The following is a 72089-nucleotide window of genomic DNA, read 5'->3' as shown; positions in this document are numbered from 1 at the left end:
AATGTTTAATTTTTTGACTGTAAATGAATATTGAAAGTGAATTAGAACTCTTGGAACTAAAATAAGTGTGTTTAGAGTCATTTTAATGCCTGAAGTTGGTCAAAATAGAAGCTTCTGAGTAGGAGAAAAAGTCTGTAAAAATTGCAATTTTGGTCACATTGAGGATATAAAAAGTAGTTATTCAACATGAGGCACAATCCAAATGACATTTTGAATACATTTTTCTACAGTCCAAAAAATCAATTTTCTGATGAAAAACGATGAGCCGTGACCTGTCGAACTTTTTCCAAATGGTCAGAAATGATCATTTTTTTTATGTTACATTTTTTGACTGTAGATTAATATTGAATGTGAATTAGAACTCTTGGAACTAAAATAGATGTGTTTAGAGTCATTTTAATGCCTGAAATTGGTCGAAATAGAAGCTTCTGAGTAGGAGAAAAAGTCTGTCAAAATGGCAATTTTGGTCACATTGAGGATATAAAAAGTAGTTATTCAACATGAGGCACAATCCAAATGACATTTTGAATCAATTTTTCTACAGTCCAAAACATCAATTTTCTGATGAAAAATGATGACCCGTGACCTGTCGAACTTTCTCCAAATGGTCAGAAATGATAATTTTTTAATGTTATATTTTTTGACTGTAAATGAATATTGAATGTGAATTCGAACTCTTGAAACTAAAATACGTGTGTTTAAAGTCATTTTAATGCCTGAAATGGGTCGAAATAGAAGCTTCTGAGTAGGAGAAAAAGTCTGTAAAAATGGCAATTTTGGTCACTTTGAGGCTATAAAAAGTTGTTATTCAACATGAGACACAATCCAAATGACATTTTGAATTAATTTTTGTACAGTCCAAAAAATCAATTTTCTGATGAAAAACGATGACCCGTACCTGTCGAACTTTTTCCAAATGGTCTGAAATGATCATTTTTTTATGTTACATTTTTTGACTGTAGATGAATATTGAATGTGAATTAGAACTCTTGGAACTAAAATAGGTGTGTTTAGAGTCATTTTAATGCCTGAAATTGGTCGAAATAGAAGCTTCTGAGTAGGAGAAAAAGTCTGTAAAAATGGCAATTTTGGTCACATTGAGGATATAAAAAGTAGTTATTCAACATGAGACACAATCCAAATGACATTTTGAATCAATTTTTCTACAGTCCAAAAAATCAATTTTCTGATGGAAAACGATGACCCGTGACCTGTCGAAATTTCTCCAAATGGTCAGAAATGATCATTTTTTAATGTTTAATTTTTTGACTGTAAATGAATATTGAATGTGAATTCGAACTCTTGGAACTAAAATAAGTGTGTTTAGAGTCATTTTAATGCCTGAAATTGGTCGAAATAGAAGCTTCTGAGTAGGAGAAAAAGTCTGTAAAAATGGCAATTTTGGTCACATTGAGGATATAAAAAGTAGGTATTCAACATGAGGCACAATCCAAATGACATTTTGAATAAATTTTTCTACAGTCCAAAAAATCAATTTTCTGATAAAAAATGATGACCCGTGACCTGTCGAACTTTCTCCAAATGGTCAGAAATGATCATTTTTTGATGTTACATTTTTTGACTGTAAATGAATATTGAATGTGAATTAGAACTCTTGGAACTAAAATAAGTGTGTTTAGAGTCATTTTAAAGCCTGAAATTGGTCGAAATAGAAGCTTCTGAGTAGGAGAAAAAGTCTGTAACAATGGCAATTTTGGACACTTTGAGGCTATAAAAAGAAGTTATTCAACATGACACAATCCAAATGACATTTTCAATCAATTTTTCTACAGTCCAAAAAATCAATTTTCTGATGAAAAACGATGACCCGTGACCTGTCGAACTTTTTCCAAATGGTCAGAAATGATCATTTTTTTTATGTTACATTTTTTGACTGTAGATTAATATTGAATGTGAATTCGAACTCTTGGAACTAAAATAAGTGTGTTTAGAGTCATTTTAATGCCTGAAATTGGTCGAAATAGAAGCTTCTGAGTAGGAGAAAAAGTCTGTAAAAATGGCGATTTTGGTCACTTTGAGGCTATAAAAAGTGGTTATTCAACATGAGACACAATCCAAATGACATTTTGAATCAATTTTTCTACAGTCCAAAAAATCAATTTTCTGATGGAAAACGATGACCCGTGACCTGTCGAAATTTCTCCAAATGGTCAGAAATGATAATTTTTTAATGTTTATAATTTTGATTGTAAATGAATATTGAATGTGAATTAGAACTCTTGGAACTAAAATAAGTGTGTTTAGTATCATTTTAATGCCTGAAATTGGTCGAAATAAAAGCTTCTGCGTAGGAGAAAAAGTCTGTAAAAATGGCAATTTTGGTCACATTGAGGATATAAAAAGTAGTTATTCAACAAGAGGCACAATCCAAATGACATTTTTAATCAATTTTTCTACAGTCCAAAAAATCAATTTTCTGATGAAAAACGATGACCCGTGACCTGTCGAACTTTCTCCAAATGGTCAGAAATGATAATTTTTTTAATGTTTAATTTTTTGACTGTAAATGAATATTGAATGTGAATTAGAACTCTTGGAACTAAAATAAGTGTGTTTAGAGTCATTTTAATGCCTAAAATTGGTTGAAATAGAAGCTTCTAAGTAGGAGAAAAAGTCTGTAAAAATTGCAATTTTGGTCACTTTGAGGCTATAAAAATAGTTATTCAACATGAGACACAATCCAAATGACATTTTGAATCAATTTTTCTACAGTCCAAAAAATCAATTTTCTGATGAAAAACGATGACCCGTGACCTGTCGAACTTTCTCCAAATGGTCAGAAATGATAATTTTTTAATGTTTAAAATTTTGATTGTAAATGAATATTGAATGTGAATTAGAACTCTTTGGAACTAAAATAAGTGTGTTTAGTATCATTTTAATGCCTGAAATTGGTCGAAATAGAAGCTTCTGAGTAGGAGAAAAAGTCTGTAAAAATGGCAATTTTGGTCACATTGAGGCTATAAAAAGTGGTTATTCAACATGAGACACAATCCAAATGACATTTTGAATCAATTTTTCTACAGTCCAAAAAAATCAATTTTCTGATGAAAAACGATGACCCGTGACCTGTCGAACATTCTCCAAATAGTCAGAAATGATAATTTTTTAATGTTTAATTTTTTGACTGTAAATGAATATTGAATGTGAATTCGAACTCTTGAAACTAAAATAAGTGTGTTTAAAGTCATTTTAATGCCTGAAATTGGTCGAAATAGAAGCTTCTGAGTAGGAGAAAAAGTCTGTAAAAATGGCAATTTTGGTCACTTTGAGGCTATAAAAAGTTGTTATTCAACATGAAACACAATCCAAATGACATTTTGAATTAATTTTTGTACATTCCAAAAAATCAATTTTCTGATGAAAAACGATGACCCGTACCTGTCGAACTTTTTCCAAATGGTCTGAAATGATCATTTTTTTATGTTACATTTTTTGACTGTAGATGAATATTGAATGTGAATTAGAACTCTTGGAACTAAAATAGGTGTGTTTAAAGTCATTTTAATGCCTGAAATTGGTCGAAATAGAAGCTTCTGAGTAGGAGAAAAAGTCTGTAAAAATGGCAATTTTGGTCACATTGAGGATATAAAAAGTAGTTATTCAACATGAGACACAATCCAAATGACATTTTGAATCAATTTTTCTACAGTCTAAAAAATCAATTTTCTGATGAAAAACGATGACCCATGACCTGTCGAACTTTCTCCAAATGGTCAGAAATGATAATTTTTTAATGTTTAAATTTTTGACTGTAAATGAATATTGAATGTGAATTAGAACTCTTGAAACTAAAATAAGTGTGTTTAGAGTCATTTTAATGCCTAAAATTGGTTGAAATAGAAGCTTCTAAGTAGGAGAAAAAGTCTGTAAAAATGGCAATTTTGGTCACTTTGAGGCTATAAAAAGTGGTTATTCAACATGAGACACAATCCAAATGACATTTTGAATCAATTTTTCTACAGTCCAAAAAATCAATTTTCTGATGGAAAACGATGACCCGTGACCTGTCGAAATTTCTCCAAAAGGTCAGAAATGATCATTTTTTAATGTTTAATTTTTTGACTGTAAATGAATATTGAATGTGAATTAGAACTCTTGAAACTAAAATATGTGTGTTTAAAGTCATTTTAATGCCTGAAATTGGACGAAATAGAAGCTTCTGAGTAGGAGAAAAAGTCTGTAAAAATGGCAATTTTGGTCACATTGAGGATATAAAAAGTAGTTATTCAACAAGAGGCCCAATCCAAATGACATTTTTAATCAATTTTTCTACAGTCCAAAAAATCAATTTTCTGATGAAAAACGATGACCCGTGACCTGTCGAACTTTCTCCAAATGGTCAGAAATGATAATTTTTTTAATGTTTAATTTTTTGACTGTAAATGAATATTGAATGTGAATTAGAACTCTTGGAACTAAAATAAGTGTGTTTAGAGTCATTTTAATGCCTAAAATTGGTTGAAATAGAAGCTTCTAAGTAGGAGAAAAAGTCTGTAAAAATGGCAATTTTGGTCACTTTGAGGCTATAAAAATAGTTATTCAACATGAGACACAATCCAAATGACATTTTGAATCAATTTTTCTACAGTCCAAAAAATCAATTTTCTGATGAAAAACGATGACCCGTGACCTGTCGAACTTTCTCCAAATGGTCAGAAATGATAATTTTTTTAATGTTTAATTTTTTGACTGTAAATTAATATTGAATGTGAATTAGGACTCTTGAAACTAAAATACGTGTGTTTAAAGTCATTTTAATGCCTGAAATTTGTCGAAATAGAAGCTTCTGAGTAGGAGAAAAAGTCTGTAAAAATGGCAATTTTCGTCACTTTGAGGCTATAAAAAGTAGTTATTCAACATGAGACACAATCCAAATGACATTTTGAATCAATTTTTCTACAGTCCAAAAAATCAAGTTTCTGATGAAAAACGATGACCCGTGACCTGTCGAACATTCTCCAAATAGTCAGAAATGATAATTTTTTAATGTTTAATTTTTTGACTGTAAATGAATATTGAATGTGAATTCGAACTCTTGAAACTAAAATAAGTGTGTTTAAAGTCATTTTAATGCCTGAAATTGGTCGAAATAGAAGATTCTGAGTAGGAGAAAAAGTCTGTAAAAATGGCAATTTTGGTCACTTTGAGGCTATAAAAAGTTGTTATTCAACATGAGACACAATCCAAATGACATTTTGAATTAATTATTGTACATTCCAAAAAATCAATTTTCTGATGAAAAACGATGACCCGTACCTGTCGAACTTTTTCCAAATGGTCTGAAATGATCATTTTTTTATGTTACATTTTTTGACTGTAGATGAATATTGAATGTGAATTAGAACTCTTGGAACTAAAATAGGTTTGTTTAGAGTCATTTTAATGCCTGAAATTGGTCGAAATAGAAGCTTCTGAGTAGGAGAAAAAGTCTGTAAAAATGGCAATTTTGGTCACATTGAGGATATAAAAAGTAGTTATTCAACATGAGGCACAATCCAAATGACATTTTGAATCAATTTTTCTACAGTCTAAAAAATCAATTTTCTGATGAAAAACGATGACCCATGACCTGTCGAACTTTCTCCAAATGGTCAGAAATGATAATTTTTTAATGTTTAATTTTTTGACTGTAAATGAATATTGAATGTGAATTAGAACTCTTGGAACTAAAATAGGTGTGTTTAGAGTCATTTTAATGCCTAAAATTGGTTGAAATAGAAGCTTCTAAGTAGGAGAAAAAGTCTGTAAAAATGGCAATTTTGGTCACTTTGAGGCTATAAAAAGTGGTTATTCAACATGAGACACAATCCAAATGACATTTTGAATCAATTTTTCTACAGTCCAAAAAATCAATTTTCTGATGGAAAACGATGACCCGTGACCTGTCGAAATTTCTCCAAATGGTCAGAAATGATCATTTTTTAATGTTTAATTTTTTGACTGTAAATGAATATTGAATGTGAATTAGAACTCTTGAAACTAAAATACGTGTGTTTAAAGTCATTTTAATGCCTGAATTTGGACGAAATAGTAGCTTCTGAGTAGGAGAAAAAGTCTGTAAAAATGGCAATTTTGGTCACATTGAGGATATAAAAAGTAGTTATTCAACATGAGGCACAATCCAAATGACATTTTGAATCAATTTTTCTACAGTCCAAAACATCAATTTTCTGATGAAAAACGATGACCCGTGACCTGTCGAACTTTCTCCAAATGGTCAGAAATGATAATTTTTTAATGTTTAATTTTTTGACTGTAAATGAATATTGAATGTGAATTAGAACTCTTTGGAACTAAAATAAGGGTGTTTAGTATCATTTTAATGCCTGAAATTGGTCGAAATAGAAGCTTCTGAGTAGGAGAAAAAGTCTGTAAAAATGGCAATTTTGGTCACATTGAGGCTATAAAAAGTGGTTATTCAACATGAGACACAATCCAAATGACATTTTGAATAAATTTTTCTACAGTCCAAAAAAATCAATTTTCTGATGAAAAACGATGACCCGTGACCTGTCGAACATTCTCCAAATAGTCAGAAATGATAATTTTTTAATGTTTAATTTTTTGACTGTAAATGAATATTGAATGTGAATTCGAACTCTTGAAACTAAAATAAGTGTGTTTAAAGTCATTTTAATGCCTGAAATTGGTCGAAATAGAAGCTTCTGAGTAGGAGAAAAAGTCTGTAAAAATGGCAATTTTGGTCACTTTGAGGCTATAAAAAGTTGTTATTCAACATGAGACACAATCCAAATGACATTTTGAATTAATTTTTGTACATTCCAAAAAATCAATTTTCTGATGAAAAACGATGACCCGTACCTGTCAAACTTTTTCCAAATGGTCTGAAATGATCATTTTTTTATGTTACATTTTTTGACTGTAGATGAATATTGAATGTGAATTAGAACTCTTGGAACTAAAATAGGTGTGTTTAGAGTCATTTTAATGCCTGAAATTGGTCGAAATAGAAGCTTCTGAGTAGGAGAAAAAGTCTGTAAAAATGGCAATTTTGGTCACATTGAGGATATAAAAAGTAGTTATTCAACATGAGGCACAATCCAAATGACATTTTGAATCAATTTTTCTACAGTCTAAAAAATCAATTTTCTGATGAAAAACGATGACCCATGACCTGTCGAACTTTCTCCAAATGGTCAGAAATGATAATTTTTTAATGTTTAATTTTTTGACTGTAAATGAATATTGAATGTGAATTAGAACTCTTGGAACTAAAATAAGTGTGTTTAGAGTCATTTTAATGCCTAAAATTGGTTGAAATAGAAGCTTCTAAGTAGGAGAAAAAGTCTGTAAAAATGGCAATTTTGGTCACTTTGAGGCTATAAAAAGTGGTTATTCAACATGAGACACAATCCAAATGACATTTTGAATCAATTTTTCTACAGTCCAAAAAATCAATTTTCTGATGGAAAACGATGACCCGTGACCTGTCGAAATTTCTCCAAATGGTCAGAAATGATCATTTTTTAATGTTTAATTTTTTGACTGTAAATGAATATTGAATGTGAATTAGAACTCTTGAAACTAAAATACGTGTGTTTAAAGTCATTTTAATGCCTGAATTTGGACTAAATAGAAGCTTCTGAGTAGGAGAAAAAGTCTGTAAAAATGGCAATTTTGGTCACATTGAGGATATAAAAAGTAGTTATTCAACATGAGGCACAATCCAAATGACATTTTGAATCAATTTTTCTACAGTCCAAAACATCAATTTTCTGATGAAAAACGATGACCCGTGACCTGTCGAACTTTCTCCAAATGGTCAGAAATGATAATTTTTTAATGTTTAATTTTTTGACTGTAAATGAATATTGAATGTGAATTAGAACTCTTGGAACTCAAATAAGTGTGTTTAGTATCATTTTAATGCCTGAAATTACTCGAAATAGAAGCTTCTGAGTAGGAGAAAAAGTCTGTAAAAATGGCAATTTTGGTCACTTTGAGGCTATAAAAAGTAGTTATTCAACATGAGACACAATCCAAATGACATTTTGAATCAATTTTTCTACAGTCCAAAAAATCAATTTTCTGATGAAAAACGATGACCCGTGACCTGTCGAACTTTCTCCAAATGGTCAGAAATGATAATTTTTAATGTTACATTTTTTGACTGTAAATGAATATTAAATGTGAATTAGAACTCTGAAACTAAAATAAGTGTGTTTAATGTCATTTTGATGCCTGAAATTGGTCGAAATAGAAGCTTCTGAGAAGGAGAAAAAGTCTGTAAAAATGGCAATTTTGGTCACATTGAGGATATAAAAAGTAGTTATTCAACATGAGGCACAATCCAAATGACATTTTGAATACATTTTTCTACAGTCCAAAAAATCAATTTTCTGATAAAAAATGATGACCCGTGACCTGTCGAACTTTCTCCAAATGGTCAGAAATGATCATTTTTTGATGTTAAATTTTTTGACTGTAAATGAATATTGAATGTGAATTAGAACTCTTGGAACTAAAATAAGTGTGTTTAGAGTCATTTTAAAGCCTGAAATTGGTCGAAATAGAAGCTTCTGAGTAGGAGAAAAAGTCTGTAAAAATGGCAATTTTGGACACTTTGAGGCTATAAAAAGTAGCTATTCAACATGACACAATCCAAATGACATTTTCAATCAATTTTTCTACAGTCCAAAAAATCAATTTTCTGATGAAAAACGATGACCCGTGACCTGTCGAACTTTCTCCAAATGGTCAGAAATGATACGTTTTTTAATGTTTAATTTTTTGACTGTAAATGAATATTGAAAGTGAATTAGAACTCTTGGAACTAAAATAAGTGTGTTTAGAGTCATTTTAATGCCTGAAGTTGGTCAAAATAGAAGCTTCTGAGTAGGAGAAAAAGTCTGTAAAAATTGCAATTTTGGTCACATTGAGGATATAAAAAGTAGTTATTCAACATGAGGCACAATCCAAATGACATTTTGAAAACATTTTTCTACAGTCCAAAAAATCAATTTTCTGATGAAAAACGATGAGCCGTGACCTGTCGAACTTTTTCCAAATGGTCAGAAATGATCATTTTTTTTATGTTACATTTTTTGACTGTAGATTAATATTGAATGTGAATTAGAACTCTTGGAACTAAAATAGATGTGTTTAGAGTCATTTTAATGCCTGAAATTGGTCGAAATAGAAGCTTCTGAGTAGGAGAAAAAGTCTGTCAAAATGGCAATTTTGGTCACATTGAGGATATAAAAAGTAGTTATTCAACATGAGGCACAATCCAAATGACATTTTGAATCAATTTTTCTACAGTCCAAAACATCAATTTTCTGATGAAAAATGATGACCCGTGACCTGTCGAACTTTCTCCAAATGGTCAGAAATGATAATTTTTTAATGTTATATTTTTTGACTGTAAATGAATATTGAATGTGAATTCGAACTCTTGAAACTAAAATACGTGTGTTTAAAGTCATTTTAATGCCTGAAATGGGTCGAAATAGAAGCTTCTGAGTAGGAGAAAAAGTCTGTAAAAATGGCAATTTTGGTCACTTTGAGGCTATAAAAAGTTGTTATTCAACATGAGACACAATCCAAATGACATTTTGAATTAATTTTTGTACAGTCCAAAAAATCAATTTTCTGATGAAAAACGATGACCCGTACCTGTCGAACTTTTTCCAAATGGTCTGAAATGATCATTTTTTTATGTTACATTTTTTGACTGTAGATGAATATTGAATGTGAATTAGAACTCTTGGAACTAAAATAGGTGTGTTTAGAGTCATTTTAATGCCTGAAATTGGTCGAAATAGAAGCTTCTGAGTAGGAGAAAAAGTCTGTAAAAATGGCAATTTTGGTCACATTGAGGATATAAAAAGTAGTTATTCAACATGAGACACAATCCAAATGACATTTTGAATCAATTTTTCTACAGTCCAAAAAATCAATTTTCTGATGGAAAACGATGACCCGTGACCTGTCGAAATTTCTCCAAATGGTCAGAAATGATCATTTTTTAATGTTTAATTTTTTGACTGTAAATGAATATTGAATGTGAATTCGAACTCTTGGAACTAAAATAAGTGTGTTTAGAGTCATTTTAATGCCTGAAATTGGTCGAAATAGAAGCTTCTGAGTAGGAGAAAAAGTCTGTAAAAATGGCAATTTTGGTCACATTGAGGATATAAAAAGTAGGTATTCAACATGAGGCACAATCCAAATGACATTTTGAATAAATTTTTCTACAGTCCAAAAAATCAATTTTCTGATAAAAAATGATGACCCGTGACCTGTCGAACTTTCTCCAAATGGTCAGAAATGATCATTTTTTGATGTTACATTTTTTGACTGTAAATGAATATTGAATGTGAATTAGAACTCTTGGAACTAAAATAAGTGTGTTTAGAGTCATTTTAAAGCCTGAAATTGGTCGAAATAGAAGCTTCTGAGTAGGAGAAAAAGTCTGTAACAATGGCAATTTTGGACACTTTGAGGCTATAAAAAGAAGTTATTCAACATGACACAATCCAAATGACATTTTCAATCAATTTTTCTACAGTCCAAAAAATCAATTTTCTGATGAAAAACGATGACCCGTGACCTGTCGAACTTTTTCCAAATGGTCAGAAATGATCATTTTTTTTATGTTACATTTTTTGACTGTAGATTAATATTGAATGTGAATTCGAACTCTTGGAACTAAAATAAGTGTGTTTAGAGTCATTTTAATGCCTGAAATTGGTCGAAATAGAAGCTTCTGAGTAGGAGAAAAAGTCTGTAAAAATGGCGATTTTGGTCACTTTGAGGCTATAAAAAGTGGTTATTCAACATGAGACACAATCCAAATGACATTTTGAATCAATTTTTCTACAGTCCAAAAAATCAATTTTCTGATGGAAAACGATGACCCGTGACCTGTCGAAATTTCTCCAAATGGTCAGAAATGATAATTTTTTAATGTTTATAATTTTGATTGTAAATGAATATTGAATGTGAATTAGAACTCTTGGAACTAAAATAAGTGTGTTTAGTATCATTTTAATGCCTGAAATTGGTCGAAATAAAAGCTTCTGCGTAGGAGAAAAAGTCTGTAAAAATGGCAATTTTGGTCACATTGAGGATATAAAAAGTAGTTATTCAACAAGAGGCACAATCCAAATGACATTTTTAATCAATTTTTCTACAGTCCAAAAAAATCAATTTTCTGATGAAAAACGATGACCCGTGACCTGTCGAACATTCTCCAAATAGTCAGAAATGATAATTTTTTAATGTTTAATTTTTTGACTGTAAATGAATATTGAATGTGAATTCGAACTCTTGAAACTAAAATAAGTGTGTTTAAAGTCATTTTAATGCCTGAAATTGGTCGAAATAGAAGCTTCTGAGTAGGAGAAAAAGTCTGTAAAAATGGCAATTTTGGTCACTTTGAGGCTATAAAAAGTTGTTATTCAACATGAAACACAATCCAAATGACATTTTGAATTAATTTTTGTACATTCCAAAAAATCAATTTTCTGATGAAAAACGATGACCCGTACCTGTCGAACTTTTTCCAAATGGTCTGAAATGATCATTTTTTTATGTTACATTTTTTGACTGTAGATGAATATTGAATGTGAATTAGAACTCTTGGAACTAAAATAGGTGTGTTTAAAGTCATTTTAATGCCTGAAATTGGTCGAAATAGAAGCTTCTGAGTAGGAGAAAAAGTCTGTAAAAATGGCAATTTTGGTCACATTGAGGATATAAAAAGTAGTTATTCAACATGAGACACAATCCAAATGACATTTTGAATCAATTTTTCTACAGTCTAAAAAATCAATTTTCTGATGAAAAACGATGACCCATGACCTGTCGAACTTTCTCCAAATGGTCAGAAATGATAATTTTTTAATGTTTAAATTTTTGACTGTAAATGAATATTGAATGTGAATTAGAACTCTTGAAACTAAAATAAGTGTGTTTAGAGTCATTTTAATGCCTAAAATTGGTTGAAATAGAAGCTTCTAAGTAGGAGAAAAAGTCTGTAAAAATGGCAATTTTGGTCACTTTGAGGCTATAAAAAGTGGTTATTCAACATGAGACACAATCCAAATGACATTTTGAATCAATTTTTCTACAGTCCAAAAAATCAATTTTCTGATGGAAAACGATGACCCGTGACCTGTCGAAATTTCTCCAAAAGGTCAGAAATGATCATTTTTTAATGTTTAATTTTTTGACTGTAAATGAATATTGAATGTGAATTAGAACTCTTGAAACTAAAATATGTGTGTTTAAAGTCATTTTAATGCCTGAAATTGGACGAAATAGAAGCTTCTGAGTAGGAGAAAAAGTCTGTAAAAATGGCAATTTTGGTCACATTGAGGATATAAAAAGTAGTTATTCAACAAGAGGCCCAATCCAAATGACATTTTTAATCAATTTTTCTACAGTCCAAAAAATCAATTTTCTGATGAAAAACGATGACCCGTGACCTGTCGAACTTTCTCCAAATGGTCAGAAATGATAATTTTTTTAATGTTTAATTTTTTGACTGTAAATGAATATTGAATGTGAATTAGAACTCTTGGAACTAAAATAAGTGTGTTTAGAGTCATTTTAATGCCTAAAATTGGTTGAAATAGAAGCTTCTAAGTAGGAGAAAAAGTCTGTAAAAATGGCAATTTTGGTCACTTTGAGGCTATAAAAATAGTTATTCAACATGAGACACAATCCAAATGACATTTTGAATCAATTTTTCTACAGTCCAAAAAATCAATTTTCTGATGAAAAACGATGACCCGTGACCTGTCGAACTTTCTCCAAATGGTCAGAAATGATAATTTTTTTAATGTTTAATTTTTTGACTGTAAATTAATATTGAATGTGAATTAGGACTCTTGAAACTAAAATACGTGTGTTTAAAGTCATTTTAATGCCTGAAATTTGTCGAAATAGAAGCTTCTGAGTAGGAGAAAAAGTCTGTAAAAATGGCAATTTTCGTCACTTTGAGGCTATAAAAAGTAGTTATTCAACATGAGACACAATCCAAATGACATTTTGAATTAATTATTGTACATTCCAAAAAATCAATTTTCTGATGAAAAACGATGACCCGTACCTGTCGAACTTTTTCCAAATGGTCTGAAATGATCATTTTTTTATGTTACATTTTTTGACTGTAGATGAATATTGAATGTGAATTAGAACTCTTGGAACTAAAATAGGTTTGTTTAGAGTCATTTTAATGCCTGAAATTGGTCGAAATAGAAGCTTCTGAGTAGGAGAAAAAGTCTGTAAAAATGGCAATTTTGGTCACATTGAGGATATAAAAAGTAGTTATTCAACATGAGGCACAATCCAAATGACATTTTGAATCAATTTTTCTACAGTCTAAAAAATCAATTTTCTGATGAAAAACGATGACCCCATGACCTGTCGAACTTTCTCCAAATGGTCAGAAATGATAATTTTTTAATGTTTAATTTTTTGACTGTAAATGAATATTGAATGTGAATTAGAACTCTTGGAACTAAAATAGGTGTGTTTAGAGTCATTTTAATGCCTAAAATTGGTTGAAATAGAAGCTTCTAAGTAGGAGAAAAAGTCTGTAAAAATGGCAATTTTGGTCACTTTGAGGCTATAAAAAGTGGTTATTCAACATGAGACACAATCCAAATGACATTTTGAATCAATTTTTCTACAGTCCAAAAAATCAATTTTCTGATGGAAAACGATGACCCGTGACCTGTCGAAATTTCTCCAAATGGTCAGAAATGATCATTTTTTAATGTTTAATTTTTTGACTGTAAATGAATATTGAATGTGAATTAGAACTCTTGAAACTAAAATACGTGTGTTTAAAGTCATTTTAATGCCTGAATTTGGACGAAATAGTAGCTTCTGAGTAGGAGAAAAAGTCTGTAAAAATGGCAATTTTGGTCACATTGAGGATATAAAAAGTAGTTATTCAACATGAGGCACAATCCAAATGACATTTTGAATCAATTTTTCTACAGTCCAAAACATCAATTTTCTGATGAAAAACGATGACCCGTGACCTGTCGAACTTTCTCCAAATGGTCAGAAATGATAATTTTTTAATGTTTAATTTTTTGACTGTAAATGAATATTGAATGTGAATTAGAACTCTTGGAACTCAAATAAGTGTGTTTAGTATCATTTTAATGCCTGAAATTACTCGAAATAGAAGCTTCTGAGTAGGAGAAAAAGTCTGTACAAATGGCAATTTTGGTGACTTTGAGGCTATAAAAAGTAGTTATTCAACATGAGACACAATCCAAATTACATTTTGAATCAATTTTTCTACAGTCCAAAAAATCAATTTTCTGATGAAAAACGATGACCCGTGACCTGTCGAACTATCTCCAAATGGTCAGAAATGATAATTTTTTAATGTTACATTTTTTGACTGTAAATGAATATTAGATGTGAATTAGAACTCTGAAACTAAAATAAGTGTGTTTAATGTCATTTTGATGCCTGAAATTGGTCGAAATAGAAGCTTCTGAGAAGGAGAAAAAGTCTGTAAAAATGGCAATTTTGGACACTTTGAGGCTATAAAAAGCAGCTATTCAACATGACACAATCCAAATGACATTTTCAATCAATTTTTCTACAGTCCAAAAAATCAATTTTCTGATGAAAAAAGATGACCCGTGACCTGTCGAACTTTCTCCAAATGGTCAGAAATGATAAGTTTTTTAATGTTTAATTTTTTGACTGTAAATGAATATTGAATGTGAATTAGAACTCTTGGAACTAAAATAAGTGTGTTTAGAGTCATTTTAATGCCTGAAGTTGGTCAAAATAGAAGCTTCTGAGTAGGAGAAAAAGTCTGTAAAAATTGCAATTTTGGTCACATTGAGGATATAAAAAGTAGTTATTCAACATGAGGCACAATCCAAATGACATTTTGAATAAATTTTTCTACAGTCCAAAAAATCAATTTTCTGATGAAAAACGATGAGCCGTGACCTGTCGAACGTTTTCCAAATGGTCAGAAATGATCATTTTTTTTATGTTACATTTTTTGACTGTAGATTAATATTGAATGTGAATTAGAACTCTTGGAACTAAAATAGATGTGTTTAGAGTCATTTTAATGCCTGAAATTGGTCGAAATAGAAGCTTCTGAGTAGGAGAAAAAGTCTGTAAAAATGGCAATTTTGGTCACATTGAGGATATAAAAAGTAGTTATTCAACATGAGGCACAATCCAAATGACATTTTGAATCAATTTTTCTACAGTCCAAAACATCAATTTTCTGATGAAAAACGATGACCCGTGACCTGTCGAACTTTCTCCAAATGGTCAGAAATGATAATTTTTTAATGTTATATTTTTTGACTGTAAATGAATATTGAATGTGAATTCGAACTCTTGAAACTAAAATACGTGTGTTTAAAGTCATTTTAATGCCTGAAATGGGTCGAAATAGAAGCTTCTGAGTAGGAGAAAAAGTCTGTAAAAATGGCAATTTTGGTCACTTTGAGGCTATAAAAAGTTGTTATTCAACATGAGACACAATCCAAATGACATTTTGAATTAATTTTTGTACAGTCCAAAAAATCAATTTTCTGATGAAAAACGATGACCCGTACCTGTCGAACTTTTTCCAAATGGTCTGAAATGATCATTTTTTTATGTTACATTTTTTGACTGTAGATGAATATTGAATATGAATTAGAACTCTTGGAACTAAAATAGGTGTGTTTAGAGTCATTTTAATGCCTGAAATTGGTCGAAATAGTAGCTTCTGAGTAGGAGAAAAAGTCTGTAAAAATGGCAATTTTGGTCACATTGAGGATATAAAAAGTAGTTATTTAACATGAGGCACAATCCAAATGACATTTTGAATCAATTTTTCTACAGTCTAAAAAATCAATTTTCGGATGAAAAACGATGACCCATGACCTGTCGAACTTTCTCCAAATGGTCAGAAATGATAATTTTTTAATGTTTAATTTTTTGACTGTAAATGAAAATTGAATGTGAATTAGAACTCTTGGAACTAAAATAAGTGTGTTTAGAGTCATTTTAATGCCTAAAATTGGTTGACATAGAAGCTTCTAAGTAGGAGAAAAAGTCTGTAAAAATGGCGATTTTGGTCACTTTGAGGCTATAAAAAGTGGTTATTCAACATGAGACACAATCCAAATGACATTTTGAATCAATTTTTCTACAGTCCAAAAAATCAATTTTCTGATGGAAAACGATGACCCGTGACCTGTCGAAATTTCTCCAAATGGTCAGAAATGATCATTTTTTAATGTTTAATTTTTTGACTGTAAATGAATATTGAATGTGAATTAGAACTCTTGGAACTAAAATAAGTGTGTTTAGAGTCATTTTAATGCCTGAAATTGGTCGAAATAGAAGCTTCTGAGTAGTAGAAAAAGTCTGTAAAAATATCAATTTTGGTCACATTGAGGATATAAAAAGTAGTTATTCAACATGAGGCACAATCCAAATGACATTTTGAATACATTTTTCTACAGTCCAAAAAATCAATTTTCTGATAAAAAATGATGACCCTTGACCTGTCGAACTTTCTCCAAATGGTCAGAAATGATCATTTTTTGATGTTAAATCTTTTGACTGTAAATGAATATTGAATGTGAATTAGAACTCTTGGAACTAAAATAAGTGTGTTTAGAGTCATTTTAAAGCCTGAAATTGGTCGAAATAGAAGCTTCTGAGTAGGAGAAAAAGTCTGTAACAATGGCAATTTTGGACACTTTGAGGCTATAAAAAGAAGTTATTCAACATGACACAATCCAAATGACATTTTCAATCAATTTTTCTACAGTCCAAAAAATCAATTTTCTGATGAAAAACGATGACCCGTGACCTGTCGAACTTTCTCCAAATGGTCAGAAATGATTAGTTTTTTAATGTTTAATTTTTTGACTGTAAATGAATATTGAATGTGAATTAGAACTCTTGGAACTAAAATAAGTGTGTTTAGAGTCATTTTAATGCCTGAAGTTGGTCAAAATAGAAGCTTCTGAGTAGGAGAAAAAGTCTGTAAAAATTGCAATTTTGGTCACATTGAGGATATAAAAAGTAGTTATTCAACATGGCGCACAATCCAAATGACATTTTGAATACATTTTTCTACAGTCCAAAAAATCAATTTTCTGATGAAAAACGATGACCCGTGACCTGTCGAACTTTTTCCAAATGGTCAGAAATGATAATTTTTTAATGTTATATTGTTTGACTGTAAATGAATATTGAATGTGAATTAGAACTCTTGGAACTAAAATACGTGTGTTTAGAGTCATTTTAATGCCTAAAATTGGTTGAAATAGAAGCTTCTAAGTAGGAGAAAAAGTCTGTAAACATGGCGATTTTGGTCACTTTGAGGCTGTAAAAAGTGGTTATTCAACATGAGACACAATCCAAATGACATTTTTAATCAATTTTTCTACAGTCCAAAAAATCAATTTTCTGATGGAAAACGATGACCCGTGACCTGTCGAAATTTCTCCAAATGGTCAGAAATTATAATTTTTTAATGTTTAAAATTTTGATTGTAAATGAATATTGAATGTGAATTAGAACTCTTGGAACTAAAATAAGTGTGTTTAGTATCATTTTAATGCCTGAAATTGGTCGAAATAAAAGCTTCTGAGTAGGAGAAAAAGTCTGTAAAAATGGCAATTTTGGTCACATTGAGGATATAAAAAGTAGTTATTCAACAAGAGGCACAATCCAAATGACATTTTTAATCAATTTTTCTACAGTCCAAAAAATCAATTTTCTGATGAAAAACGATGACCCGTGACCTGTCAAACTTTCTCCAAATGGTCAGAAATGATAATTTTTTTATTGTTTAATTTTTTGACTGTAAATGAATATTGAATGTGAATTAGAACTCTTGGAACTAAAATAAGTGTGTTTAGAGTCATTTTAATGCCTAAAATTGGTTGAAATAGAAGCTTCTAAGTAGGAGAAAAGGTCTGTAAAAATGGCAATTTTGGTCACTTTGAGGCTATAAAAATAGTTATTCAACATGAGACACAATCCAAATGACATTTTGAATCAATTTTTCGACAGTCCAAAAAATCAATTTTCTGATGAAAAACGATGACCCGTGACCTGTCGAACTTTCTCCAAATGGTCAGAAATGATAATTTTTTTAATGTTTAATTTTTTGACTGTAAATTAATATTGAATGTGAATTAGGACTCTTGAAACTAAAATACGTGTGTTTAAAGTCATTTTAATGCCTGAAATTGGTCGAAATAGAAGCTTCTGAGTAGGAGAAAAAGTCTGTAAAAATGGCAATTTTCGTCACTTTGAGGCTATAAAAAGTAGTTATTCAACATGAGACACAATCCAAATGACATTTTGAATCAATTTTTCTACAGTCCAAAAAATCAATTTTCTGATGAAAAACGATGACCTGTCGAACTTTCTCCAAATGGTCAGAAATGATAATTTTTTATTGTTTAAAATTTTGATTGTAAATGAATATTGAATGTGAATTAGAACTCTTTGGAACTAAAATAAGGGTGTTTAGTATCATTTTAATGCCTGAAATTGGTCGAAATAGAAGCTTCTGAGTAGGAGAAAAAGTCTGTAAAAATGGCAATTTTGGTCACATTGAGGCTATAAAAAGTGGTTATTCAACATGAGACACAATCCAAATGACATTTTGAATAAATTTTTCTACAGTCCAAAAAAATCAATTTTCTGATGAAAAACGATGACCCGTGACCTGTCGAACATTCTCCAAATAGTCAGAAATGATAATTTTTTAATGTTTAATTTTTTGACTGTAAATGAATATTGAATGTGAATTCGAACTCTTGAAACTAAAATAAGTGTGTTTAAAGTCATTTTAATGCCTGAAATTGGTCGAAATAGAAGCTTCTGAGTAGGAGAAAAAGTCTGTAAAAATGGCAATTTTGGTCACTTTGAGGCTATAAAAAGTTGTTATTCAACATGAGACACAATCCAAATGACATTTTGAATTAATTTTTGTACATTCCAAAAAATCAATTTTCTGATGAAAAACGATGACCCGTACCTGTCAAACTTTTTCCAAATGGTCTGAAATGATCATTTTTTTATGTTACATTTTTTGACTGTAGATGAATATTGAATGTGAATTAGAACTCTTGGAACTAAAATAGGTGTGTTTAGAGTCATTTTAATGCCTGAAATTGGTCGAAATAGAAGCTTCTGAGTAGGAGAAAAAGTCTGTAAAAATGGCAATTTTGGTCACATTGAGGATATAAAAAGTAGTTATTCAACATGAGGCACAATCCAAATGACATTTTGAATCAATTTTTCTACAGTCCAAAACATCAATTTTCTGATGAAAAACGATGACCCGTGACCTGTCGAACTTTCTCCAAATGGTCAGAAATGATAATTTTTTAATGTTTAATTTTTTGACTGTAAATGAATATTGAATGTGAATTAGAACTCTTGGAACTCAAATAAGTGTGTTTAGTATCATTTTAATGCCTGAAATTACTCGAAATAGAAGCTTCTGAGTAGGAGAAAAAGTCTGTAAAAATGGCAATTTTGGTCACTTTGAGGCTATAAAAAGTAGTTATTCAACATGAGACACAATCCAAATGACATTTTGAATCAATTTTTCTACAGTCCAAAAAATCAATTTTCTGATGAAAAACGATGACCCGTGACCTGTCGAACTTTCTCCAAATGGTCAGAAATGATAATTTTTAATGTTACATTTTTTGACTGTAAATGAATATTAAATGTGAATTAGAACTCTGAAACTAAAATAAGTGTGTTTAATGTCATTTTGATGCCTGAAATTGGTCGAAATAGAAGCTTCTGAGAAGGAGAAAAAGTCTGTAAAAATGGCAATTTTGGTCACATTGAGGATATAAAAAGTAGTTATTCAACATGAGGCACAATCCAAATGACATTTTGAATAAATTTTTCTACAGTCCAAAAAATCAATTTTCTGATAAAAAATGATGACCCGTGACCTGTCGAACTTTCTCCAAATGGTCAGAAATGATCATTTTTTGATGTTAAATTTTTTGACTGTAAATGAATATTGAATGTGAATTAGAACTCTTGGAACTAAAATAAGTGTGTTTAGAGTCATTTTAAAGCCTGAAATTGGTCGAAATAGAAGCTTCTGAGTAGGAGAAAAAGTCTGTAAAAATGGCAATTTTGGACACTTTGAGGCTATAAAAAGTAGCTATTCAACATGACACAATCCAAATGACATTTTCAATCAATTTTTCTACAGTCCAAAAAATCAATTTTCTGATGAAAAACGATGACCCGTGACCTGTCGAACTTTCTCCAAATGGTCAGAAATGATACGTTTTTTAATGTTTAATTTTTTGACTGTAAATGAATATTGAAAGTGAATTAGAACTCTTGGAACTAAAATAAGTGTGTTTAGAGTCATTTTAATGCCTGAAGTTGGTCAAAATAGAAGCTTCTGAGTAGGAGAAAAAGTCTGTAAAAATTGCAATTTTGGTCACATTGAGGATATAAAAAGTAGTTATTCAACATGAGGCACAATCCAAATGACATTTTGAATACATTTTTCTACAGTCCAAAAAATCAATTTTCTGATGAAAAACGATGAGCCGTGACCTGTCGAACTTTTTCCAAATGGTCAGAAATGATCATTTTTTTTATGTTACATTTTTTGACTGTAGATTAATATTGAATGTGAATTAGAACTCTTGGAACTAAAATAGATGTGTTTAGAGTCATTTTAATGCCTGAAATTGGTCGAAATAGAAGCTTCTGAGTAGGAGAAAAAGTCTGTCAAAATGGCAATTTTGGTCACATTGAGGATATAAAAAGTAGTTATTCAACATGAGGCACAATCCAAATGACATTTTGAATCAATTTTTCTACAGTCCAAAACATCAATTTTCTGATGAAAAATGATGACCCGTGACCTGTCGAACTTTCTCCAAATGGTCAGAAATGATAATTTTTTAATGTTATATTTTTTGACTGTAAATGAATATTGAATGTGAATATGAACTCTTGAAACTAAAATACGTGTGTTTAAAGTCATTTTAATGCCTGAAATGGGTCGAAATAGAAGCTTCTGAGTAGGAGAAAAAGTCTGTAAAAATGGCAATTTTGGTCACTTTGAGGCTATAAAAAGTTGTTATTCAACATGAGACACAATCCAAATGACATTTTGAATTAATTTTTGTACAGTCCAAAAAATCAATTTTCTGATGAAAAACGATGACCCGTACCTGTCGAACTTTTTCCAAATGGTCTGAAATGATCATTTTTTTATGTTACATTTTTTGACTGTAGATGAATATTGAATGTGAATTAGAACTCTTGGAACTAAAATAGGTGTGTTTAGAGTCATTTTAATGCCTGAAATTGGTCGAAATAGAAGCTTCTGAGTAGGAGAAAAAGTCTGTAAAAATGGCAATTTTGGTCACATTGAGGATATAAAAAGTAGTTATTCAACATGAGGCACAATCCAAATGACATTTTGAATCAATTTTTCTACAGTCTAAAAAATCAATTTTCGGATGAAAAACGATGACCCCGTGACCTGTCGAAATTTCTCCAAATGGTCAGAAATGATCATTTTTTAATGTTTAATTTTTTGACTGTAAATGAATATTGAATGTGAAATAGAACTCTTGGAACTAAAATAAGTGTGTTTAGAGTCATTTTAATGCCTGAAATTGGTCGAAATAGAAGCTTCTGAGTAGGAGAAAAAGTCTGTAAAAATGGCAATTTTGGTCACCTTGAGGATATAAAACGTAGGTATTCAACATGAGGCACAATCCAAATGACATTTTGAATAAATTTTTCTACAGTCCAAAAAAATCAATTTTCTGATAAAAAATGATGACCCGTGACCTGTCGAACTTTCTCCAAATGGTCAGAAATGATCATTTTTTGATGTTAAATTTTTTGACTGTAAATGAATATTGAATGTGGATTAGAACTCTTGGAACTAAAATAAGTGTGTTTAGAGTCATTTTAATGCCTGAAGTTGGTCAAAATAGAAGCTTCTGAGTAGGAGAAAAAGTCTGTAAAAATTGCAATTTTGGTCACATTGAGGATATAAAAAGTAGTTATTCAACATGGGGCACAATCCAAATGACATTTTGAATACATTTTTCTACAGTCCAAAAAATCAATTTTCTGATGAAAAACGATGACCCGTGACCTGTCGAACTTTTTCCAAATGGTCAGAAATGATCATTTTTTTTATGTTACATTTTTTGACTGTAGATTAATATTGAATGTGAATTAGAACTCTTGGAACTAAAATAGGTGTGTTTAGAGTCATTTTAATGCCTGAAATTGGTCGAAATAGAAGCTTCTGAGTAGGAGAAAAAGTCTGTAAAAATGGCAATTTTGGTCACATTGAGGATATAAAAAGTAGTTATTCAACAAGAGGCACAATCCAAATGACATTTTGAATCAATTTTTCTACAGTCCAAAACATCAATTTTCTGATGAAAAACGATGACCCGTGACCTGTCGAACTTTCTCCAAATGGTCAGAAATGATAATTTTTTTATGTTATATTGTTTGACTGTAAATGAATATTGAATGTGAATTCGAACTCTTGAAACTAAAATACATTTGTTTAAAGTCATTTTAATGCCTGAAATGGGTCGAAATAGAGGCTTCTGAGTAGGAGAAAAAGTCTGTAAAAATGGCAATTTTGGTCACATTGAGGATATAAAAAGTAGTTATTCAACAAGAGGCACAATCCAAATGACATTTTTAATCAATTTTTCTACAGTCCAAAAAATCAATTTTCTGATGAAAAACGATGACCAGTGACCTGTCGAACTTTCTCCAAATGGTCAGAAATGATAATTTTTTTAATGTTTAATTTATTGACTGTAAATGAATATTGAATGTGAATTAGGACTCTTGAAACTAAAATACGTGTGTTTAAAGTAATTTTAATGCCTGAAATTGGTCGAAATAGAAGCTTCTGAGTAGGAGAAAAAGTCTGTCAAAATGTCAATTTTGATCACTTTGAGGCTATAAAAAGTAGTTATTCAACATGAGACACAATCCAAATGACATTTTGAATCAATTTTTCTACAGTCCAAAAAATCAATTTTCTGATGAAAAACGATGACCCGTGACCTGTCGAACTTTCTCCCAATGGTCAGAAATGATAATTTTTTAATGTTTAAAATTTTGATTGTAAATGAATATTGAATGTGAATTAGAACTCTTTGGAACTAAAATAAGTGTGTTTAGTATCATTTTAATGCCTGAAAATGGGCGAAATAGAAGCTTCTGAGTAGGAGAAAAAGTCTGTAAAAATGGCAATTTTGGTCACATTGAGGCTATAAAAAGTGGTTATTCAACATGAGACACAATCCAAATGACATTTTGAATCAATTTTTCTACAGTCCAAAAATATCAATTTTCTGATGAAAAACGATGACCCGTGACCTGTCGAACATTCTCCAAATAGTCAGAAATGATAATTTTTTAATGTTTAATATTTTGACTGTAAATGAATATTGAATGTGAATTCGAACTCTTGAAACTAAAATAAGTGTGTTTAAAGTCATTTTAATGCCTGAAATTGGTCGAAATAGAAGCTTCTGAGTTCGAGAAAAAGTCTGTAAAAATGGCAATTTTGGTCACTTTGAGGCTATAAAAAGTTGTTATTCAACATGAGACACAATCCAAATGACATTTTGAATTAATTTTTGTACATTCCAAAAAATTAATTTTCTGATGAAAAACGATGACCCGTACCTGTCGAACTTTTTCCAAATGGTCTGAAATGATCATTTTTTTATGTTACATTTTTGGACTGTAGATGAAAATTGAATGTGAATTAGAATTCTTGGAACTAAAATAGGTGTGTTTAGAGTCATTTTAATGCCTGAATTTGGTCGAAATAGAAGCTTCTGAGTAGGAGAAAAAGTCTGTAAAAATGGCAATTTTGGTCACATTGAGGATATAAAAAGTAGTTATTCAACATGAGGCACAAATGACATTTTGAATCAATTTTTCTACAGTCTAAGAAATCAATTTTCTGATGAAAAACGATGACCCATGCATGACCTGTCGAACTTTCTCCAAATGGTCAGAAATGATAATTTTTTAATGTTTAATTTTTTGACTGTAAATGAATATTGAATGTGAATTAGAACTCTTGGAACTAAAATAAGTGTGTTTAGAGTCATTTTAATGTCTAAAATTGGTTGAAATAGAAGCTTCTAAGTAGGAGAAAAAGTCTGTAAAAATGGCAATTTTGGTCACTTTGAGGCTATAAAAAGTGGTTATTCAACATGAGACACAATCCAAATGACATTTTGAATCAATTTTTCTACAGTCCAAAAAATCAATTTTCTGATGGAAAACGATGACCCGTGACCTGTCGAAATTTCTCCAAATGGTCAGAAATGATAATTTTTTAATGTTTAATTTTTTGACTGTAAATGAATATTGAATGTGAATTAGAACTCTTGAAACTAAAATAAGTGTGTTTAGAGTCATTTTAAAGCCTGAAATTGGTCGAAATAGAAGCTTCTGAGTAGGAGAAAAAGTCTGTAAAAATGGCAATTTTGGACACTTTGAGGCTATAAAAAGTAGTTATTCAACATGACACAATCCAAATGACATTTTCAATCAATTTTTCTACAGTCCAAAAAATCAATTTTCTGATGAAAAACGATGACCCGTGACCTGTCGAACTTTTTCCAAATGGTCAGAAATGATCATTTTTTTTATGTTACATTTTTTGACTGTAGATTAATATTGAATGTGAATTAGAACTCTTGGAACTAAAATAGGTGTGTTTAGAGTCATTTTAATGCCTGAAATTGGTCGAAATAGAAGCTTCTGAGCAGAAGAAAAAGTCTGTAAAAATGGCAATTTTGGTCACTTTGAGGCTATAAAAAGTGGTTATTCAACATGAGACACAATCCAAATGACATTTTGAATCAATTTTTCTGCAGTCCAAAAAATCAATTTTCTGATGGAAAACGATGACCCGTGACCTGTCGAAATTTCTCCAAATGGTCAGAAATGATAATTTTTTAATGTTTAATTTTTTGACTGTAAATGAATATTGAATGTGAATCAGAACTCTTGAAACTAAAATAAGTGTGTTTAGAGTCATTTTAAAGCCTGAAATTGGTCGAAATAGAAGCTTCTGAGTAGGAGAAAAAGTCTGTAAAAATGGCAATTTTGGACACTTTGAGGCTATAAAAAGTAGTTATTCAACATGACACAATCCAAATGACATTTTCAATCAATTTTTCTACAGTCCAAAAAATCAATTTTCTGATGAAAAACGATGACCCGTGACCTGTCGAACTTTTACCAAATGGTCAAAAATGATAATTTTTTTTATGTTACATTTTTTGACTGTAGATTAATATTGAATGTGAATTAGAACTCTTGGAACTAAAATAGGTGTGTTTAGAGTCATTTTAATGCCTGAAATTGGTTGAAATAGAAGCTTCTGAGCAGGAGAAAAAGTCTGTAAAAATGGCAATTTTGGTCACATTGAGGATATAAAAAGTAGTTATTCAACAAGAGGCACAATCCAAATGACATTTTGAATCAATTTTTCTACAGTCCAAAACATCAATTTTCTGATGAAAAACGATGACCCGTGACCTGTCGAACTTTCTCCAAATGGTCAGAAATGATAATTTTTTAATGTTATATTGTTTGACTGTAAATGAATATTGAATGTGAATTCGAACTCTTGAAACTAAAATACATTTGTTTAAAGTCATTTTAATGCCTGAAATGGGTCGAAATAGAGGCTTCTGAGTAGGAGAAAAAGTCTGTAAAAATGGCAATTTTGGTCACATTGAGGATATAAAAAGTAGTTATTCAACAAGAGGCACAATCCAAATGACATTTTTAATCAATTTTTCTACAGTCCAAAAAATCAATTTTCTGATGAAAAACGATGACCCGTGACCTGTCGAACTTTCTCCAAATGGTCAGAAATGATAATTTTTTTAATGTTTAATTTTTTGACTGTAAATGAATATTGAATGTGAATTAGAACTCTTGGAACTAAAATAAGTGTGTTTAGAGTCATTTTAATGCCTAAAATTGGTTGAATAGAAGCTTCTAAGTAGGAGAAAAAGTCTGTAAAAATGGCAATTTTGGTCACTTTGAGGCTATGAAAATAGTTATTCAACATGAGACACAATCCAAATGACATTTTGAATCAATTTTTCTACAGTCCAAAAAATCAATTTTCTGATGAAAAACGATGACCTGTGACCTGTCGAACTTTCTCCAAATGGTCAGAAATGATATTTTTTTAATGTTTAATTTTTTGACTGTAAATTAATATTGAATGTGAATTAGGACTCTTGAAACTAAAATACGTGTGTTTAAAGTCATTTTAATGCCTGAAATTGGTCGAAATAGAAGCTTCTGAGTAGGAGAAAAAGTCTGTAAAAATGGCAATTTTGGTCACATTGAGGATATAAAAAGTAGTTATTCAACAAGAGGCACAATCCAAATGACATTTTTAATCAATTTTTCTACAGTCCAAAAAATCAATTTTCTGATGAAAAACGATGACCCGTGACCTGTCGAACTTTCTCCAAATGGTCAGAAATGATAATTTTTTAATGTTTAATTTTTTGACTGTAAATGAAAATTGAATGTGAATTAGAACTCTTGGAACTAAAATAAGTGTGTTTAGAGTCATTTTAATGCCTAAAATTGGTTGAAATAGAAGCTTCTAAGTAGCAGAAAAAGTCTGTAAAAATGGCAATTTTGGTCACTTTGAGGCTATAAAAAGTAGTTATTCAACATGAGACACAATCCAAATGACATTTTGAATCAATTTTTCTACAGTCCAAAAAATCAATTTTCTGATGGAAAACGATGACCCGTGACCTGTCGAAATTTCTCCAAATGGTCAGAAATGATCATTTTTAATGTTTAATTTTTCGACTGTAAATGAATATTGAATGTGAATTAGAACTCTTGAAACTAAAATACGTGTGTTTAAAGTCATTTTAATGCCTGAAATTGGACAAAATAGAAGCTTCTGAGTAGGAGAAAAAGTCTGTAAAAATGGCAATTTTGGTCACATTGAGGATATAAAAAGTAGTTATTCAACATGAGGCACAATCCAAATGACATTTTGTATCAATTTTTCTACAGTCTAAAAAATCAATTTTCGGATGAAAAACGATGACCCGTGACCTGTCGAAATTTCTCCAAATGGTCAGAAATGATCATTTTTTAATGTTTAATTTTTTGACTGTAAATGAATATTGAATGTGAAATAGAACTCTTGGAACTAAAATAAGTGTGTTTAGAGTCATTTTAATGCCTGAAATTGGTCGAAATAGAAGCTTCTGAGTAGGAGAAAAAGTCTGTAAAAATGGCAATTTTGGTCACATTGAGGATATAAAAAGTAGGTATTCAACATGAGGCACAATCCAAATGACATTTTGAATAAATTTTTCTACAGTCCAAAAAAATCTATTTTCTGATAAAAAATGATGACCCGTGACCTGTCGAACTTTCTCCAAATGGTCAGAAATGATCATTTTTTGATGTTAAATTTTTTGACTGTAAATGAATATTGAATGTGGATTAGAACTCTTGGAACTAAAATAAGTGTGTTTAGAGTCATTTTAAAGCCTGAAATTGGTCGAAATAGAAGCTTCTGAGTAGGAGAAAAAGTCTGTAAAAATGGCAATTTTGGACACTTTGAGGCTATAAAAAGTAGTTATTCAACATGACACAATCCAAATGACATTTTCAATCAATTTTTCTACAGTCCAAAAAATCAATTTTCTGATGAAAAACGATGACCCGTGACCTGTCGAACTTTCTCTAAATGGTCGGAAATGATAAGTTTTTTAATGTTTAATTTTTTTACTGTAAATGAATATTGGATGTGAATTAGAACTCTTGGAACTAAAATAAGTGTGTTTAGAGTCATTTTAATGCCTGAAGTTGGTCAAAATAGAAGCTTCTGAGTAGGAGAAAAAGTCTGTAAAAATTGCAATTTTGGTCACATTGAGGATATAAAAAGTAGTTATTCAACATGGGGCACAATCCAAATGACATTTTGAATACATTTTTCTACAGTCCAAAAAATCAATTTTCTGATGAAAAACGATGACCCGTGACCTGTCGAACTTTTTCCAAATGGTCAGAAATGATCATTTTTTTTATGTTACATTTTTTGACTGTAGATTAATATTGAATGTGAATTAGAACTCTTGGAACTAAAATAGGTGTGTTTAGAGTCATTTTAATGCCTGAAATTGGTCGAAATAGAAGCTTCTGAGTAGGAGAAAAAGTCTGTAAAAATGGCAATTTTGGTCACATTGAGGATATAAAAAGTAGTTATTCAACAAGAGGCACAATCCAAATGACATTTTGAATCAATTTTTCTACAGTCCAAAACATCAATTTTCTGATGAAAAACGATGACCCGTGACCTGTCGAACTTTCTCCAAATGGTCAGAAATGATAATTTTTTTATGTTATATTGTTTGACTGTAAATGAATATTGAATGTGAATTCGAACTCTTGAAACTAAAATACATTTGTTTAAAGTCATTTTAATGCCTGAAATGGGTCGAAATAGAGGCTTCTGAGTAGGAGAAAAAGTCTGTAAAAATGGCAATTTTGGTCACATTGAGGATATAAAAAGTAGTTATTCAACAAGAGGCACAATCCAAATGACATTTTTAATCAATTTTTCTACAGTCCAAAAAATCAATTTTCTGATGAAAAACGATGACCCGTGACCTGTCGAACTTTCTCCAAATGGTCAGAAATGATAATTTTTTTATGTTATATTGTTTGACTGTAAATGAATATTGAATGTGAATTAGGACTCTTGAAACTAAAATACGTGTGTTTAAAGTAATTTTAATGCCTGAAATTGGTCGAAATAGAAGCTTCTGAGTAGGAGAAAAAGTCTGTCAAAATGTCAATTTTGATCACTTTGAGGCTATAAAAAGTAGTTATTCAACATGAGACACAATCCAAATGACATTTTGAATCAATTTTTCTACAGTCCAAAAAATCAATTTTCTGATGAAAAACGATGACCCGTGACCTGTCGAACTTTCTCCCAATGGTCAGAAATGATAATTTTTTAATGTTTAAAATTTTGATTGTAAATGAATATTGAATGTGAATTAGAACTCTTTGGAACTAAAATAAGTGTGTTTAGTATCATTTTAATGCCTGAAATTGGTCGAAATAGAAGCTTCTGAGTAGGAGAAAAAGTCTGTAAAAATGGCAATTTTGGTCACATTGAGGCTATAAAAAGTGGTTATTCAACATGAGACACAATCCAAATGACATTTTGAATCAATTTTTCTACAGTCCAAAAATATCAATTTTCTGATGAAAAACGATGACCCGTGACCTGTCGAACATTCTCCAAATAGTCAGAAATGATAATTTTTTAATGTTTAATATTTTGACTGTAAATGAATATTGAATGTGAATTCGAACTCTTGAAACTAAAATAAGTGTGTTTAAAGTCATTTTAATGCCTGAAATTGGTCGAAATAGAAGCTTCTGAGTTCGAGAAAAAGTCTGTAAAAATGGCAATTTTGGTCACTTTGAGGCTATAAAAAGTTGTTATTCAACATGAGACACAATCCAAATGACATTTTGAATTAATTTTTGTACATTCCAAAAAATTAATTTTCTGATGAAAAACGATGACCCGTACCTGTCGAACTTTTTCCAAATGGTCTGAAATGATCATTTTTTTATGTTACATTTTTTGACTGTAGATGAAAATTGAATGTGAATTAGAACTCTTGGAACTAAAATAGGTGTGTTTAGAGTCATTTTAATGCCTGAATTTGGTCGAAATAGAAGCTTCTGAGTAGGAGAAAAAGTCTGTAAAAATGGCAATTTTGGTCACATTGAGGATATAAAAAGTAGTTATTCAACATGAGGCACAAATGACATTTTGAATCAATTTTTCTACAGTCTAAGAAATCAATTTTCTGATGAAAAACGATGACCCATGCATGACCTGTCGAACTTTCTCCAAATGGTCAGAAATGATAATTTTTTAATGTTTAATTTTTTGACTGTAAATGAATATTGAATGTGAATTAGAACTCTTGGAACTAAAATAAGTGTGTTTAGAGTCATTTTAATGCCTAAAATTGGTTGAAATAGAAGCTTCTAAGTAGGAGAAAAAGTCTGTAAAAATGGCAATTTTGGTCACTTTGAGGCTATAAAAAGTGGTTATTCAACATGAGACACAATCCAAATGACATTTTGAATCAATTTTTCTACAGTCCAAAAAATCAATTTTCTGATGGAAAACGATGACCCGTGACCTGTCGAAATTTCTCCAAATGGTCAGAAATGATAATTTTTTAATGTTTAATTTTTTGACTGTAAATGAATATTGAATGTGAATTAGAACTCTTGAAACTAAAATAAGTGTGTTTAGAGTCATTTTAAAGCCTGAAATTGGTCGAAATAGAAGCTTCTGAGTAGGAGAAAAAGTCTGTAAAAATGGCAATTTTGGACACTTTGAGGCTATAAAAAGTAGTTATTCAACATGACACAATCCAAATGACATTTTCAATCAATTTTTCTACAGTCCAAAAAATCAATTTTCTGATGAAAAACGATGACCCGTGACCTGTCGAACTTTTTCCAAATGGTCAGAAATGATCATTTTTTTTATGTTACATTTTTTGACTGTAGATTAATATTGAATGTGAATTAGAACTCTTGGAACTAAAATAGGTGTGTTTAGAGTCATTTTAATGCCTGAAATTGGTCGAAATAGAAGCTTCTGAGCAGGAGAAAAAGTCTGTAAAAATGGCAATTTTGGTCACTTTGAGGCTATAAAAAGTGGTTATTCAACATGAGACACAATCCAAATGACATTTTGAATCAATTTTTCTGCAGTCCAAAAAATCAATTTTCTGATGGAAAACGATGACCCGTGACCTGTCGAAATTTCTCCAAATGGTCAGAAATGATAATTTTTTAATGTTTAATTTTTTGACTGTAAATGAATATTGAATGTGAATCAGAACTCTTGAAACTAAAATAAGTGTGTTTAGAGTCATTTTAAAGCCTGAAATTGGTCGAAATAGAAGCTTCTGAGTAGGAGAAAAAGTCTGTAAAAATGGCAATTTTGGACACTTTGAGGCTATAAAAAGTAGTTATTCAACATGACACAATCCAAATGACATTTTCAATCAATTTTTCTACAGTCCAAAAAATCAATTTTCTGATGAAAAACGATGACCCGTGACCTGTCGAACTTTTACCAAATGGTCAGAAATGATAATTTTTTTTATGTTACATTTTTTGACTGTAGATTAATATTGAATGTGAATTAGAACTCTTGGAACTAAAATAGGTGTGTTTAGAGTCATTTTAATGCCTGAAATTGGTCGAAATAGAAGCTTCTGAGCAGGAGAAAAAGTCTGTAAAAATGGCAATTTTGGTCACATTGAGGATATAAAAAGTAGTTATTCAACAAGAGGCACAATCCAAATGACATTTTGAATCAATTTTTCTACAGTCCAAAACATCAATTTTCTGATGAAAAACGATGACCCGTGACCTGTCGAACTTTCTCCAAATGGTCAGAAATGATAATTTTTTAATGTTATATTGTTTGACTGTAAATGAATATTGAATGTGAATTCGAACTCTTGAAACTAAAATACATTTGTTTAAAGTCATTTTAATGCCTGAAATGGGTCGAAATAGAGGCTTCTGAGTAGGAGAAAAAGTCTGTAAAAATGGCAATTTTGGTCACATTGAGGATATAAAAAGTAGTTATTCAACAAGAGGCACAATCCAAATGACATTTTTAATCAATTTTTCTACAGTCCAAAAAATCAATTTTCTGATGAAAAACGATGACCCGTGACCTGTCGAACTTTCTCCAAATGGTCAGAAATGATATTTTTTTTAATGTTTAATTTTTTGACTGTAAATTAATATTGAATGTGAATTAGGACTCTTGAAACTAAAATACGTGTGTTTAAAGTCATTTTAATGCCTGAAATTGGTCGAAATAGAAGCTTCTGAGTAGGAGAAAAAGTCTGTAAAAATGGCAATTTTGGTCACATTGAGGATATAAAAAGTAGTTATTCAACAAGAGGCACAATCCAAATGACATTTTTAATCAATTTTTCTACAGTCCAAAAAATCAATTTTCTGATGAAAAACGATGACCCGTGACCTGTCGAACTTTCTCCAAATGGTCAGAAATGATAATTTTTTAATGTTTAATTTTTTGACTGTAAATGAAAATTGAATGTGAATTAGAACTCTTGGAACTAAAATAAGTGTGTTTAGAGTCATTTTAATGCCTAAAATTGGTTGAAATAGAAGCTTCTAAGTAGCAGAAAAAGTCTGTAAAAATGGCAATTTTGGTCACTTTGAGGCTATAAAAAGTAGTTATTCAACATGAGACACAATCCAAATGACATTTTGAATCAATTTTTCTACAGTCCAAAAAATCAATTTTCTGATGGAAAACGATGACCCGTGACCTGTCGAAATTTCTCCAAATGGTCAGAAATGATCATTTTTAATGTTTAATTTTTCGACTGTAAATGAATATTGAATGTGAATTAGAACTCTTGAAACTAAAATACGTGTGTTTAAAGTCATTTTAATGCCTGAAATTGGACAAAATAGAAGCTTCTGAGTAGGAGAAAAAGTCTGTAAAAATGGCTATTTTGGACACTTTGAGGCTATAAAAAGTAGTTATTCAACATGACACAATCCAAATGACATTTTCAATCAATTTTTCTACAGTCCAAAAAATCAATTTTCTGATGAAAAACGATGACCCGTGACCTGTCGAACTTTTTCCAAATGGTCAGAAATGATCATTTTTTTTATGTTACATTTTTTGACTGTAGATTAATATTGAATGTGAATTAGAACTCTTGGAACTAAAATAGGTGTGTTTAGAGTCATTTTAATGCCTGAAATTGGTCGAAATAGAAGCTTCTGAGTAGGAGAAAAAGTCTGTAAAAATGGCAATTTTGGTCACATTGAGGATATAAAAAGTAGTTATTCAACAAGAGGCACAATCCAAATGACATTTTGAATCAATTTTTCTACAGTCCAAAACATCAATTTTCTGATGAAAAACGATGACCCGTGACCTGTCGAACTTTCTCCAAATGGTCAGAAATGATAATTTTTTAATGTTATATTGTTTGACTGTAAATGAATATTGAATGTGAATTCGAACTCTTGAAACTAAAATACATGTGTTTAAAGTCATTTTAATGCCTGAAATGGGTCGAAATAGAGGCTTCTGAGTAGGAGAAAAAGTCTGTAAAAATGGCAATTTTGGTCACATTGAGGATATAAAAAGTAGTTATTCAACAAGAGGCACAATCCAAATGACATTTTTAATCAATTTTTCTACAGTCCAAAAAATCAATTTTCTGATGAAAAACGATGACCCGTGACCTGTCGAACTTTCTCCAAATGGTCAGAAATGATAATTTTTTTAATGTTTAATTTTTTGACTGTAAATGAATATTGAATGTGAATTAGAACTCTTGGAACTAAAATAAGTGTGTTTAGAGTCATTTTAATGCCTAAAATTGGTTGAAATAGAAGCTTCTAAGTAGGAGAAAAAGTCTGTAAAAATGGCAATTTTGGTCACTTTGAGGCTATAAAAATAGTTATTCAACATGAAACACAATCCAAATGACATTTTGAATCAATTTTTCTACTGTCCAAAAAATCAATTTTCTGATGAAAAACGATGACCCGTGACCTGTCGAACTTTCTCCAAATGGTCAGAAATGATAATTTTTTTAATGTTTAATTTTTTGACTGTAAATTAATATTGAATGTGAATTAGGACTCTTGAAACTAAAATACGTGTGTTTAAAGTCATTTTAATGCCTGAAATTGGTCGAAATAGAAGCTTCTGAGTAGGAGAAAAAGTCTGTAAAAATGGCAATTTTGGTCACTTTGAGGCTATAAAAAGTAGTTATTCAACATGAGACACAATCCAAATGACATTTTGAATCAATTTTTCTACAGTCCAAAAAATCAATTTTCTGATGAAAAACGATGACCCGTGACCTGTCGAACATTCTCCAAATAGTCAGAAATGATAATTTTTTAATGTTTAATTTTTTGACTGTAAATGAATATTGAATGTGAATTCGAACTCTTGAAACTAAAATAAGTGTGTTTAAAGTCATTTTAATGCCTGAAATTTGTCGAAATAGAAGCTTCTGAGTAGGAGAAAAAGTCTGTAAAAATGGCAATTTTGGTCACTTTGAGGCTATAAAAAGTTGTTATTCAACATGAGACACAATCCAAATGACATTTTGAATTAATTTTTGTACATTCCAAAAAATAAATTTTCTGATGAAAAACGATGACCCGTACCTGTCGAAATTTCTCCAAATGGTCAGAAATGATAATTTTTTAATGTTTAATTTTTTGACTGTAAATGAATATTGAATGTGAATTAGAACTCTTGAAACTAAAATAGGTGTGTTTAGAGTCATTTTAATGCCTGAAATTGGTCGAAATAGAAGCTTCTGAGTAGGAGAAAAAGTCTGTAAAAATGGCAATTTTGGTCACATTGAGGATATAAAAAGTAGTTATTCAACATGAGGCACAATCCAAATGACATTTTGAATCAATTTTTCTACAGTCTAAAAAATCAATTTTCTGATGAAAAACGATGACCCATGACCTGTCGAACTTTCTCCAAATGGTCAGAAATGATAATTTTTTAATGTTTAATTTTTTGACTGTAAATGAATATTGAATGTGAATTAGAACTCTTGGAACTAAAATAAGTGTGTTTAGAGTCATTTTAATTCCTAAATTGGTTGAAATAGAAGCTTCTAAGTAGGAGAAAAAGTCTGTAAAAATGGCAATTTTGGTCACTTTGAGGCTATAAAAAGTGGTTATTCAACATGAGACACAATCCAAATGACATTTTGAATCAATTTTTCTACAGTCCAAAAAATCAATTTTCTGATGGAAAACGATGACCCGTGACCAGTCGAAATTTCTCCAAATGGTCAGAAATGATCATTTTTTAATGTTTAATTTTTTGACTGTAAATGAATATTGAATGTGAATTAGAACTCTTGGAACTCAAATAAGTGTGTTTAGTATCATTTTAATGCCTGAAATTTCTCAAAATAGAAGCTTCTGAGTAGGAGAAAAAGTCTGTAAAAATGGCAATTTTGGTCACTTTGAGGCTATAAAAAGTAGTTATTCAACATGAGACACAATCCAAATGACATTTTGAATCAATTTTTCTACAGTCTAAAAAATCAATTTTCTGATGAAAAACGATGACCCATGACCTGTCGAACTTTCTCCAAATGGTCAGAAATGATAATTTTTTAATGTTTAATTTTTTGACTGTAAATGAATATTGAATGTGAATTAGAACTCTTGGAACTAAAATAAGTGTGTTTAGAGTCATTTTAAAGCCTGAAATTGGTCGAAATAGAAGCTTCTGAGTAGGAGAAAAAGTCTGTAAAAATGGCAATTTTGGACACTTTGAGGCTATAAAAAGTAGTTATTCAACATGACACAATCCAAATGACATTTTCAATCAATTTTTCTACAGTCCAAAAAATCAATTTTCTGATGAAAAACGATGACCCGTGACCTGTCGAACTTTTACCAAATGGTCAGAAATTATCATTTTTTTTATGTTACATTTTTTGACTGTAGATTAATATTGAATGTGAATTAGAACTCTTGGAACTAAAATAGGTGTGTTTAGAGTCATTTTAATGCCTGAAATTGGTCGAAATAGAAGCTTCTGAGCAGGAGAAAAAGTCTGTAAAAATGGCAATTTTGGTTACATTGAGGATATAAAAAGTAGTTATTCAACAAGAGGCACAATCCAAATGACATTTTGAATCAATTTTTCTACAGTCCAAAACATCAATTTTCTGATGAAAAACGATGACCCGTGACCTGTCGAACTTTCTCCAAATGGTCAGAAATGATAATTTTTTAATGTTATATTGTTTGACTGTAAATGAATATTGAATGTGAATTAGAACTCTTGGAACTCAAATAAGTGTGTTTAGTATCATTTTAATGCCTGAAATTACTCAAAATAGAAGCTTCTGAGTAGGAGAAAAAGTCTGTAAAAATGGCAATTTTGGTCACTTTGAGGCTATAAAAAGTAGTTATTCAACATGAGACACAATCCAAATGACATTTTGAATCAATTTTTCTACAGTCTAAAAAATCAATTTTCTGATGAAAAACGATGACCCGTGACCTGTCGAACTTTTACCAAATGGTCAGAAATTATCATTTTTTTTATGTTACATTTTTTGACTGTAGATTAATATTGAATGTGAATTAGAACTCTTGGAACTAAAATAAGTGTGTTTAGAGTCATTTTAATGCCTAAAATTGGTTGAATAGAAGCTTCTAAGTAGGAGAAAAAGTCTGTAAAAATGGCAATTTTGGTAACTTTGAGGCTATAAAAAGTAGTTATTCAACATGAGACACAATCCAAATGACATTTTGAATCAATTTTTCTACAGTCTAAAAAATCAATTTTCTGATGAAAAACGATGACCCGTGACCTGTCGAACTTTCTCCAAATGGTCAGAAATGATATTTTTTTTAATGTTTAATTTTTTGACTGTAAATTAATATTGAATGTGAATTAGGACTCTTGAAACTAAAATACGTGTGTTTAAAGTCATTTTAATGCCTGAAATTGGTCGAAATAGAAGCTTCTGAGTAGGAGAAAAAGTCTGTAAAAATGGCAATTTTGGTCACTTTGAGGCTATAAAAAGTTGTTATTGACCATGAGACACAATCCAAATGACATTTTGAATTAATTTTTCTACAGTCCAAAAAATAAATTTTCTGATGAAAAACGATGACCCGTACCTGTCGAACTTTCTCCAAATGGTCAGAAATGATAATTTTTTAATGTTTAATTTTTTGACTGTAAATGAAAATTGAATGTGAATTAGAACTCTTGGAACTAAAATAAGTGTGTTTAGAGTCATTTTAATGCCTAAAATTGGTTGAAATAGAAGCTTCTAAGTAGCAGAAAAAGTCTGTAAAAATGGCAATTTTGGTCACTTTGAGGCTATAAAAAGTGGTTATTCAACATGAGACACAATCTAAATGACATTTTGAATCAATTTTTCTACAGTCCAAAAAATCTATTTTCTGATGGAAAACGATGACCCGTGACCTGTCGAAATTTCTCCAAATGGTCACAAATGATCATTTTTAATGTTTAATTTTTCGACTGTAAATGAATATTGAATGTGAATTAGAACTCTTGAAACTAAAATACGTGTGTTTAAAGTCATTTTAATGCCTGAAATTGGACAAAATAGAAGCTTCTGAGTAGGAGAAAAAGTCTGTAAAAATGGCAATTTTGGTCACTTTGAGGCTATAAAAAGTGGTTATTCAACATGAGACACAATCCAAATGACATTTTGAATCAATTTTTCTACAGTACAAAAAAATCAATTTTCTGATGAAAAATGATGACCCGTGACCTGTCGAACTTTCTCCAAATAGTCAGAAATTATAATTTTTTAATGTTTAATTTTTTGACTGTAAATGAATATTGAATGTGAATTAGAACTCTTGGAACTAAAATAAGTGTGTTTAGAGTCATTTTAATGCCTGAAATTGGTCGAAATAGAAGCTTCTGAGTAGGAGAAAAAGTCTGTAAAAATGGCAATTTTGGTCACATTGAGGATATAAAAAGTAGTTATTCAACATGAGGCACAATCCAAATGACATTTTGAATACATTTTTCTACAGTCCAAAAAATCAATTTTCTGATAAAAAATGATGATCCGTGACCTGTCGAACTTTCTCCAAATGGTCAGAAATGATCATTTTTTGATGTTAAATTTTTTGACTGTAAATGAATATTGAATGTGAATTAGAACTCTTGGAACTAAAATAAGTGTGTTTAGAGTCATTTTAAAGCCTGAAATTGGTCGAAATAGAAGCTTCTGAGTAGGAGAAAAAGTCTGTAAAAATGGCAATTTTGGACACTTTGAGGCTATAAAAAGTAGTTATTCAACATGACACAATCCAAATGACATTTTCAATCAATTTTTCTACAGTCCAAAAAATCAATTTTCTGATGAAAAACGATGACCCGTGACCTGTCGAACTTTCTCCAAATGGTCAGAAATGATAATTTTTTAATGTTATATTGTTTGACTGTAAATGAATATTGAATGTGAATTCAAACTCTTGAAACTAAAATACATGTGTTTAAAGTCATTTTAATGCCTGAAATGGGTCGAAATAGAGGCTTCTGAGTAGGAGAAAAAGTCTGTAAAAATGGCAATTTTGGTCACATTGAAGATATAAAAAGTAGTTATTCAACAAGAGGCACAATCCAAATGACATTTTTAATCAATTTTTCGACAGTCCAAAAAATCAATTTTCTGATGAAAAACGATGACCCGTGACCTGTCGAACTTTCTCCAAATGGTCAGAAATGATAATTTTTTTAATGTTTAATTTTTTGACTGTAAATGAATATTGAACGTGAATTAGAACTCTTGGAACTAAAATAAGTGTGTTTAGAGTCATTTTAATGCCTAAAATTGGTTGAAATAGAAGCTTCTAAGTAGGAGAAAAAGTCTGTAAAAATGGCAATTTTGGTCACTTTGAGGCTATAAAAATAGTTATTCAACATGAGACACAATCCAAATGACATTTTGAATCAATTTTTCTACAGTCCAAAAAATCAATTTTCTGATGAAAAACGATGACCCGTGACCTGTCAAACTTTCTCCAAATGGTCAGAAATGATAATTTTTTTAATGTTTAATTTTTTGACTGTAAATGAATATTGAATGTGAATTAGGACTCTTGAAACTAAAATACGTGTGTTTAGTATCATTTTAATGCCTGAAATTGGTCGAAATAGAAGTGAGTAGGAGAAAAAGTCTGTAATAATGGCGATTTTGGTCACATTGAGGCTATAAAAAGTGGTTATTCAACATGAGACACAATCCAAATGACATTTTGAATCAATTTTTCTACAGTCCAAAAAAATCAATTTTCTGATGAAAACTGATGACCCGTGACCTGTCGAACATTCTCCAAATAGTCAGAAATGATAATTTTTTAATGTTTAATTTTTGGACTGTAAATGAATATTGAATGTGAATTCGAACTCTTGAAACTAAAATAAGTGTGTTTAAAGTCATTTTAATGCCTGAAATTGGTCGAAATAGAAGCTTCTGAGTAGGAGAAAAAGTCTGTAAAAATGGCAATTTTGGTCACTTTGAGGCTATAAAAAGTGGTTATTCAACATGAGACACAATCCAAATGACATTTTGAATCAATTTTTCTACAGTCCAAAAAATCAATTTTCTGATGGAAAACGATGACCCGTGACCTGTCGAAATTTCTCCAAATGGTCAGAAATGATCATTTTTTAATGTTTAATTTTTTGACTGTAAATGAATATTGAATGTGAATTAGAACTCTTGGAACTCAAATAAGTGTGTTTAGTATCATTTTAATGCCTGAAATTTCTCAAAATAGAAGCTTCTGAGTAGGAGAAAAAGTCTGTAAAAATGGCAATTTTGGTCACTTTGAGGCTATAAAAAGTAGTTATTCAACATGAGACACAATCCAAATGACATTTTGAATCAATTTTTCTACAGTCTAAAAAATCAATTTTCTGATGAAAAACGATGACCCATGACCTGTCGAACTTTCTCCAAATGGTCAGAAATGATAATTTTTTAATGTTTAATTTTTTGACTGTAAATGAATATTGAATGTGAATTAGAACTCTTGGAACTAAAATAAGTGTGTTTAGAGTCATTTTAAAGCCTGAAATTGGTCGAAATAGAAGCTTCTGAGTAGGAGAAAAAGTCTGTAAAAATGGCAATTTTGGACACTTTGAGGCTATAAAAAGTAGTTATTCAACATGACACAATCCAAATGACATTTTCAATCAATTTTTCTACAGTCCAAAAAATCAATTTTCTGATGAAAAACGATGACCCGTGACCTGTCGAACTTTTACCAAATGGTCAGAAATTATCATTTTTTTTATGTTACATTTTTTGACTGTAGATTAATATTGAATGTGAATTAGAACTCTTGGAACTAAAATAGGTGTGTTTAGAGTCATTTTAATGCCTGAAATTGGTCGAAATAGAAGCTTCTGAGCAGGAGAAAAAGTCTGTAAAAATGGCAATTTTGGTTACATTGAGGATATAAAAAGTAGTTATTCAACAAGAGGCACAATCCAAATGACATTTTGAATCAATTTTTCTACAGTCCAAAACATCAATTTTCTGATGAAAAACGATGACCCGTGACCTGTCGAACTTTCTCCAAATGGTCAGAAATGATAATTTTTTAATGTTATATTGTTTGACTGTAAATGAATATTGAATGTGAATTAGAACTCTTGGAACTCAAATAAGTGTGTTTAGTATCATTTTAATGCCTGAAATTACTCAAAATAGAAGCTTCTGAGTAGGAGAAAAAGTCTGTAAAAATGGCAATTTTGGTCACTTTGAGGCTATAAAAAGTAGTTATTCAACATGAGACACAATCCAAATGACATTTTGAATCAATTTTTCTACAGTCTAAAAAATCAATTTTCTGATGAAAAACGATGACCCGTGACCTGTCGAACTTTTACCAAATGGTCAGAAATTATCATTTTTTTTATGTTACATTTTTTGACTGTAGATTAATATTGAATGTGAATTAGAACTCTTGGAACTAAAATAAGTGTGTTTAGAGTCATTTTAATGCCTAAAATTGGTTGAATAGAAGCTTCTAAGTAGGAGAAAAAGTCTGTAAAAATGGCAATTTTGGTAACTTTGAGGCTATAAAAAGTAGTTATTCAACATGAGACACAATCCAAATGACATTTTGAATCAATTTTTCTACAGTCTAAAAAATCAATTTTCTGATGAAAAACGATGACCCGTGACCTGTCGAACTTTCTCCAAATGGTCAGAAATGATATTTTTTTTAATGTTTAATTTTTTGACTGTAAATTAATATTGAATGTGAATTAGGACTCTTGAAACTAAAATACGTGTGTTTAAAGTCATTTTAATGCCTGAAATTGGTCGAAATAGAAGCTTCTGAGTAGGAGAAAAAGTCTGTAAAAATGGCAATTTTGGTCACTTTGAGGCTATAAAAAGTTGTTATTCAACATGAGACACAATCCAAATGACATTTTGAATTAATTTTTCTACAGTCCAAAAAATAAATTTTCTGATGAAAAACGATGACCCGTACCTGTCGAACTTTCTCCAAATGGTCAGAAATGATAATTTTTTAATGTTTAATTTTTTGACTGTAAATGAAAATTGAATGTGAATTAGAACTCTTGGAACTAAAATAAGTGTGTTTAGAGTCATTTTAATGCCTAAAATTGGTTGAAATAGAAGCTTCTAAGTAGCAGAAAAAGTCTGTAAAAATGGCAATTTTGGTCACTTTGAGGCTATAAAAAGTGGTTATTCAACATGAGACACAATCTAAATGACATTTTGAATCAATTTTTCTACAGTCCAAAAAATCTATTTTCTGATGGAAAACGATGACCCGTGACCTGTCGAAATTTCTCCAAATGGTCACAAATGATCATTTTTAATGTTTAATTTTTCGACTGTAAATGAATATTGAATGTGAATTAGAACTCTTGAAACTAAAATACGTGTGTTTAAAGTCATTTTAATGCCTGAAATTGGACAAAATAGAAGCTTCTGAGTAGGAGAAAAAGTCTGTAAAAATGGCAATTTTGGTCACTTTGAGGCTATAAAAAGTGGTTATTCAACATGAGACACAATCCAAATGACATTTTGAATCAATTTTTCTACAGTACAAAAAAATCAATTTTCTGATGAAAAATGATGACCCGTGACCTGTCGAACTTTCTCCAAATAGTCAGAAATTATAATTTTTTAATGTTTAATTTTTTGACTGTAAATGAATATTGAATGTGAATTAGAACTCTTGGAACTAAAATAAGTGTGTTTAGAGTCATTTTAATGCCTGAAATTGGTCGAAATAGAAGCTTCTGAGTAGGAGAAAAAGTCTGTAAAAATGGCAATTTTGGTCACATTGAGGATATAAAAAGTAGTTATTCAACATGAGGCACAATCCAAATGACATTTTGAATAAATTTTTCTACAGTCCAAAAAATCAATTTTCTGATAAAAAATGATGATCCGTGACCTGTCGAACTTTCTCCAAATGGTCAGAAATGATCATTTTTTGATGTTAAATTTTTTGACTGTAAATGAATATTGAATGTGAATTAGAACTCTTGGAACTAAAATAAGTGTGTTTAGAGTCATTTTAAAGCCTGAAATTGGTCGAAATAGAAGCTTCTGAGTAGGAGAAAAAGTCTGTAAAAATGGCAATTTTGGACACTTTGAGGCTATAAAAAGTAGTTATTCAACATGACACAATCCAAATGACATTTTCAATCAATTTTTCTACAGTCCAAAAAATCAATTTTCTGATGAAAAACGATGACCCGTGACCTGTCGAACTTTCTCCAAATGGTCAGAAATGATAATTTTTTAATGTTATATTGTTTGACTGTAAATGAATATTGAATGTGAATTCAAACTCTTGAAACTAAAATACATGTGTTTAAAGTCATTTTAATGCCTGAAATGGGTCGAAATAGAGGCTTCTGAGTAGGAGAAAAAGTCTGTAAAAATGGCAATTTTGGTCACATTGAAGATATAAAAAGTAGTTATTCAACAAGAGGCACAATCCAAATGACATTTTTAATCAATTTTTCGACAGTCCAAAAAATCAATTTTCTGATGAAAAACGATGACCCGTGACCTGTCGAACTTTCTCCAAATGGTCAGAAATGATAATTTTTTTAATGTTTAATTTTTTGACTGTAAATGAATATTGAACGTGAATTAGAACTCTTGGAACTAAAATAAGTGTGTTTAGAGTCATTTTAATGCCTAAAATTGGTTGAAATAGAAGCTTCTAAGTAGGAGAAAAAGTCTGTAAAAATGGCAATTTTGGTCACTTTGAGGCTATAAAAATAGTTATTCAACATGAGACACAATCCAAATGACATTTTGAATCAATTTTTCTACAGTCCAAAAAATCAATTTTCTGATGAAAAACGATGACCCGTGACCTGTCAAACTTTCTCCAAATGGTCAGAAATGATAATTTTTTTAATGTTTAATTTTTTGACTGTAAATGAATATTGAATGTGAATTAGGACTCTTGAAACTAAAATACGTGTGTTTAGTATCATTTTAATGCCTGAAATTGGTCGAAATAGAAGTGAGTAGGAGAAAAAGTCTGTAATAATGGCGATTTTGGTCACATTGAGGCTATAAAAAGTGGTTATTCAACATGAGACACAATCCAAATGACATTTTGAATCAATTTTTCTACAGTCCAAAAAAATCAATTTTCTGATGAAAACTGATGACCCGTGACCTGTCGAACATTCTCCAAATAGTCAGAAATGATAATTTTTTAATGTTTAATTTTTGGACTGTAAATGAATATTGAATGTGAATTCGAACTCTTGAAACTAAAATAAGTGTGTTTAAAGTCATTTTAATGCCTGAAATTGGTCGAAATAGAAGCTTCTGAGTAGGAGAAAAAGTCTGTAAAAATGGCAATTTTGGTCACTTTGAGGCTATAAAAAGTTGTTATTCAACATGAGACACAATCCAAATGACATTTTGAATTAATTTTTGTACATTCCAAAAAATCAATTTTATGATGAAAAACGATGACCCGTACCTGTCGAACTTTTTCCAAATGGTCTGAAATGATCATTTTTTTATGTTACATTTTTTGACTGTAGATGAATATTGAATGTGAATTAGAACTCTTGGAACTAAAATAGGTGTGTTTAGAGTCATTTTAATGCCTGAAATTGGTCGAAATAGAAGCTTCTGAGTAGGAGAAAAAGTCTGTAAAAATGGCAATTTTGGTCACATTGAGTATATAAAAAGTAGTTATTCAACATGAGGCACAATCCAAATGACATTTTGAATCAATTTTTCTACAGTCTAAAAAATCAATTTTCTGATGAAAAACGATGACCCATGACCTGTCGAACTTTTTCCAAATGGTCAGAAATGATAATTTTTTAATGTTTAATTTTTTTACTGTAAATGAATATTAATTGTGAATTAGAACTCTTGGAACTAAAATAAGTGTGTTTAGAGTCATTTTAATGCCTAAAATTGGTTGAAATAGAAGCTTCTAAGTAGGAGAAAAAGTCTGTAAAAATTGCAATTTTGGTCACTTTGAGGCTATAAAAAGTGGTTATTCAACATGAGACACAATCCAAATGACATTTTGAATCAATTTTTCTACAGTCCAAAAAATCAATTTTCTGATGGAAAACGATGACCCGTGACCTGTCGAAATTTCTCCAAATGGTCAGAAATTATAATTTTTTAATGTTTAATTTTTTGACTGTAAATGAATATTGAATGTGAATTAGAACTCTTGAAACTAAAATACGTGTGTTTAAAGTCATTTTAATGCCTGAAATTGGACGAAATAGAAGCTTCTGAGTAGGAGAAAAAGTCTGCAAAAATGGCAATTTTGGTCACATTGAGGATATAAAAAGTAGTTATTCAACATGAGGCACAATCCAAATGACATTTTGAATCAATTTTTCTACAGTCCAAAACATCAATTTTCTGATGAAAAACGATGACCCGTGACCTGTCGAACTTTCTCCAAATGATCAGAAATGATAATTTTTTAATGTTTAATTTTTTGACTGTAAATGAATATTGAATGTGAATTAGAACTCTTGGAACTCAAATAAGTGTGTTTAGAGTCATTTTAAAGCCTGAAATTGGTCGAAATAGAAGCTTCTGAGTAGGAGAAAAAGTCTGTAAAAATGGCAATTTTGGACACTTTGAGGCTATAAAAAGTAGTTATTCAACATGACACAATCCAAATGACATTTTCAATCAATTTTTCTACAGTCCAAAAAATCAATTTTCTGATGAAAAACGATGACCCGTGACCTGTCGAACTTTTTCCAAATGGTCAGAAATGATCATTTTTTTTATGTTACATTTTTTGACTGTAGATTAATATTGAATGTGAATTAGAACTCTTGGAACTAAAATAGGTGTGTTTAGAGTCATTTTAATGCCTGAAATTGGTCGAAATAGAAGCTTCTGAGTAGGAGAAAAAGTCTGTAAAAATGGCAATTTTGGTCACATTGAGGATATAAAAAGTGGTTATTCAACAAGAGCCACAATCCAAATGACATTTTGAATCAATTTTTCTACAGTCCAAAACATCAATTTTCTGATGAAAAACGATGACCCGTGACCTGTCGAACTTTCTCCAAATGGTCAGAAATGATAATTTTTTAATGTTATATTGTTTGACTGTAAATGAATATTGAATGTGAATTCGAACTCTTGAAACTAAAATACATGTGTTTAAAGTCATTTTAATGCCTGAAATGGGTCGAAATAGAGGCTTCTGAGTAGGAGAAAAAGTCTGTAAAAATGGCAATTTTGGTCACATTGAGGATATAAAAAGTAGTTATTTAACAAGAGGCACAATCCAAATGACATTTTTAATCAATTTTTCTACAGTCCAAAATATCAATTTTCTGATGAAAAACGATGACCCGTGACCTGTCGAACTTTCTCCAAATGGTCAGAAATGATAATTTTTTTAATGTTTAATTTTTTGACTGTAAATGAATATTGAATGTGAATTAGAACTCTTGGAACTAAAATAAGTGTGTTTAGAGTCATTTTAATGCCTAAAATTGGTTGAAATAGAAGCTTCTAAGTAGGAGAAAAAGTCTGTAAAAATGGCAATTTTGGTCACTTTGAGGCTATAAAAATAGATATTCAACATGAAACACAATCCAAATGACATTTTGAATCAATTTTTCTACAGTCCAAAAAATCAATTTTCTGATGAAAAACGATGACCCGTGACCTGTCGAACTTTCTCCAAATGGTCAGAAATGATAATTTTTTTAATGTTTAATTTTTTGACTGTAAATTAATATTGAATGTGAATTAGGACTCTTGAAACTAAAATACGTGTGTTTAAAGTCATTTTAATGCCTGAAATTGGTCGAAATAGAAGCTTCTGAGTAGGAGAAAAAGTCTGTAAAAATGGCAATTTTGGTCACTTTGAGGCTATAAAAAGTAGTTATTCAACATGAGACACAATCCAAATGACATTTTGAATCAATTTTTCTACAGTCCAAAAAATAAATTTTCTGATGAAAAACGATGACCCGTGACCTGTCGAACATTCTCCAAATAGTCAGAAATGATAATTTTTTAATGTTTAATTTTTTTACTGTAAATGAATATTGAATGTGAATTCGAACTCTTGAAACTAAAATAAGTGTGTTTAAAGTCATTTTAATGCCTGAAATTTGTCGAAATAGAAGCTTCTGAGTAGGAGAAAAAGTCTGTAAAAATGGCAATTTTGGTCACTTTGAGGCTATAAAAAGTTGTTATTCAACATGAGACACAATCCAAATGACATTTTGAATTAATTTTTGTACATTCCAAAAAATCAATTTTCTGATGAAAAACGATGACCCGTACCTGTCGAAATTTCTCCAAATGGTCAGAAATGATAATTTTTTAATGTTTAATTTTTTGACTGTAAATGAATATTGAATGTGAATTAGAACTCTTGAAACTAAAATAGGTGTGTTTAGAGTCATTTTAATGCCTGAAATTGGTCGAAATAGAAGCTTCTGAGTAGGAGAAAAAGTCTGTAAAAATGGCAATTTTGGTCACATTGAGGATATAAAAAGTAGTTATTCAACATGAGGCACAATCCAAATGACATTTTGAATCAATTTTTCTACAGTCTAAAAAATCAATTTTCTGATGAAAAACGATGACCCATGACCTGTCGAACTTTCTCCAAATGGTCAGAAATGATAATTTTTTAATGTTTAATTTTTTGACTGTAAATGAATATTGAATGTGAATTAGAACTCTTGGAACTAAAATAAGTGTGTTTAGAGTCATTTTAATGCCTAAAATTGGTTGAAATAGAAGCTTCTAAGTAGGAGAAAAAGTCTGTAAAAATGGCAATTTTGGTCACTTTGAGGCTATAAAAAGTGGTTATTCAACATGAGACACAATCCAAATGACATTTTGAATCAATTTTTCTACAGTCCAAAAAATCAATTTTCTGATGGAAAACGATGACCCGTGACCTGTCGAAATTTCTCCAAATGGTCAGAAATGATCATTTTTTAATGTTTAATTTTTTGACTGTAAATGAATATTGAATGTGAATTAGAACTCTTGGAACTCAAATAAGTGTGTTTAGTATCATTTTAATGCCTGAAATTACTCAAAATAGAAGCTTCTGAGTAGGAGAAAAAGTCTGTAAAAATGGCAATTTTGGTCACTTTGAGGCTATAAAAAGTAGTTATTCAACATGAGACACTATCCAAATGACATTTTGAATCAATTTTTCTACAGTCTAAAAAATCAATTTTCTGATGAAAAACGATGACCCATGACCTGTCGAACTTTCTCCAAATGGTCAGAAATGATAATTTTTTAATGTTTAATTTTTTGACTGTAAATGAATATTGAATGTGAATTAGAACTCTTGGAACTAAAATAAGTGTGTTTAGAGTCATTTTAATGCCTGAAATTGGACGAAATAGAAGCTTCTGAGTAGGAGAAAAAGTCTGTAAAAATGGCAATTTTGGTCACATTGAGGATATAAAAAGTAGTTATTCAACATGAGGCACAATCCAAATGACATTTTGAATCAATTTTTCTACAGTCCAAAACATCAATTTTCTGATGAAAAACAATGACCCGTGACCTGTCGAACTTTCTCCAAATGGTCAGAAATGATAATTTTTTAATGTTTAATTTTTTGACTGTAAATGAATATTGAATGTGAATTAGAACTCTTGGAACTCAAATAAGAGTGTTTAGTATCATTTTAATGCCTGAAATTACTCAAAATAGAAGCTTCTGAGTAGGAGAAAATGTCTGTAAAAATGGCAATTTTGGTCACTTTGAGGCTATAAAAAGTAGTTATTCAACATGAGACACAATCCAAATGACATTTTGAATCAATTTTTCTACAGTCTAAAAAATCAATTTTCTGATGAAAAACGATGACCCATGACCTGTCGAACTTTCTCCAAATGGTCAGAAATGATAATTTTTTAATGTTTAATTTTTTGACTGTAAATGAATATTGAATGTGAATTAGAACTCTTGGAACTAATATAAGTGTGTTTAGAGTCATTTTAATGCTTAAAATTGGTTGAAATAGAAGCTTCTAAGTAGGAGAAAAAGTCTGTAAAAATGGCAATTTTGGTCACTTTGAGGCTATAAAAAGTGGTTATTCAACATGAGACACAATCCAAATGACATTTTGAATCAATTTTTCTACAGTCCAAAAAATCAATTTTCTGATGGAAAACGATGACCCGTGACCTGTCGAAATTTCTCCAAATGGTCAGAAATGATCATTTTTTAATGTTTAATTTTTTTACTGTAAATGAATATTGAATGTGAATTAGAACTCTTGAAACTAAAATACGTGTGTTTAAAGTCATTTTAATGCCCGAAATTGGACGAAATAGAAGCTTCTGAGTAGGAGAAAAAGTCTGTAAAAATGGCAATTTTGGTCACATTGAGGATATAAAAAGTAGTTATTCAACATGAGACACAATCCAAATGACATTTTGAATCAATTTTTCTACAGTCCAAAACATCAATTTTCTGATGAAAAACGATGACCCGTGACCTGTCGAACTTTCTCCAAATGGTCAGAAATTATAATTTTTTAATGTTTAAAATTTTGATTGTAAATGAATATTGAATGTGAATTAGAACTCTTTGGAACTAAAATAAGTGTGTTTAGTATCATTTTAATGCCTGAAATTGGTCGAAATAGAAGCTTCTGAGTAAGAGAAAAAGTCTGTAAAAATGGCAATTTTGGTCACATTGAGGCTATAAAAAGTGGTTATTCAACATGAGACACAATCCAAATGACATTTTGAATCAATTTTTCTACATTCCAAAAAAATCAATTTTCTGATGAAAAACGATGACCCGTGACCTGTCGAACATTCTCCAAATAGTCAGAAATGATAATTTTTTAATGTTTAATTTTTTGACTGTAAATGAATATTGAATGTGAATTCGAACTCTTGAAACTAAAATAAGTGTGTTTAAAGTCATTTTAATGCCTGAAATTTGTCGAAATAGAAGCTTCTGAGTAGGAGAAAAAGTCTGTAAAAATGGCAATTTTGGTCACTTTGAGGCTATAAAAAGTTGTTATTCAACATGAGACACAATCCAAATGACATTTTGAATTAATTTTTGTACATTCCAAAAAATCAATTTTCTGATGAAAAACGATGACCCGTACCTGTCGAAATTTCTCCAAATGGTCAGAAATGATAATTTTTTAATGTTTAATTTTTTGACTGTAAATGAATATTGAATGTGAATTAGAACTCTTGAAACTAAAATAGGTGTGTTTAGAGTCATTTTAATGCCTGAAATTGGTCGAAATAGAAGCTTCTGAGTAGGAGAAAAAGTCTGTAAAAATGGCAATTTTGGTCACATTGAGGATATAAAAAGTAGTTATTCAACATGAGGCACAATCCAAATGACATTTTGAATCAATTTTTCTACAGTCTAAAAAATCAATTTTCTGATGAAAAACGATGACCCATGACCTGTCGAACTTTCTCCAAATGGTCAGAAATGATAATTTTTTAATGTTTAATTTTTTGACTGTAAATGAATATTGAATGTGAATTAGAACTCTTGGAACTAAAATAAGTGTGTTTAGAGTCATTTTAATGCCTAAAATTGGTTGAAATAGAAGCTTCTAAGTAGGAGAAAAAGTCTGTAAAAATGGCAATTTTGGTCACTTTGAGGCTATAAAAAGTGGTTATTCAACATGAGACACAATCCAAATGACATTTTGAATCAATTTTTCTACAGTCCAAAAAATCAATTTTCTGATGGAAAACGATGACCCGTGACCTGTCGAAATTTCTCCAAATGGTCAGAAATGATCATTTTTTAATGTTTAATTTTTTGACTGTAAATGAATATTGAATGTGAATTAGAACTCTTGGAACTAAAATAAGTGTGTTTAGAGTCATTTTAATGCCTGAAATTGGACGAAATAGAAGCTTCTGAGTAGGAGAAAAAGTCTGTAAAAATGGCAATTTTGGTCACATTGAGGATATAAAAAGTAGTTATTCAACATGAGGCACAATCCAAATGACATTTTGAATCAATTTTTCTACAGTCCAAAACATCAATTTTCTGATGAAAAACAATGACCCGTGACCTGTCGAACTTTCTCCAAATGGTCAGAAATGATAATTTTTTAATGTTTAATTTTTTGACTGTAAATGAATATTGAATGTGAATTAGAACTCTTGGAACTCAAATAAGAGTGTTAGTATCATTTTAATGCCTGAAATTACTCAAAATAGAAGCTTCTGAGTAGGAGAAAATGTCTGTAAAAATGGCAATTTTGGTCACTTTGAGGCTATAAAAAGTAGTTATTCAACATGAGACACAATCCAAATGACATTTTGAATCAATTTTTCTACAGTCTAAAAAATCAATTTTCTGATGAAAAACGATGACCCATGACCTGTCGAACTTTCTCCAAATGGTCAGAAATGATAATTTTTTAATGTTTAATTTTTTGACTGTAAATGAATATTGAATGTGAATTAGAACTCTTGGAACTAAAATAAGTGTGTTTAGAGTCATTTTAATGCCTAAAATTGGTTGAAATAGAAGCTTCTAAGTAGGAGAAAAAGTCTGTAAAAATGGCAATTTTGGTCACTTTGAGGCTATAAAAAGTGGTTATTCAACATGAGACACAATCCAAATGACATTTTGAATCAATTTTTCTACAGTCCAAAAAATCAATTTTCTGATGGAAAACGATGACCCGTGACCTGTCGAAATTTCTCCAAATGGTCAGAAATGAGCATTTTTTAATGTTTAATTTTTTGACTGTAAATGAATATTGAATGTGAATTAGAACTCTTGAAACTAAAATACGTGTGTTTAAAGTCATTTTAATGCCCGAAATTGGACGAAATAGAAGCTTCTGAGTAGGAGAAAAAGTCTGTAAAAATGGCAATTTTGGTCACATTGAGGATATAAAAAGTAGTTATTCAACATGAGACACAATCCAAATGACATTTTGAATCAATTTTTCTACAGTCCAAAACATCAATTTTCTGATGAAAAACGATGACCCGTGACCTGTCGAACTTTCTCCAAATGGTCAGAAATTATAATTTTTTAATGTTTAAAATTTTGATTGTAAATGAATATTGAATGTGAATTAGAACTCTTTGGAACTAAAATAAGTGTGTTTAGTATCATTTTAATGCCTGAAATTGGTCGAAATAGAAGCTTCTGAGTAGGAGAAAAAGTCTGTAAAAATGGCAATTTTGGTCACATTGAGGCTATAAAAAGTGGTTATTCAACATGAGACACAATCCAAATGACATTTTGAATCAATTTTTCTACATTCCAAAAAAATCAATTTTCTGATGAAAAACGATGACCCGTGACCTGTCAAACATTCGCCAAATAGTCAGAAATGATAATTTTTTAATATTTAATTTTTTGACTGTAAATGAATATTGAATGTGAATTCGAACTCTTGAAACTAAAATAAGTGTGTTTAAAGTCATTTTAATGCCTGAAATTTGTCGAAATAGAAGCTTCTGAGTAGGAGAAAAAGTCTGTAAAAATGGCAATTTTGGTCACTTTGAGGCTATAAAAAGTTGTTATTCAACATGAGACACAATCCAAATGACATTTTGAATTAATTTTTGTACATTCCAAAAAATCAATTTTCTGATGAAAAACGATGACCCGTACCTGTCGAACTTTTTCCAAATGGTCTGAAATGATCATTTTTTTATGTTACATTTTTTGACTGTAGATGAATATTGAATGTGAATTAGAACTCTTGGAACTAAAATAGGTGTGTTTAGAGTCATTTTAATGCCTGAAATTGGTCGAAATAGAAGCTTCTGAGTAGGAGAAAAAGTCTGTAAACATGGCAATTTTGGTCACATTGAGGATATAAAAAGTAGTTATTCAACATGAGGCACAATCCAAATGACATTTTGAATCAATTTTTCTACAGTCTAAAAAATCAATTTTCTGATGAAAAACGATGACCCATGACCTGTCGAACTTTCTCCAAATGGTCAGAAATGATAATTTTTTAATGTTTAATTTTTTGACTGTAAATGAATATTGAATGTGAATTAGAACTCTTGGAACTAAAATAAGTGTGTTTAGAGTCATTTTAATGCCTAAAATTGGTTGAAATAGAAGCTTCTAAGTAGGAGAAAAAGTCTGTAAAAATGGCAATTTTGGTCACTTTGAGGCTATAAAAAGTGGTTATTCAACATGAGACACAATCCAAATGACATTTTGAATCAATTTTTCTACAGTCCAAAAAATCAATTTTCTGATGGAAAACGATGACCCGTGACCTGTCGAAATTTCTCCAAATGGTCAGAAATGATCATTTTTTAATGTTTAATTTTTTGACTGTAAATGAATATTGAATGTGAATTAGAACTCTTGAAACTAAAATACGTGTGTTTAAAGTCATTTTAATGCCTGAAATTGGACGAAATAGAAGCTTCTGAGTAGGAGAAAAAGTCTGTAAAAATGGCAATTTTGGTCACATTGAGGATATAAAAAGTAGTTATTCAACATGAGGCACAATCCAAATGACATTTTGAATCAATTTTTCTACAGTCCAAAACATCAATTTTCTGATGAAAAACGATGACCCGTGACCTGTCGAACTTTCTCCAAATGGTCAGAAATGATAATTTTTTAATGTTTAATTTTTTGACTGTAAATGAATATTGAATGTGAATTAGAACTCTTGGAACTCAAATAAGTGTGTTTAGTATCATTTTAATGCCTGAAATTACTCAAAATAGAAGCTTCTGAGTAGGAGAAAAAGTCTGTAAAAATGGCAATTTTGGTCACTTTGAGGCTATAAAAAGTAGTTATTCAACATGAGACACAATCCAAATGACATTTTGAATCAATTTTTCTACAGTCTAAAAAATCAATTTTCTGATGAAAAACGATGACCCATGACCTGTCAAACTTTCTCCAAATGGTCAGAAATGATAATTTTTTAATGTTTAATTTTTTGACTGTAAATGAATATTGAATGTGAATTAGAACTCTTGGAACTAAAATAAGTGTGTTTAGAGTCATTTTAATGCCTAAAATTGGTTGAAATAGAAGCTTCTAAGTAGGAGAAAAAGTCTGTAAAAATGGCAATTTTGGTCACTTTGAGGCTATAAAAAGTGGTTATTCAACATGAGGCACAATCCAAATGACATTTTGAATCAATTTTTCTACAGTCCAAAAAATCAATTTTCTGATGGAAAACGATGACCCGTGACCTGTCGAAATTTCTCCAAATGGTCAGAAATGATCATTTTTTAATGTTTAATTTTTTGACTGTAAATGAATATTGAATGTGAATTAGAACTCTTGAAACTAAAATACGTGTGTTTAAAGTCATTTTAATGCCTGAAATTGGACGAAATAGAAGCTTCTGAGTAGGAGAAAAAGTCTGTAAAAATGGCAATTTTGGTCACATTGAGGATATAAAAAGTAGTTATTCACATGAGACACAATCCAAATGACATTTTGAATCAATTTTTCTACAGTCCAAAACATCAATTTTCTGATGAAAACCGATGACCCGTGACCTGTCGAACTTTCTCCAAATGGTCAGAAATGATAATTTTTTAATGTTTAATTTTTTGACTGTAAATGAATATTGAATGTGAATTAGAACTCTTGGAACTCAAATAAGTGTGTTTAGTATCATTTTAATGCCTGAAATTACTCAAAATAGAAGCTTCTGAGTAGGAGAAAAAGTCTGTAAAAATGGCAATTTTGGTCACTTTGAGGCTATAAAAAGTAGTTATTCAACATGAGACACAATCCAAATGACATTTTGAATCAATTTTTCTACAGTCCAAAAAATGAATTTTCGGATGAAAAACGATGACCCGTGACCTGTCGAACTTTCTCCAAATGGTCAGAAATGATAATTTTTTAATGTTACATTTTTTGACTGTAAATGAATATTAAATGTGAATTAGAACTCTGAAACTAAAATAAGTGTGTTTAATGTCATTTTGATGCCTGAAATTGGTCGAAATAGAAGCTTCTGAGAAGGAGAAAAAGTCTGTAAAAATGGCAATTTTGGTCACATTGAGGCTATAAAAAGCAGTTATTCAACATGAGGCACAATCCAAATGACATTTTGAATCAATTTTTCTACAGTCCAAAAAATCAATTTTCTGATGAAAAACGATGACCCATGACCTGTCGAACTTTCTCCAAATGGTCAGAAATGATAATTTTTTATGTTACATTTTTTGACTGTAAATGAATATTAAATGTGAATTAGAACTCTTGAAACTAAAATAAGTGTGTTTAATGTCATTTTAATGCCTGAAATTGGTCGAAATAGAAGCTTCTGAGAAGGAGAAAAAGTCTGTAAAAATGGCAATTTTGGTCACATTGAGGCTATAAAAAGTAGTTATTCAGCATGAGGCACAATCCAAATGACATTTTGAATCAATTTTTCTACAGTCCAAAAAATATATTTTCTGATGAAAAACGATGACCCGTGACCTGTCGAACTTTCTCCAAATGGTCAGAAATGATAATTTTTTTAATGTTTAATTTTTTGACTGTAAATGAATATTGAATGTGAATTAGAACTCTTGGAACTAAAATAAGTGTGTTTAGAGTCATTTTAATGCCTAAAATTGATTGAAATAGAAGCTTCTAAGTAGGAGAAAAAGTCTGTAAAAATGGCAATTTTGGTCACTTTGAGGCTATAAAAATAGTTATTCAACATGAAACACAATCCAAATGACATTTTGAATCAATTTTTCTACAGTCCAAAAAATCAATTTTCTGATGAAAAACGATGACCCGTGACCTGTCGAACTTTCTCCAAATGGTCAGAAATGATAATTTTTTTAATGTTTAATTTTTTGACTGTAAATTAATATTGAATGTGAATTAGAACTCTTGAAACTAAAATACGTGTGTTTAAAGTCATTTTAATGCCCGAAATTGGACGAAATAGAAGCTTCTGAGTAGGAGAAAAAGTCTGTAAAAATGGCAATTTTGGTCACATTGAGGATATAAAAAGTAGTTATTCAACATGAGACACAATCCAAATGACATTTTGAATCAATTTTTCTACAGTCCAAAACATCAATTTTCTGATGAAAAACGATGACCCGTGACCTGTCGAACTTTCTCCAAATGGTCAGAAATTATAATTTTTTAATGTTTAAAATTTTGATTGTAAATGAATATTGAATGTGAATTAGAACTCTTTGGAACTAAAATAAGTGTGTTTAGTATCATTTTAATGCCTGAAATTGGTCGAAATAGAAGCTTCTGAGTAGGAGAAAAAGTCTGTAAAAATGGCAATTTTGGTCACATTGAGGCTATAAAAAGTGGTTATTCAACATGAGACACAATCCAAATGACATTTTGAATCAATTTTTCTACATTCCAAAAAAATCAATTTTCTGATGAAAAACGATGACCCGTGACCTGTCAAACATTCTCCAAATAGTCAGAAATGATAATTTTTTAATATTTAATTTTTTGACTGTAAATGAATATTGAATGTGAATTCGAACTCTTGAAACTAAAATAAGTGTGTTTAAAGTCATTTTAATGCCTGAAATTTGTCGAAATAGAAGCTTCTGAGTAGGAGAAAAAGTCTGTAAAAATGGCAATTTTGGTCACTTTGAGGCTATAAAAAGTTGTTATTCAACATGAGACACAATCCAAATGACATTTTGAATTAATTTTTGTACATTCCAAAAAATCAATTTTCTGATGAAAAACGATGACCCGTACCTGTCGAACTTTTTCCAAATAGTCTGAAATGATCATTTTTTTATGTTACATTTTTTGACTGTAGATGAATATTGAATGTGAATTAGAACTCTTGGAACTAAAATAGGTGTGTTTAGAGTCATTTTAATGCCTGAAATTGGTCGAAATAGAAGCTTCTGAGTAGGAGAAAAAGTCTGTAAACATGGCAATTTTGGTCACATTGAGGATATAAAAAGTAGTTATTCAACATGAGGCACAATCCAAATGACATTTTGAATCAATTTTTCTACAGTCTAAAAAATCAATTTTCTGATGAAAAACGATGACCCATGACCTGTCGAACTTTCTCCAAATGGTCAGAAATGATAATTTTTTAATGTTTAATTTTTTGACTGTAAATGAATATTGAATGTGAATTAGAACTCTTGGAACTAAAATAAGTGTGTTTAGAGTCATTTTAATGCCTAAAATTGGTTGAAATAGAAGCTTCTAAGTAGGAGAAAAAGTCTGTAAAAATGGCAATTTTGGTCACTTTGAGGCTATAAAAAGTGGTTATTCAACATGAGACACAATCCAAATGACATTTTGAATCAATTTTTCTACAGTCCAAAAAATCAATTTTCTGATGGAAAACGATGACCCGTGACCTGTCGAAATTTCTCCAAATGGTCAGAAATGATCATTTTTTAATGTTTAATTTTTTGACTGTAAATGAATATTGAATGTGAATTAGAACTCTTGAAACTAAAATACGTGTGTTTAAAGTCATTTTAATGCCTGAAATTGGACGAAATAGAAGCTTCTGAGTAGGAGAAAAAGTCTGTAAAAATGGCAATTTTGGTCACATTGAGGATATAAAAAGTAGTTATTCAACATGAGGCACAATCCAAATGACATTTTGAATCAATTTTTCTACAGTCCAAAACATCAATTTTCTGATGAAAAACGATGACCCGTGACCTGTCGAACTTTCTCCAAATGGTCAGAAATGATAATTTTTTAATGTTTAATTTTTTGACTGTAAATGAATATTGAATGTGAATTAGAACTCTTGGAACTCAAATAAGTGTGTTTAGTATCATTTTAATGCCTGAAATTACTCAAAATAGAAGCTTCTGAGTAGGAGAAAAAGTCTGTAAAAATGGCAATTTTGGTCACTTTGAGGCTATAAAAAGTAGTTATTCAACATGAGACACAATCCAAATGACATTTTGAATCAATTTTTCTACATTCCTAAAAAATCAATTTTCTGATGAAAAACGATGACCCATGACCTGTCAAACTTTCTCCAAATGGTCAGAAATGATAATTTTTTAATGTTTAATTTTTTGACTGTAAATGAATATTGAATGTGAATTAGAACTCTTGGAACTAAAATAAGTGTGTTTAGAGTCATTTTAATGCCTAAAATTGGTTGAAATAGAAGCTTCTAAGTAGGAGAAAAAGTCTGTAAAAATGGCAATTTTGGTCACTTTGAGGCTATAAAAAGTGGTTATTCAACATGAGGCACAATCCAAATGACATTTTGAATCAATTTTTCTACAGTCCAAAAAATCAATTTTCTGATGGAAAACGATGACCCGTGACCTGTCGAAATTTCTCCAAATGGTCAGAAATGATCATTTTTTAATGTTTAATTTTTTGACTGTAAATGAATATTGAATGTGAATTAGAACTCTTGAAACTAAAATACGTGTGTTTAAAGTCATTTTAATGCCTGAAATTGGACGAAATAGAAGCTTCTGAGTAGGAGAAAAAGTCTGTAAAAATGGCAATTTTGGTCACATTGAGGATATAAAAAGTAGTTATTCACATGAGACACAATCCAAATGACATTTTGAATCAATTTTTCTACAGTCCAAAACATCAATTTTCTGATGAAAACCGATGACCCGTGACCTGTCGAACTTTCTCCAAATGGTCAGAAATGATAATTTTTTAATGTTTAATTTTTTGACTGTAAATGAATATTGAATGTGAATTAGAACTCTTGGAACTCAAATAAGTGTGTTTAGTATCATTTTAATGCCTGAAATTACTCAAAATAGAAGCTTCTGAGTAGGAGAAAAAGTGTGTAAAAATGGCAATTTTGGTCACTTTGAGGCTATAAAAAGTAGTTATTCAACATGAGACACAATCCAAATGACATTTTGAATCAATTTTTCTACAGTCCAAAAAATGAATTTTCGGATGAAAAACGATGACCCGTGACCTGTCGAACTTTCTCCAAATGGTCAGAAATGATAATTTTTTAATGTTACATTTTTTGACTGTAAATGAATATTAAATGTGAATTAGAACTCTGAAACTAAAATAAGTGTGTTTAATGTCATTTTGATGCCTGAAATTGGTCGAAATAGAAGCTTCTGAGAAGGAGAAAAAGTCTGTAAAAATGGCAATTTTGGTCACATTGAGGCTATAAAAAGCAGTTATTCAACATGAGGCACAATCCAAATGACATTTTGAATCAATTTTTCTACAGTCCAAAAAATCAATTTTCTGATGAAAAACGATGACCCATGACCTGTCGAACTTTCTCCAAATGGTCAGAAATGATAATTTTTTATGTTACATTTTTTGACTGTAAATGAATATTAAATGTGAATTAGAACTCTTGAAACTAAAATAAGTGTGTTTAATGTCATTTTAATGCCTGAAATTGGTCGAAATAGAAGCTTCTGAGAAGGAGAAAAAGTCTGTAAAAATGGCAATTTTGGTCACATTGAGGCTATAAAAAGTAGTTATTCAGCATGAGGCACAATCCAAATGACATTTTGAATCAATTTTTCTACAGTCCAAAAAATATATTTTCTGATGAAAAACGATGACCCGTGACCTGTCGAACTTTCTCCAAATGGTCAGAAATGATAATTTTTTTAATGTTTAATTTTTTGACTGTAAATGAATATTGAATGTGAATTAGAACTCTTGGAACTAAAATAAGTGTGTTTAGAGTCATTTTAATGCCTAAAATTGGTTGAAATAGAAGCTTCTAAGTAGGAGAAAAAGTCTGTAAAAATGGCAATTTTGGTCACTTTGAGGCTATAAAAATAGTTATTCAACATGAAACACAATCCAAATGACATTTTGAATCAATTTTTCTACAGTCCAAAAAATCAATTTTCTGATGAAAAACGATGACCCGTGACCTGTCGAACTTTCTCCAAATGGTCAGAAATGATAATTTTTTTAATGTTTAATTTTTTGACTGTAAATTAATATTGAATGTGAATTAGGACTCTTGAAACTAAAATACGTGTGTTTAAAGTCATTTTAATGCCTGAAATTGGTCGAAATAGAAGCTTCTGAGTAGGAGAAAAAGTCTGTAAAAATGGCAATTTTGGTCACTTTGAGGCTATAAAAAGTAGTTATTCAACATGAGACACAATCCAAATGACATTTTGAATCAATTTTTCTACAGTCCAAAAAATAAATTTTCTGATGAAAAACGATGACCCGTGACCTGTCGAACATTCTCCAAATAGTCAGAAATGATAATTTTTTAATGTTTAATTTTTTGACTGTAAATGAATATTGAATGTGAATTCGAACTCTTGAAACTAAAATAAGTGTGTTTAAAGTCATTTTAATGCCTGAAATTTGTCGAAATAGAAGCTTCTGAGTAGGAGAAAAAGTCTGTAAAAATGGCAATTTTGGTCACTTTGAGGCTATAAAAAGTTGTTATTCAACATGAGACACAATCCAAATGACATTTTGAATTAATTTTTGTACATTCCAAAAAATCAATTTTCTGATGAAAAACGATGACCCGTACCTGTCGAAATTTCTCCAAATGGTCAGAAATGATAATTTTTTAATGTTTAATTTTTTGACTGTAAATGAATATTGAATGTGAATTAGAACTCTTGAAACTAAAATAGGTGTGTTTAGAGTCCTTTTAATGCCTGAAATTGGTCGAAATAGAAGCTTCTGAGTAGGAGAAAAAGTCTGTAAAAATGGCAATTTTGGTCACATTGAGGATATAAAAAGTAGTTATTCAACATGAGGCACAATCCAAATGACATTTTGAATCAATTTTTCTACAGTCTAAAAAATCAATTTTCTGATGAAAAACGATGACCCATGACCTGTCGAACTTTCTCCAAATGGTCAGAAATGATAATTTTTTAATGTTTAATTTTTTGACTGTAAATGAATATTGAATGTGAATTAGAACTCTTGGAACTAAAATAAGTGTGTTTAGAGTCATTTTAATGCCTAAAATTGGTTGAAATAGAAGCTTCTAAGTAGGAGAAAAAGTCTGTAAAAATGGCAATTTTGGTCACTTTGAGGCTATAAAAAGTGGTTATTCAACATGAGACACAATCCAAATGACATTTTGAATCAATTTTTCTACAGTCCAAAAAATCAATTTTCTGATGGAAAACGATGACCCGTGACCTGTCGAAATTTCTCCAAATGGTCAGAAATGATCATTTTTTAATGTTTAATTTTTTGACTGTAAATGAATATTGAGGTGCCGATCACAATCCCGTAAAAACCGGGTACGAACCGTCGGACGGAGCATATTCTCCGCCCGACGCGTACCCGGTCGTCAAAATATACAAACATGGAATTACGATTCGCACGGGTACACCATTACCGTACGAATCGTAAAAAAGACCGACCGAACAAAAAACACCTACCAATGCGATCCGGGAAAGCGCCGACCTGACGTCGGGACGCACGCAGCCAGCCATTCACGACCCAGGAATCACGATTCGCACCGACGTCACCCCGCACGGTGAATATTTTGCGGCACCCAAAAACTGCCGGGAAATCAGGACGACGCGAACAAGGACCACCAGTACGCGACGGACAGACGGCGACGCGAACAAGGAGGACCAGTACGTGACGGACACACAGGACGACGCCACCAAGGAGGACCCGTACGCGACAGGACGACGCGATCAAGGAGGACCCGTACGCGACAGGACGACGCGAGCAAGGAGTACCAGTACGCGACGGACAGACATGGACCCGAACCTACGAGTCATCCCTGCCCTCATAGCAGTACACCTCCTCTACAGGTTACGACGCAGACGCCGCAGAAGGTCAGAATAACAAAGGGAGGGGGGAAAGTGGGGTGGGGTGGGGGTGGCACGACCAGGGCAGGCCACAAAACAACCACATGAGTGACACACTACACATGGCCTGGACATACCTGACTCCCATGCCCTGGTCACCACGAGGGGGTGGGGGCGTGTCCTGATAAGCCAGCGACCGCCACAACGGAAGTCCGTCACCACGCGAACCGGCAACACAACCAGACAGGTACGTCCCGTACCCACGCCTCAAGAGCGTGGGTACGAGTCGTACCACGCCCACACACACGTCACCCCAACAATGGCGGGACGGATCGTACCCACGTGGCAAAGGCCTGGGTACGGCCCGCACAAGCATCACATAGCGTGGGGACGGATATGTACGGACCCTACCCCCACCCGCGTATGCATGGAGCGTACCCCCCATGCCAACAGTGTAAGTACGACCCGTACCCCCACCCGCAGACGTACGGAGCGTACCCCCAGCCCAACAGTGTAAGTACGACCCGTACCCCCACCCGCGAATGCATGGAGCGTACCCCCCTGCCCAACAGTGTAAGTACGACCCGTACCCCCACCCGCGAATGCAAGGAGCGTACCCCCCTGCCCAACAGTGTAAGTACGACCCGTACCCCCACCCGCGTATGCATGGAGCGTACCCCCCATGCCAACAGTGTAAGTACGACCCCTACCCCCACCCGCGTATGCATGGAGCGTACCCCCCATGCCAACAGTGTAAGTACGACCCGTACCCCCACCCGCGGACGTACGGAGCGTACCCCCAGCCCAACAGTGTAAGTACGACCCGTACCCCCACCCGCGGACGTACGGAGCGTACCCCCAGCCCAACAGTGTAAGTACGACCCGTACCCCCACCCGCGGACGTACGGAGCGTACCCCCAGCCCAACAGTGTAAGTACGACCCGTACCCCCACCCGCGGACGTACGGAGCGTACCCCCCTGCCCAACAGTGTAAGTACGACCCGTACCCCCACCCGCGTATGCATGGAGCGTACCCCCCATGCCAACAGTGTAAGTACGACCCCTACCCCCACCCGCGTATGCATGGAGCGTACCCCCCATGCCAACAGTGTAAGTACGACCCCTACCCCCACCCGCATATGCATGGAGCGTACCCCCCATGCCAACAGTGTAAGTACGACCCGTACCCCCACCCGCGGACGTACGGAGCGTACCCCCAGCCCAACAGTGTAAGTACGACCCGTACCCCCACCCGCGGACGTACGGAGCGTACCCCCAGCCCAACAGTGTAAGTACGACCCGTACCCCCACCCGCGGACGTACGGAGCGTACCCCCAGCCCAACAGTGTAAGTACGACCCGTACCCCCACCCGCGGACGTACGGAGCGTACCCCCCTGCCCAACAGTGTAAGTACGACCCGTACCCCCACCCGCGTATGCATGGAGCGTACCCCCCATGCCAACAGTGTAAGTACGACCCCTACCCCCACCCGCGTATGCATGGAGCGTACCCCCCATGCCAACAGTGTAAGTACGACTCGAACCCCCACCCACGAATGCAAGGAGCGTACCCCCCTGCCCAACAGTGTAAGTACGACCCGTACCCACACCCGCGGACGTACGGAGCGTACCCCCACCACACCAGTGTCAGTAGACTCGTACCCTCACCTCTAATGCAGTGTGCGTAACCCCACCGTGTATGTGCCAAGCGCACATATCCAGAAATCGGAGGTGTGTGTGCAGAGTCCACCCAGCAGTGTCCAGACCCAGGAGGGGTGGGTGCAGAGTCCTCCCAGCAGTGCCCAGACACAGGAGGGGTGGGTGTGGAGTCCTCCCAGCAGTGCCCTGAGACAGGAGGGGTGTGTGCAGAGTCCTCCCAGCAGTGTCCAGACCCAGGAGGGGTGGGTGCAGAGTCCTCCCAGCAGTGCCCAGACACAGGAGGGGTGGGTGTGGAGTCCTCCCAGCAGTGCCCTGAGACAGGAGGGGTGGGTGCAGAGACCTCCCAGCAGTGCCCTGAGACAGGAGGGGTGGGTGCAGAGTCCTCCCAGCAGTGCCCTGACACAGGAGGTGTGTGTGCAGAGTCCTCCCAGCAGTGCCCAGACACAGGAGGGGTGGGTGTGGAGTCCTCCCAGCAGTGCCCTGAGACAGGAGGGGTGGGTGCAGAGACCTCCCAGCAGTGCCCTGAGACAGGAGGGGTGTGTGCAGAGTCCTCCCAGCAGTGTCCAGACCCAGGAGGGGTGGGTGCAGAGTCCTCCCAGCAGTGCCCAGACACAGGAGGGGTGGGTGTGGAGTCCTCCCAGCAGTGCCCTGAGACAGGAGGGGTGGGTGCAGAGACCTCCCAGCAGTGCCCTGAGACAGGAGGGGTGGGTGCAGAGTCCTCCCAGCAGTGCCCTGACACAGGAGGTGTGTGTGCAGAGTCCTCCCAGCAGTGCCCAGACACAGGAGGGGTGGGTGTGGAGTCCTCCCAGCAGTGCCCTGAGACAGGATGGGTGGGTGCAGAGACCTCCCAGCAGTGCCCTGAGACAGGAGGGGTGTGTGCAGAGTCCTCCCAGCAGTGTCCAGACCCAGGAGGGGTGGGTGCAGAGTCCTCCCAGCAGTGTCCACACCCAGGAGGGGTGTAACACATGTGTGTGATGCCACAATTACCCACATCCATACTGCCTACAAGGGAACATGTCCCCATGAACTCATGTCAACTGACTCCACACACAAGTACAGTGATCACCAAGGATGCCACGATTGTTGCAGGTGGAGACATGGCCATGCATGCATGGCCAAAGTAGAAGGGCTCCGTCACACACACAGCTCATGTACACACAGCTCTGCGCTAAACATTGGGAACACCCTGCAGGGAAGAAACTGGGTACACAGAGGAAGGAATACACCCTGGGACAATTGAACCATGCAGTAACTGCTGACATGACCTAAGGAAGTTAGCCAACACCTTGTGATGGCACACAGATCCTAGGGTGGCCCCAAAGAGCAGAACACTACTACAAATCCCACACACCCAAAGCCTTAAACACCACCCAAAACAATGTAGCAGCCCCACCAACACCAATACCACCATAGCAGGAGTGTGATAATGAAGAAAAAAATAAGCTTTATTCAGCATGAGCACAATGTCCGTGGATCAAAGGCAGTTCAAAGTCAACAAAGGCCATAGGGCAGTCAATTATTCCCAGCTGCATGGGGGACACAGTGGGATGTGTGTCCCCTACCTTGCCTGCACAGTCAAATGCCATCGTCTTCCATACTGGTGAGGGCATCAGGGGGGGGAGAAGCAACAGGCACCGCAGGGACATCAGGGCAAAGGGGCGGCGTTGTGGGTGCAGGGATGGAGGACTCAACCACAGGGGGTGTGTCATGGCCAAAGGCGGAGGCCAGGATGGCACTACACACCTTAGCAAGGTCCTCCAGGGAGTCCCCTGCACCCGAAGTGACCTCAGGCCCCAAGGAGGGGGGGGGTTCAGAGGGATGGGTTGCAGCGCCACCGGGGGAGGGTGGAGACAGGGGGGGAGACTCAACCACCCTGACCGAGGACTTCCTTGACCGCTTGCGTGGTGGCGTAACTGTGGGGCTCAGGGACAGAGCGGCCATGAAGGAGTACTTGGGGGAGATGTGGCCAGGAGAGCTGAGGGGAGGGGATTTGGAGGGAGTGGATTGTGTGGAATGCGGACTCCCACTCTGGCTGCGTGTCACACGTTTGCCCCCCGACCCAGTGGGTGTGCCTATCTCACCCTGTGTGTGCGTGTCAGGAGGAGTGCGGTGGACCTTCCCTGCTGGTGTGGTGCCTGTGTCTGTTGTGGTGGGTGCATGCCGACGTCTGGGTGTACGTGGGACAGGCATGGAAGTGGGAAGTGTGGATGGGGCAGGGGTAGGTGGGGGGAGGTCGCGCTGCAGGAGACCCACTGCTGCAGTCAGTGTGGAGTCTAGGGACCTCAGCAAGTTGCGTTGGTCAGCCTGCAAAGAATGAATGCCCTCCAAGAATGCCTCGATGTTGGTGAGGGTTTTCCCGTGGGAATGGAGGACATTCAGGATCGCAGCCTGACCAACCTGCATTTGCCGCTGGATGTCCATAGACTCAGCATTGGCGGCAGCAGTGGAGACAGGGGCAGGGGGTGCGGTGCCTGGCAGGAAGGAGACATGCGGTGACCGGGCACGCTGGGAAGGGACACGAGCAAGTGGGAGGCGGTTGGTGGGAACTGAGGGGGCGGTGGCAGGTGTTGTTCCACTGTCAGCTGCTGGTGCAGCCTCCGCCAACCCTGAGACATCCTCCTCGGACCTGTCAGCTTCGTAGTCTGATGTGCCAGTCGACAGGTCCTCGGCCACACTATCCTCCGCCTCTGTCCCACTCGATGTGCCAGCCCCGATGTCACGGCTGCCACTGGTGCTCGGTCCCTCCGCCTGGTCCGTGTCCATGTCTCCCTCTGTGTCCCCCGACGATGCTGTGGGCAGGGTGGAGAGACAGAAATTAATCAGACACCTGTACACATCTGTCACATGAGTCCAATCTACATAGTCAACATTGCATAGCCTGAAGAGGCAGATCCCTAACATCTGCAAAACAAGGTACCGATGTAGGGCATGAAACACAGTTGGTTGAGCCACCATGCCACTGAAATACCATGGAGAGCATGAGACAATAGCTGATGACAGGAAACGGAGTCTGACATAGCACCCAGGCCCTGGGGACAATCCTGCACTGCCTCTGCACCACACAGCGTTTGTGAAAATACCTATGACCAGGGACAATATCCATGAACTTGAGACACATGCTGCATAGGTAATGCTGCAAACATGCCCAACATAACTCGGTCACTGCACCTTGCGTGTGTGTCCAGTAACATCACACACTGTCCAGACCCAGCAATTAGGAATCAGGATTTGACACATAGGCATTGTCCGCCCCAAGCAACCCCCACACGATGCTAATTGCTGAGACACAGGTGGCACCAACATCTCATAGTCTGGGTGATAAACACAGTGGCAGGCAAAAGGCAAGATTGGACGCAAAACAGCAAAGGTGCGCCTGTACAAATAATGAGGTACCAGTGCCCATCCTCAGATGAGTATAACAAGACACACAGGCACTGGCAACTGTGAGTATGAAGAGGGACAATCAGGTCAGGCTGCACAGTGGACACCTGTACATAATAGCACGTCTATATACATGGTGACAGGGGACAATGGCACAGAGCACAACCTACGCTGTAGACAGTGAGAGTGTCCACGTTGATGATGACACAAACAACACTGAGGATAAGGTGCCCCAGGGGACAGTATTGGGCACGCAACTACATGCTACTGAATGGGAATGACTGCTACACACGTCACCATCCCTGCACTATGCGTAGCGCACACTCATGCACATCATGTCACAGGCCACTACATAGGACATGCGCGCTGTAAGGCATGACACATGAGAGACCAACTCCCATGTCTGGAGCCAGCATCAGTGCCAACTGACATGGAACCCACATGCAGTGAACTTGACAGTTCACAGGCAAGGTCCCACAACCTGTTACACACCACCACCACCCATGATGCTACAGTCATTGTTCTCGTGGACAAAGCGCCAGCCTACATTACCTTGTGAAGGAGTGACTACACACAGACCAGGGAACACATTGCAAGGAGGGGAAGGGTGGCAGGGGCGCAGCGCTACACTTGGGCAAACTGGATGGGCACAGCACCTTTAAACCCTGCCAGTGAATTAATGCCACTGTGCCCTTACAAATGCCGGTGACACACAACAAACGCACATGTACCTACCCCCTTCCGCCTGCTGCATCGCCTGTAAGCGCCTCTCCAGGTCTGGAAAGACCACCGGCAGCACACGCCTGTGGAGGTGGGTCAGACGGCGGCGGCCGCGGTTCTTGTGGCTCTCAGGTGAGTCCCCCAGCAGGAGCCGTGCAATCCTCCGCGTCCAGCACCGGATATCCTGCCAGCGTTTCCTCACCTGGGACAGGCTCCGCCTCCGACCATCCACACGCCTCACGGCACTGACGGCGGTCAGCCAGATCTGCTCCTTGGCAGTGGCGCCTACCTGTGAGGAAGTACAAGTGACACCACATCAATACACCAGCCACATGTCACAGAGAGACATATGTGAACATAATAGCTGGTTACTACATGGCATGTAATGCAGCCAACGCATTGCACCTCTGTCATAGGGACATCATCCTCTGGTGAGGGAAAAGGCAGTACGTGCCATAGTGGGTACTCAGGTGGAATGATGGCAATGTCACAATCAATGATCAAGGCTCACACTGTGCATCACACCCACACCTCCTGTCTCAGGGCACTGCTGGGAGGACTCTGCACACACCCCTCCTGTCTCAGGGCACTGCTGGGAGGACTCTGCACACACCCCTCCTGTCTCAGGGCACTGCTGGGAGGACTCTGCACACACACCTCCTGTCTCAGGGCACTTCTGGGAGGACTCTGCACACACACCTCCTGTCTCAGGGCACTGCTGGGAGGACTCTGCACACACCCCTCCTGTCTCAGGGCACTGCTGGGAGGACTCTGCACACACACCTCCTGTCTCAGGGCACTGCTGGGAGGACTCTGCACACACCCCTCCTGTCTCAGGGCACTGCTGGGAGGACTCTGCACACACACCTCCTGTCTCAGGGCACTTCTGGGAGGACTCTGCACACACCCCTCCTGTCTCAGGGCACTGCTGGGAGGACTCTGCACACACCCCTCCTGTCTCAGGGCACTGCTGGGAGACATCAGGCACCCCCCCCCTGGTACCCCCCCGACAGTACATGGCATGTGTGTCACACCGGGACACAATGCCTGAAGACACAGTCACAACATAGGGACAGTCTGTGGCAGTGGCCTATGCACTCACCTGATACCCTGGTCGCCCATACAGCATGGGGTACTGTGGGAGGATCACATCCAGCAGAGCCATGTTCTCCTCCAGGGTGAATGGCTGTGTCCTCTCCACAGCCCTTGACATGGTTCCAGGGAATCAGTAGCAGCAGCTTGGTCGACAAATGCAAAGATGTGCAGGCAAGTAATCCCTCATGGGACCTGGCTGCCTTATATGTGGCCTTCTGCCCAGTCTCATGCACAGGAGTACAGAGTGATTGGTCACTCACATTTGCATCCTATGTTTCCACCAATCCCTTCAAACCTAGCAGTCTGTGGGTTCTCTATCGGTTTCATTCTCCTGCATGATGTCAGCCCCACAAACACATTGCAACAAAGTAGAAGAATTCCAACTGACTTCTGCTGTGCACCTTCCAGAACAAAATCGAAATTTGAACCTGGTCGCCATGACGACCAGCATGCATGTAGGCCTTAATACTTGTCCCCTATGTAATTAGGAGAATCACACACAGGTACGGTGCGTTTCCGGGCCCTAGGGCACCCCAAATGCATGGCAACGGCCCGTACATGCATGCCTACGTTCAAAATCACTATGGGTCTGCACGCGTATGCGTACACGTAGTGGTACGGACCGTCCACACGCATGTACGCTCACTATCACTATGGTTCTGCACGCGTATGCGTACTCGTTGTGGTACGGACCGTACAAATGCCTGTACGCTCACTATCACTATGGGTCTGTGTACCCGTAGTGATAGTGAGCGTACATGCGAGTGTACGGTCCGTACCACTACGTGTACGCATACGCGTGCAGAACCATAGTGATAGTGAGCGTACATGCGTTTGTACGGTCCGTACCACTACGTGTACGCATACGCGTGCAGAACCATAGTGATAGTGAGCGTACATGCGTTTGTACGGTCCGTACCACTACGTGTACGCATACGCGTGCAGAACCATAGTGATAGTGAGCGTACAGGCATTTGTACGGTCCGTACCACTACGTGTACGCATACGCGTGCAGACCCATAGTGATAGTGAGCGTACATGCGTTTGTACGGTCCGTACCACGACGTGTACGCATACGCGTGCAGAACCATAGTGATAGTGAGCGTACAGGCATTTGTACGGTCCGTACCACTACGTGTACGCATACGCGTGCAGACCCATAGTGATAGTGAGCGTACATGCGTTTGTACGGTCCGTACCACAACGAGTACGCATACGCGTGCAGAACCATAGTGATAGTGAGCGTACATGCGTTTGTACGGTCCGTACCACAACGAGTACGCATACGCGTGCAGAACCATAGTGATAGTGAGCGTACAGGCATTTGTACGGTCCGTACCACAACGAGTACGCATACGCGTGCAGACCCATAGTGAGAGGGCCGTACACTCGCATGTACGCTCACTATCACTATGGGTCTGCACGCGTATGCGTACTCGTTGTGGTACGGACCGTACAAATGCCTGTACGCTCGCCATCACGATGGGTACACATACGGCAGCACTCCCACAGTGATTGGGGAACATACACAGGCCCTCTTAGCAGCAGTACGCCGGTTTGTACACATCACTGTGGTGATAGTCGACACACAGGTAGGAATAGTGCGGACATACTTGTCCATGGATGGACATACTTGTCCAGGAATGGACATCAAGGCATCGTCTGTGCATTACTACATGTGTGGGGCACAGGTGTGACAGGCTGTGATGTGGAACATGCCTCCTGAGTGGAGGAGGCACCAGATGTATGATGAGATGTGTACAGGTGTACTGTGTGAGGGTGCAATGTGTGCCAGGCATGCCCTTGACTCCTTTGACATGTGTGCATGTCGTACTGCGCACTTGGGGTGAGCGTCACTGGCATGGCACGGACACCAACACACGGAAGTGTCCCATGATGCCCGGTACAGGGGTCATGACACCTGACTTGTCACTACCCACAGTGCACAATGTGACTATGTCATTTATGTGTCCGGGATTTACATCAGGTTGATGTTGTAGCACCCTCAAAAGCTGCAGCCGTTGCAGCAACCAACATGTGTCTGTGTGTAGATTGTCATTGCACACTGTTCCGCACACCATGCCACATGTGGTATCTGATGTGAGGTGCACATGTATGCATGGGACACGGAGTAGCGTGACAAGGCCATGTCAGCATCCTCACAAGGAATGTGTGGTGAGTCATGACATGTGCACCTTCATGGCAAGGTGTGTGGGCAGGCCTAGTGTAATGTCATGTGACCTGTGGCTCCGGTGTTCCGCTACCAGTCTCTACAATCGGCATCCTACTTCTGCTGATGTGTGGGTGTATGTCACTTCTGTCTTGCGTCGGGCTGTTCACTTGCACTGGGACACAGCTATTCCCATGGCGTGGCATGGGGAGGTTCTCAATCACCGTGTGTAGCTGGGTCTTGGAAGGAGTGTCACCTTGCATCCATACGTGTCCTGGGCATGTAGCACATGCCTGACTCACTATGTGGCATGTGTGTATTTGCAGATTTACATGTGCTCAGTAGACATGAGTTGTTCTCGTAGTGCACTCACTCTTCCTTGTCACTTCCAAATTACTGCAGAGCGCCTCCTGTTGCCCGAAGAATTCCAGACTTGGCCACCATGCAGGAGAATGACAGGATCCGGCTCTACCGCTTCACCCAACCGTTGATTCTGGAGCTGACGGCGAGACTGGCACCACACCTGCAACCGCAGCACAGGTATCCTACGGCACTGACACCCCAGCTGAAGGTAATGGCTGCCCTACATTTCCTTGCCACGGGTACCTTCCAATATACCATAGCTCATGTTGGTGGCATGTCCCAGAGCATGTTCAGCGGTGTGCTGCATGATTTCTTGGAGGCCATGTTGATTCACCTGGATGACTTCATCAAGTTCCCAACCCCTGAACAGATGACTGAGGTCAAACGTGGTTTCTATGCCCTGGGAGGGATGCCCCATGTCATTGGGTCCATAGATGGGACACATGTAGGTTTGGTACCACCACACGCACGGGAGGTGGCGTACCGCAATCGGAAGCACTACCACTCCATCAATGCCCTTGTGGTGTGTCTGTCCAACATGGTGATTTCACATGTCTGTGCTCGTTTTCCAGGATCAGCACACGATGCCTACATCATGAGGCGTAGCGGGATGCCTGATATGATGATGCAGCTGCGCAACGAACGTGCATGTGTTGTTGGTGGGTACAGTCTGTCTGTCCTGTATTCAGTTTGGCCGAGCAGCACTACCGCTTCGCCTGTTCTAACGATATCCATGTGCTTTCCATTTAGGGGACGCTGGATATCCCAACATGCCTTGGCTGCTGACACCTCTCCGCAACCCCATCACGCCGGCCCAGCTCCGCTACAACACCGCCCATGGCCGGACAAGGCGAGTGATAGAGAGGACGTTTGGCATGCTGAAGAGCCGATTCCGGTGCCTCCACAAGACCGGCGGCGCACTCCCATATGCCCCGGCGAAGGTCTGCAAGATCTTCATGGTCTGCTGCATGCTGCACAACATGGCAGTTGAAAGAGCTGTGCCCCTCATCCTGGATCAAGATGACGAGGACCATCCACCCGTGGAGGACGAAGGGCTTGGCAATGGGGCTAGTGATGTGGAGGATGTGGAGCCGCAAGAGGACATCCGGACTCGGCTCATACGCGACTTCTTTGCTTAGTGGTGAGTACCAGGGTCTGAGTGTGCACGCATTGGTCCCCGTGTGGCATGCGTTGTGATGTGTGTCTCCACCTGCATGTATGGCACGTGGGTCAGAGGTGTGTGTGGGTGTGTCACTGGAGTGATGGTGGCAGTGATGGTAGTATTTCCCCAGACATAATTGTGACCTAGCATGTTGTCATACATACATGTGTCGAGTACATGCACATGCAAGTGGCTGTGCTTCTTGTGGCTGACTTCTTGTGTGTCTCTCTTCCCCAGGTACCTGCGCATGCCGTTTGCTGGTTGCATTGTTGTGGCACTGCTATTCCTCATGGACATGGCATCGTGGGCTGACTCAGCGTTACAGGCACGGACACGTTTGGAAGTCTCCATGGGGTAAGGGATGCATCTGGGGTGTATTGGGTGTGGCAGTTGTTCACGATGTGTGCACACTGCCCCGGTCGGGGTTTGGGTCCTCTGCAGACATGTGGCATCCCCATGGGACACGACATGCAGCTGGGTACACCTGAATAGATGGGCTGCCTGGTTGTCAGTCATCAGTGATGGGATGGTGGATTGTGATGAAGGCATCAATGTGTGTGACACTGCCCTCGGAC

This window comes from Triturus cristatus, chromosome 9 (assembly GCF_964204655.1).
Source record: "Triturus cristatus chromosome 9, aTriCri1.1, whole genome shotgun sequence".
Taxonomy (NCBI): Eukaryota; Metazoa; Chordata; class Amphibia; order Caudata; family Salamandridae; genus Triturus; species Triturus cristatus.
Note: the sequence above shows the minus strand (reverse complement) of the source record.